Here is a 72,089-nt window from a genome sequence, read left to right as displayed (position 1 = left end):
CAGTAATAGGACCTTTTCTAGCTTATTAGAGGTTACCTTTATGGTGCAAAAGGGGCTTGCCATGTTGGGTATAGGGCTGCCTCTGTTCTTATGTGTATAGCCATGATGGATATGTGCCATAGGAAAGGGAGTTCCTACATCTACCTGCCGAGAAAACCTAGCGACCCTAACTTGTTAGTGAAACCTATGAAATGGCTTCATAGTGTACCCCGCCCGCTCACCTTGGCAGTGATATGGGAGTAATTAACCCGGGCATATGGAAATCACGACTCATGGTGAATGTGCACAACCTCTGCAGAGGGTTACAAACTATTATAACAGCCGTGCTCGCGGTCACGAGCGGCCCAGAAAACTCACAGAATAAATGGTTATTTAATGTTGTTCATTTATGATATTCTACGATGATAATATGATTCAATTGATTCTGATATCTGATCATGTGGGTTTGATTGGGGCTTAAGCATAACTTGATAATAGTTGATGATAAAATCTTGACTTACTAAAAGTGCTAACCGCAGTAAACCAGAGTCAACCTTTTTGAGCTTTCATAACCCCATGTTATCTTGTTAAGTATGGGAAGTACTTACGCTTGATTACTTTCAATATTTGGTTAAAAATCCCGGATGGGTAACAGATGTCAATGAGTATGAGGAGTTTCCAGAGGACTTTTAGGCTTGTGGTCAACCAGTTGACCGTCCCTGTGTTGGAGCTTCCATGAGAGAGCTATATTCTTATTTTCCGTTGTGTTGTGTAAGACTATGTTATGGTATTAATCGTGATGTAAGATACACCGTGATGATACTTTTGTAATTTATCAACTTATGTGTGTGACTGATCACTGGGCACACATGAGTTTAGTGCATTCAATTTTATCCTTAAAATTGGGTGTGACAGTGAACATAAAGTATGGTTAAATTAAGATTTACAAATTTTCTAAAATTTTGCAAACATTTAGTGAACAATTTGAATTTTTAGTAAAGGAAAATTATTATTTTTAAGTTAAATTAATTAGTCTAAATCTATAAAAGTATATTTGGTTCCATTCATGCTAGTTGCATCTTGTGTTTTATGAATGCCTAAATGATTTAAAATGTGTTTAGAATGTGTTTAGGAATCATTTGATATTCTTCAAGAATTTTCTAGAATTTCTATAGATTTTTGTTATTTTCTAGCGCGAAATTTAATTTTTGGAAGCTTCAAAATAGCTTTCCATGGGCATCAAATATTTTATTTGGGTTCATCATTTTCCAAAATTTTGTGGGATTTTTCCTAAATTTTGGAAGCTTTGGTGACACTAGTATAAATGTGGACAGCTATGACGAATTTTTAGTGACGAAGTGAAATTGTGTCACAGAACAGCACATAACTATGAAAATTTTATGTTTCGTCTTGGATCACTGGTGGCGGACCTCGGGCGCTGCCTATTAGTGACAAAGCCAGATATCGTTATTGAACGACCCTAGATATCGCCACAGATCACACACGCCTCTCGCCCTACTCATATGTGACGCTCTGTTTTAGAACTGCAACCAACATCACTTTGTCATTGAACCAAATACTCATATGTGACGCTTAGTTTTAGAACTGTAACCAACGTCGCTTCGTCATAAGTCTCTGCGCACCACCTTCTCCATGTCATCTATTAGGGTGGGGCCGACCCCATCATGGCAATATAATATGAAAGAAAATATTCTAGTTGGTGGTTTGAATAAAAAATTGAGTTGATGGCACAAGTGACATGTTGATCAGTAAAAGAAAAGAAAGAACAAAGGTACAATGTTCTTGAAGAACACTGTTCCGGCTGAAATGTTGTGAGAGAAAAATACTGTTCCGGCTGAAAAAAAAACCGAATAAGCTGAATATGGGGTAAGCCGAACGGGGCATAAGGATAAGCTTGAATGCATTAAAGTTTAAAACAGGACCATGCACATGCCCATGCGCCATGGAACAAATTTATGCCACATCCACGACCAGTTAAGTGATAAATAGATCATTTTATTAATATTTTTAATTAAAAGTTGAAACAATCGAGTGGCCCATATGCCATGGAAAGGGAGCATCAAACTTGGATAGTGCATTTGAAAATAACTCCACGTTCAGCAGACAGATTCAAACTCCCGTCGCTCTCCCTCTGTTCCTGCCCTCCGTCCACCGGCAGGTGGGTCCCACCGTCGTTCATCGTGCCTTGATTTGGAGGCCCCTACACGAACCGCATCATGCAAGTTACCAAGATTTGGAACTCGGGCCTGTAAGGGTGTCCCCAACGACTAGCTATTTGGCTAGCTATTCTGACGTGGATAGGAAAAAAGTATAAGAGAATAGTCACTCGCGACGAACAAATAGCTGATATATTTCACGTAGTCTAAAAATTTGAGAGAGAAACATGGGGTCCAATAGTACATAGAAAAATAAGAATGTATAAAATAATATTTTCTTTTGTCTCTCACCTCCACGTAAGCTAGCTACATAGCTAACATCATTGCGGACGTTCTAAGGAGTAAACAAACATGCCTGCGCTATCAGCTATTTTGTTACATATGTTGCGCTTTATTGTATATATAAAAATATAAAGCTTTGTGGGTTGCTAGTTTAGAGTTTATATTGTGGACTACTTTGCATTAGCTTCTAACTTTGTGGACCCACTGTCGCCGCCCGTCTCCTCCCCATGACGATTGCTGACTGTCGGACCCACCATCAGCCTGTTCGTTTGGTTGTGGCTTGTCGTAAACGATTGTAAATTTCCAGCTGAAACAGTATTTTTCTCTCACATAAACCAGCCAATAGTACTTCTTCACGAACTAGCAACGATATGAACCAGCTAACTGAACAGGCCGGCTCCATGCCCATGTGGCATGCAGTAACCCCACCATGTCGTCTCGCTCCGCAGGCGCGAATTGGATGCTGCGCCGCCTGTTTTTATCCCCGCATGCACCTAGGCTGCCATCTCAAAGCCACCGCTACCGGGTTTAGGAAAAAAGCCCGCTCAAAGCCAAACAAAAAGTCAGAATTTTTTTCAAAAATGGGACTCTGTCATGGATCGAACCTGAGCCTGACTCAGACTCAGACACCCCATCGGAGAGGGTGTATACAGAACTGTGGAGGCTTCGTAGGTGCAGCTAGAGTGAAAATTTTAAACACCCTAGAACCTTAAAGCGGGAGATTTGAGCGGTGAACTTGATTTCTTATGCATGCCCGCAATTTTCAAAGGCAAAATTGAAAATGAAAATGCAAATCACTGCAGGGCGCGGGAGTCACGCGCGGGCGTTCTGTGGGAGCGCCGAACGCGAGCATGCGGCCATGCAGGGAGTCGAACAGCGTGTGGAATACGAAGAATTTCGCGGCGTTTGGCGCTGGAGAGTTATGATAGTTAAGTTTTCCTCTCTCTCAGTGAAAAGTTTTAGTACACCTTTAAGGGCATCCGCAACAGGTGATTCATAGCTAGCTCTAAGCATTTTTATATTTCAATAGAAGAGAGTAAGAGCTAGGCTCATACAAATATTTCAAGATGATATGAGTGTCATGCGAAGTTATCCACGGTAGCTGTTGAGAAAAATAGCTTAGAGCTATTAACTAGCTTATCTATTGCGAGTGTCCTCGCTACGGGAAACAGTGAAAATGCCGAGTGCTTTACGTTGCTAAGTGCATTATATCGGGCATTCGACAAACGACAGCTTTGCCGAGTGTTTCCTCCGAGACACTCGGCATACTATTACGCTCGGCATATTTACGATTTGCCTGAGTGTGGCATATTTAATATTTACCGAGTGTCAACACTCGGCCTCTATGGGACACTCGGCAATAACCAACACGTGACTCGCGCGTGCGCCGTCCTAACGGACTGCGTGCTGGCCGTTAGTACTTCGCCGAGTGTCCGTTAGAGGTACTCGGCGAAGTACGTGTTTGCCGAGTGTTTTCTGCCGGCACGGCGAAGTATATGGGTTTGCCGAGTGTTTATGGAGACACTCGGCAAATCCAAAACTAATTTTCCCTCCTCGGCCCTCCACAATTTTTCTACTCCCCACATACGACATTTGGTACTGCATGTTAAAAGTTGGTCTATTTCTTGGTCTGTTTTGCTATATTTAGTGAATTAATTTCATTTTGAGTAATTTATTGATTTAAGTGAAATTTGAACTGCAAGTGATTGAAATAATAGAATAAAATGAGTGGAAAAATCATATTCATGTCATTGAGTCCGGATTGATGTCTCATGTAGGAAATGAAAAGAAATTTCGAACATTTTATTCAGGAAACACGACCACGAACGTGTGTCCAAATGATTTTTTAAATTCTACAAAAATCAAACGAAGTCTGAAAATCACGAGATTTATCAAGATATCATGATATCATATGTAGACGCTGTGGTAAAAAATTGAGAATATTTCGCACAATTTGTGACGTATGATGCTTACAAACGGAAGCATCTCCGGAGAAGATTCGTAGAACTTAGAATGATCCAGTAAGATTTAGAGTCCAAGTGACATGTGAATTGGGGTTTGAGTTCAAAATTTTTTGTATAGGCAATACACAACATAGATTGGTTCATGTCAAATTTTGACAATTTTTCGGATCCGTTTGATATTTTTTATTTATTAATTGCAATTATAGAATTTTAGTTGATATAAATTAATTTTGAGCTATAACTGCATGAAATAATGAAATAATACTAGTAGAAAAAACAAATATGCATTTTTGAGTGAATTTGACAAGTTTTTTTCAAAATATATAGGAAAAAAGTTACTAAAACCAGCTATTAAAGGTATACATGAAATATTAGCGTAATTTGCCGAGTGTTTCTATATAACACTCGGTAAAGTGGCTCTTTGCCGAGTGTCTTCTACAAAACACTCGACAAAGTCTGGGTGCTGGCCCACTGCCAGGCGAGTTGACCTTTTGAAAAAATAAAAAATAAAATAAAAAAGGGATATGCCGAGTGCCAGATCGTGGGCACTCGGCATACCCCCTAACAGTTAACCCGACGTGACCCCGCACGCCACACACACACGCACACACGCCACAGACACACGCCGTGACCACCCGACCCCGTCCCACCGGCGCCCCCGCCGGCATCCCCGCCCCCGCTCCATCCACTAGTAGAGAACAGACCTTTGATCCTCAGTCAAAATGGACTCTAGTCCTGGAATTTTTTGCGCCCGGGACTAGAAATACCTTTAGTCCCGGTTGGTGGCTCCAACCGGGACTAAAGGTCCCTGCCCAACGGCTACTGCGCCAGACAGAGGTGGCAGGGACCTTTAGTCCCGGTTGGAGCCACCAACCGGGACTAAAGGTATACTTTTACTTCCGGTTGGTGGCTCCAACCGGGAGTAAAGGTCTACTCCCGGGCCATGGCTGCGCCCGGGGTTGAAAAGTTACCTTTAGTCCCGGTTGGAGCCACCAACCGGGACTAAAGGTCCCCCTTTATATTCCGGCCATCTTCTTCCTCCCCGAGCCCGAGCTCAGCACATTTTGAAGCTCACTGCAGTAGTGTTCTTGCTTCCTCCCTCCCTCCATTGTTCCTCCATCCATTCTTCGATTCCTCCATCGATTTCTTCGATTTCTCTGTCGATTCTTCAGTTGTAAAGGTTACCAATCTCATACTCTCATTTTTCACCGTTGTCTTATCTCATTTTGTTCACTATATATATATGGTTCTTTATTGTGGTTTTTTTCATTTGTAAGCAATTTGAGCTTAAAATCACTTCAAGCTTGCATATTTACATGAAAGAAGGTTAAAGTAGCTAGTTGCACTTGCGGACCGTGTTCATCTCGGTGATCATGTTCTCTGCCGAGCGGTAACGGACGTCAAGGAGGAGCTTTGATTCTACGAGGGAGAGCGGCAACGGTCGTGGAAGACCGTGTTCCCTTCCTCGTAGAATCGGAGCTCTTCCGTGGCAAGTACGGTGCCGTCCAGTGGAGAAATGCTCGCCGAGATGATCACGTAAGCAAGTTCAACTAGTATGGATGGTTATTTATTCACATGTCCCGATATCATCGCAGTAGTCTATCAATCACCGTACTTTTTATTTTAACTTTTTATGAAATGAAAAACTTAGAAAATAGTTAGAAAATTATAGAAAATCCGTACTAGTTGAACTTGTGGACCGTGTTCAGCTCGGCGAGAATGTTCTCTGTCGAGCGGTAACGGACATCAAGGAGGAGCTTTGATTCTACGAGGGAGAGCGACAACGGTCGTGGGAGACCGTGTTCCCTTCCTCGTAGAATCAGAGCTCTTCCTTGACCAAGTACGGTACCGTCCGGTGGAGAAATGCTCGCCGAGATGATCACGTAAGCAAGTTCAACTAGTACGGATGGTTATTTATTCACATGTCCTGATATCGTCGCAGTAGTCTGTCAATCACCGTACTTTTTATTTTAACTTTTTATGAAATGAAAAACTTAGAAACTAGTTAGAAAATTATATAAAATCCGTACTAGTTGAACTAGCGGACCGTGTTCATCTCGGCGACCATGTTCTCTGCCGAGCGGTAATGAACGTCAAGGAGGAGCTTTGATTCTACGAGGGAGAGCGACAACGGTCGTGGAAGACCGTGTTCCCTTCCTCGTAGAATCGGAGCTCTTCCTTGACCAAGTACGGTGCCGTCCGGTGGAGAAATGCTCGCCGAGATGATCACGTAAGCAAGTTCAACTAGTACGGATGGTTATTTATTCACATGTCCCGATATCGTCGCAGTAGTCTATCAATCACCGTACTTTTTATTTTAACTTTTTATGAAATGAAAAACTTAGAAAATAGTTAGAAAATTATAGAAAATCCGTACTAGTTGAACTTGCGGACCGTGTTCAGCTCGGCGAGCATGTTCTCTGTCGAGCGGTAACAGACATCAAGGAGGAGCTTTGATTCTACGAGGGAGAGCGACAACGGTCATGGGAGACCGTGTTCCCTTCCTCGTAGAATCGGAGCTCTTCCTTGACCAAGTACGGTACCGTCCGGTGGAGAAATGCTCGCCGAGATGATCACGTAAGCAAGTTCAACTAGTATGGATGGTTATTTATTCACATGTCCTGATATCGTCGTAGTAGTCTGTCAATCACCGTACTTTTTATTTTAACTTTTTATGAAATGAAAAACTTAGAAAATAGTTAGAAAATTATAGAAAATCCGTAATAGTTGAACTAGCGGACCGTGTTCATCTCGGCGACCATGTTCTCTGCCGAGCGGTAACGAATGTCAAGGAGGAGCTTTGATTCTATGAGGAAGAGCAGCAACGGTCGTGGAAGACCGTGTTCCCTTCCTCGTAGAATCGGAGCTCTTCCTTGACAAAGTACGGTGCCGTCCGGTGGAGAAATGCTCACCGAGATGATCACGTAAGCAAGTTCAACTAGTACGGATAGTTATTTATTCACATGTCCCGATATCGTCGCAGTAGTCTGTCAATCACCGTACTTTTTATTTTAACTTTTTATGAAATGAAAAACTTAGAAAATAGTTAGAAAATTATAGAAAATCCGTACTAGTTGAACTTGCGGACCGTGTTCAGCTCGGCGAGCATGTTCTCTGTCGAGTGGTAACGGACATCAAGGAAGAGCTTTGATTCTACGAGGGAGAGCGACAACGGTCGTGGGAGACCGTGTTCCCTTCCTCGTAGAATCAGAGCTCTTCCTTGACCAAGTACGGTACCGTCCGGTGGAGAAATGCTCGCCGAGATGATCACGTAAGCAAGTTCAACTAGTACGGATGGTTATTTATTCACATGTCCTGATATCGTCGCAGTAGTCTGTCAATCACCGTACTTTTTATTTTAACTTTTTATGAAATGAAAAACTTAGAAACTAGTTAGAAAATTATATAAAATCCGTACTAGTTGAACTAGCGGACCGTGTTCATCTCGGCGACCATGTTCTCTATCGAGCGGTAACGAACGTCAAGGAGGAGCTTTGATTCTACGAGGGAGAGCGACAACGGTCGTGGAAGACCGTGTTCCCTTTCTCGTAGAATCGGAGCTCTTCCTTGACCAAGTACGGTGCCGTCCGGTGGAGAAATGCTCGCCGAGATGATCACGTAAGCAAGTTCAACTAGTACGGATGGTTATTTATTCACATGTCCCGATATCGTTGCAGTAGTCTGTCAATCACCGTACTTTTTATTTTAACTTTTTATGAAATGAAAAACTTAGAAAATAGTTAGAAAATTAAAGAAAATCCATACTAGTTGAACTTGCGGACCATGTTCAGCTCGGCGAGCATGTTCTCTGTCGAGCGGTAACGGACATCAAGGAGGAGCTTTAATTCTACGACGGAGAGCGACAACGGTCATGGGAGACCGTGTTCCCTTCCTCGTAGAATCGGAGCTCTTCCTTGACCAAGTACGGTACCGTCCGGTGGAGAAATGCTCGCCGAGATGATCACGTAAGCAAGTTCAACTAGTATGGATGGTTATTTATTCACATGTCCTGATATCGTCGCAGTAGTCTGTCAATCACCGTACTTTTTATTTTAACTTTTTATGAAATGAAAAACTTAGAAAATAGTTAGAAAATTATAGAATTTCCGTACTAGTTGAACTAGCGGACCGTGTTCATCTCGGCGACCATGTTCTCTGCCGAGCGGTAACGAATGTCAAGGAGGAGCTTTGATTCTACGTAGGAGAGCAACAACGGTCGTGGAAGACCGTGTTCCCTTCCTCGTAGAATCGGAGCTCTTCCTTGACAAAGTACGGTGCCGTCCGGTGGAGAAATGCTCGCCGAGATGATCACGTAAGTAAGTTCAACTAGTACGGATGGTTATTTATTCACATGTCCCGATATCGTCGCAGTAGTCTGTCAATCACCGTACTTTTTATTTTAACTTTTTATGAAATGAAAAACTTAGAAAATAGTTAGAAAATTATAGAAAATCCGTACTAGTTGAACTTGCGGACCGTGTTCAGCTCGACGAGCATGTTCTCTGTCGAGCGGTAACGGACATCAAGGAGGAGCTTTGATTCTATGAGGGAGAGCGACAACGGTCGTGGGAGACCGTGTTCCCTTCCTCGTAGAATCGGAGCTCTTCCTTGACCAAGTACGGTACCGTCCGGTGGAGAAATGCTCGCCGAGATGATCACGTAAGCAAGTTCAACTAGTACGGATGGTTATTTATTCACATGTCCTGATATCGTCGCAGTAGTGTGTCAATCACCGTACTTTTTATTTTAACTTTTTATGAAATGAAAAACTTAGAAAATAGTTAGAAAATTATAGAAAATCCATACTAGTTGAACTAGCGGACCGTGTTCATCTCGGCGACCATGTTCTCTGCCGAGCGGTAACGAACGTCAAGGAGGAGCTTTGATTCTACGAGGGAGAGCGACAACGGTCGTGGAAGACCGTGTTCCCTTCCTCGTAGAATCGGAGCTCTTCCTTGACCAAGTACGGTGCCGTCCGGTGGAGAAATGCTCACCGAGATGATCACGTAAGCAAGTTCAACTAGTACGGATGGTTATTTATTCACATGTCCCGATATCGTCGCAGTAGTCTATCAATCACCGTACTTTTTATTTTAACTTTTTATGAAATGAAAAACTTAGAAAATAATTAGAAAATTATAGAAAATCCATACTAGTTGAACTTGCGGACCGTGTTCAGCTCGGCGAGCATATTCTCTGTCGAGCGGTAACGGACATCAAGGAGGAGCTTTGATTCTACGAGGGAGAGCGACAACGGTCATGGGAGACCGTGTTCCCTTCCTCGTAGAATCGGAGCTCTTCCTTGACCAAGTACGGTGCCATCCGGTGGAGAAATGCTCGCCGAGATGATCACGTAAGCAAGTTCAACTGGTACGGATGGTTATTTATTCACATGTCCCGATATCGTCACAGTAGTCTGTCAATCACCGTACTTTTTATTTTAACTTTTTATGAAATGAAAAACTTAGAAAATAGTTAGAAAATTATAGAAAATCCGTACTAGTTGAACTAGCGGACCGTGTTCATTTCGGCGAGCATGTTCTCTGCCGAACGGTAACGAACGTCAAGGAGGACCCGAATGGGAATAAGCAGACATATTTTGCACGCATAGATGAAATATAGGAACTAGAATATGCACCTACTTTGAAGATCCCATTGTTCAAGTGCCAATGGGTCAAGGTGACCGAAGGCGGGGTAACAGTAGACAACGAGTATGGAATGACAACAGTAGACCTTAGTAATATTGGGTATAAAGACGAACCATTCGACCTTGCCAAGGATGTGAATCAGGTGTTCTATGTCAATGATATGTCCACCAAACCAAAAAGAGGGAAAAACGATAATGACTCAACTAAAGAGCCAAAGCGCCACATAGTTCTTTCAGGGAAAAGAGTCATCGTGGGAATTGAGGACAAGTCGGACATGTCAGAAGATTATGAAAAGGATAACCGAATTCCGCCCTTCAAAGTGAACAAAGACCCTAGCATCTTGGTAAATGACGAGGACACTCTATGGTTACGACGCGATCATAACCAAGAGACATACGTAAAGAAGAAGTTCACTGTTGTGCCCACTTGATGATATAGTGATTTAATGTAGTGTGTGTTTGAGATATTATGTAATAATTGTGAATTCAGATGTTTATTATGTCATGTTTCAAATTAAATCAATGTTTGATTTGGTGGGATTTCTCTCTCAAAAAGGTAAATTAGGATATTGAGTAATAATTGTGAATTCAGATATTAACGTTAAAATGATGTGAAAACAAATTTCCTATCCAAAACCAATAGTTTTAATAATTTTAATTAAACACTACATTTTTGCATTAACGAAATAATAAATATTAGTTACATTATGTTTTATAATTGTAACATAAAATAAAAAAGTTAGGTTATAGATTTTTCCTATGTGCAATAAAGAAAAAGAAAATCCATATTTTTAACAAAATAATTTTATGCCTTTTATTTAATTTACTATGTATTTAACAAAAACTATTATATTTCTATTATATTTAACAAGACTATTGCTTAAAACAGGCAGGAAATGAAATTGCAGGCCACCTTTACTCTCGGGTGAGAAGCCCACCCGGGAGTAAAGGTGGGCTGCAGTTTCGTGGCCCGCCAAAAAAAATCCTTTACTCCCGGTGCGTGTTACCAACCGGGAGTAAAGGTACCTTTACTCCCGGTTGGTAACACGCACCGGGAGTAAAGAGACATTTACTCCCGGTTGGTAATACGCACCGGGAGTAAAGGACTTTTACTCCCGGCTGGTGGCTAGCACCGGGAGTAAATCTCCCTGATATATAACCGCCAGCGCCTGGCGCAGATCGATCCGCTCCTCTTCTTCCTCGTCGAACACCGCCGCCCTCTTCTTCCTCGCGCCGCCGTCTGTTCGTCTTAATCCGTGACACCGCCGCCCTCTTCTTCCTCGTGCCGCCGTCCGTTCGTCTTCCGTGACACCGCTGCCCTCTTCTTCCTCGTGCAGCCTCCACCGCACGTGCCCGTGGCCCTCCTCCGCGCGCGCCCGTGACCCCTCCACCGCGCCCGCCGAGGTGACAGTTTGTCTCTCTATAGCTACGTACATTCTCAGATGGTGGATCGAGTATTATGTTTGGAAACATCACTAGCTAATGATCGTATGTTGATATGGGCAACAATCTTATTTGTTCTGGTTCAATTATTCGTAGTTGTTTCGATGAACACTATTGGGACTGGAATTTTCCTAGCGGTTCGAAACTGTCAAGGAATGAATGAAATAAGCAAAACTGTCAAAGTATTTTTTTGACAGCAAACCAGACAGTTTTGGCATGTGCGAAGTAGTTAAAACGTTACAGCAAATAAAATCTACACAAACAAAAAATGTTATATTTTGCTGTGATACCGAATATAGATGTTCTAAAGTAAATTACAAATGTCCTAGATTTTATATACGCAAATATCATATAAAAATGAAGGAAAACTTCAACGTTTCTTCATTTGTGAACTTTGAATACAGATATAATATATTAATGTTGCTAAAGTAATATGAGCATTACATTTTTTTTAGGAAGACTATCTTCAAACTTTATATCATAGCATCAGAGAAGTACTGTGCCTGTAGAAGAAGAAAATAAATTCTTATCATTTCAGAAATAGTAATGGTTATATTAGCAATAAGACACATATACTTACATTTCATAATGACTTATACTTACATTATCAGCATAGAATTTTCTCATATGATGAATGACTACATGGTTCACATGGTACATAGGATCACAACATCACTCACCGACACCGCCCCGGCCCTCACGTCGTCGTCGTCAGCACGCCGGCCCGCCTCACGTCATCGTCGTCAGCACGCCGGCCCGCCTCACGTCGTCGTCGTTAGCACACCGCCCACCGCGCCGACACGTATATATACGTCATTTGTATTCATATGCATGTATATATACGTCGCGGAGCACCGCCGCCCTCGTTCACCCATGCGTTTCTATGTATACGGCAGAGCACCGCCGCCCTCGTTCACCCATGTGTACAGACATATATACGGCGGAGTGGAGCACCGCCACTCTTATCACACCGCCCTCTCTCGTGGCCTAGTCGATCAACATTCGTATTATCGTTATCGTTAACGCCAAACAATCACACCAGGGCGAACCGCGCTGTTGATGTCACCGACGTGGTTCGCCCTAGTCACCGACGCAATTCGCCCTCGGCCGTTTATGTATAGCCCTAATTCACCCTAGTACCGACGCAGTTCGCCCAAGTGTGGCGAATTGCATCCGTGACCGAGGGGCAAGATTTAATAATGCATATTGTTCGTAGATTTTACGCATATAAGCAAAGATTTGACGCACTATATATTGGTTTTGTTTTTTGAAGCTAGATGGCTGACCCGAGAAACATGGATGAGGAGGAGTTGATGATGAATTTGATCAACACTGGCACTCAAGTTGCCGATGATGATGGTGCTAAAAATAACGTGCAAGAGGATGCAGATGACGGGAGTCAGTACTTAGCTCTTGAACAAAATGAGCAACAACATATTGGCCAAGTATATATTTTTTATTATTAGCTATATATATTATCATATGTCTTATGTGTGCTCATGACATTAAAAATAATGTTTATGTTTTGTAGCCCTCTGGATCGACATCAACAACTACAACGAAGAGTAAAAATGTTCGAGGTCCCAAAAAGCCATTGGAGGGCCGCTTCATCATCTCGGAGTTCAATGTGGATACAGGAGAACCGGGGGGGGGGCGAATAAAATGAAATTCGTGCACCACTGTGGTTACCTTGTATGGGGCCGGCTCCCGATCAGTACCCGCGAATGGAAGAAGAAGACCAATGCTCCTCATATCAGTTTTGTCTCCGATCGTGACAAGACGTTAATTTGGAAAGATGTCTTGGTACATTTCACGCTCCAAACAGATGGTTATGATGATATAATAGATGGTGATGAATTGAAGGAGCGAGTTAGGGATTGGGCAATGAAGAAGATGGCCACCCAGTTTCAGACTTGGAAGAAACACCTATACACGATGTATGTCAAGAAGAACATAGCACTAGATTTTACTGTCCCAGGCCCGATCTCAAAGCAGAGGCCCTATTGGGATGAGTTTGTACAGTACAAGACTTCGGAAGAGGGTGTGAGTCAGGTGATAAAGAACCAACGTAATGCCCAACAGAAGACATACCACCATAACTTGGGATCAGGTGGCTACCCGACTGCCATTAAGAAGTGGAACAAAATGGAAGCAGACCTTCTTGCCAAGGGTATCAGACCAGAATCACTCGAGTGGGGAGAACGTGCAAAGAATTGGTTTTTCGCTCATGGGGGAACACTGGACCAGGAGACAGGGAAGTGCGTTTATAGCGCAAGACTGCAAGAAGCAACAGAAAGATTGTTTTATGCTCAAAGAGCTACTGCTAGTGGTACGTTCAGGCCCAACAGAGAGAAGGATGAGCTGACATACGCCATCGGGACTATTGAACATGGTGGCCGAACTAGAGGCAAAGAAAGTATCTTGTGGGAGCATGGATTCCCTCAGGACAGACCTTCCTACAGAAGCCGCCAAAGAAAGAAGGAAGAAGATGCACAGCGGCTCCAGAGGTTGGAGGAAGCGGTGCGTGAAGCACAGGAGCGGGAAAAAAACCTTGAAGCGAGAATGCAGGAGGAAATCAGAAGGCAAGTGCAAATAGCAGTGAGTGCAAGCAAGCAGGCATCAGAGCCAGGAATCAACATTAGCCAATCTGTTCAGTTGAAAAGCAGCTACGCTTCCACGGAGATACCAAATCAAGGGGACACAGGACTACGCTTCCCTGTGGATGACATCACTGAACCTTGTACATCGTGTGAGCTACACATTCCGAAGGGGAATTCCACAATCAAGGTGGCTATCGGTCTTGTTAATCCTATCGACCAAACCAAGACACCAAGGATTCATGGGAATATAATCCAAGAAGGATATGCTACCATCTCGGTAGATAAAGCTGAAAAAGGTTTTAGTAATTTGCCTCTTGACATTCCTAGAGGTGACGACGAGAAGACTCTAGGAGAAGCGGAGAAGACATTCATTCTATGGCGCAAGCGCTACATCATCATTCCTGGGATGTCGGCTCCACCTCCTCCTGAACTACCTCACCATAGGTACGTGCGGATGAAAACACTACATCATTAATTTGTATTGGCTTAAATAATTAACAATCTGCTCATAATAATATGTCATTCCTTTTTTTGTAGCAGATCCTCCCCCAACCTAAATCCAATTGTTCAATCGCCAGATCATCATAGTGCTCTATACGATGACATTGTGTTGGAAGGCGAGGCTGCATCCACACCATCTCCAAGGAGGTCTCCAACGCCGCAGCCGCCACCTCTAAGGAGGTCTCCAACGCTGCTGCCAACACCTCCAAGGAGGTCTCCAACGCCTCCCCCGCCCTCGCCTACCAAGAAGCCTAGCAAGAGGCCAGCCCCGCAAACGAAGAACCAGTCCCCGCCGGCAAAGAAAGCCACCGTGAAACCAAGGGCTATTCCCAAAATAATATCTGAAGAGAAGGAAGAAGGAACTGATGCATATAAAAAAGATATGTCTAGATTCTATGACAAACTTAAAAAGAATCAAGAAGCAAGGAGAAACCCGGAGAAACCGTACTTCTTCGTAGCTCCAGATATTCTAAGAAAAAGGGTGGCTTCTTACCAGCAACAACAGCGGGAATCTCGTAAGCCGTCCAAATCAACGTTATCGGACTATGACCGCACTCTCACCAAGTCAATTGAGGCGGCACAGAAAAAGAAGCGGGCAGGGAAAGGAGTTGCCCAACTCGGACAACAAGCGCACCAATCAGTCCCCCCGCTAGTTGTTGGTAATGAATATGGTTCGAATTTAGGATTAATGCATCAGGCAAACATACCTCCGGATGTCGATTTGGATCACCTTGGTGAATTTATTGATGAGACTGGTCTCGACCTTTACCAGATGTTTGGTGATGGAAACATTGAGAGTGCGGCGGAGGTTGATATTTGAAAGAAAAAATTTGTACTAGGCCAGAGTCTATACAACCCTCAAGCCTTATCTGATCTGGGGACGCAAATGTACCTGCTAAACAAGTGGTACATGCAGGCGTCTATCGGTGGAGACTTCTGCGTTGGTGTCAGAATTAGAGACAAACATTGGTTCCGTGGCGATGATGTTATGTATGTTGACTTTGTAGAATTTCATCAACTATGCCACCTGACCTCTCTGGACAAAGTTATCATTAGCTGCTATTGCCTATAAGTAATAATTCTTTTGATCTATTATTAAACTCATCATATGTGTGTATATGCATATAAATTATTCTAACAAGTACTATATATATGCAGATTTATAATGACAGAGCTCAGAAAGGAAGGCTGCAATGAAATTGGTTTTGTTGATCCCCATATAGTATTCAAAGACCCAGTTACTCCAAAGACTAATTGGAAATCTGAGTCAGAGAGTAACCTCATGAACTTCTTAGTGAACCAACGCCACAAGAAGGATATACTCTTTCCCTACAACTTCAAGTGAGTGTTAATAATGTCGATCATCCTTAATGGCTCATATGTTGATTCTAGTTAATTAATGAGTGTTATGCGTTATATCCTATAAACACATGCAACAATCACTGGATATTGATGGACATCGATCTGGTGAAAATTCACTTGATAATCTATGACTCGATGAGAAAACCACAACAAACCTACCAAGATATGATAGATATTATCCAGAGGTAATTTCGGTATCTCTAGCAACTATATGTACACACAAACATGATGATTAACTATATCTGATGATGTGGCAAATTTTTTATTGGGCAGTATTTGGAAAACCTTTATTGAGAAGCAACACATGGGAAAATGCAAAGCGCCACTGAATGTAATCCCTTTGAAAGTAAGTCCCCTAAATTGCATCATCTTTATTAATTAAACATATAGCTTTCACCGGATCACCAGATTGGATGACAAATCTTTTTCTCGTAAAGTGGTGTCTGAGGCAGGAACAGGGGAACAACTACTGTGGTTACTATGTTTGCAAGTTTATCAAGGTGGTCTCCCAAAGAACTCCTACAGAGAGACTCAAAGTACGTTAAAAATATACTATATATTCATTTAATTATTATTATTGATTGTGTTACTATGTCTTTATATATATACATATATGTACATATATTAATTTATTTTCCTTTAATTCAAACCTATAGACTCGATGGTTGGAGGAAAAGGTCATACGGCAAGACCAAATCAAAGCAATTCAAGAGTCTATAGCCGGATTTTTTAATGAGCAGGTCATCGATTCCAAGGGCGAGTTCTACTTCGACCCAACACTGCCATGGAAGTCAAGCTAGAGGATGAGAGAAAACTTGTTATATCACAACTGTAATGCAATCTTTTTGTAATATATGCACATGAAATAATATAATATAAAATACACATATGCATGCATGCATGTAAATATATATATGATGCATGCATTCATATATATATATATATATATATATATATATATATATATATATATTTCTATGCTTGAATTGTGTGATTTAATACGTTCATTGTGCTTGAACCGAAACATACTATACGCGCGTATAAATGTATAATTAGCAGCGTACAATACGACTTCGAAAACCTATTTTGAAAAGAAAACAAAAAAATGAAAAGAAAAGAAAAAAGAAAAAAACCTTTAGTCCCGGTTCGTATTACCAACCGGGACTAAAGGTGCCGGCCACCGTGGCATGTCAGGAGGCATCTTTAGTCCCGGTTGGTGTTACCCACCGGGACTAAAGGTCCTCCTTTAGTCCCGGTTCCTGACCCAGGACTAAAGGACCCCCTTTAGTCCCGGATGCTTGCTCCCGGGTGGGGAACCGGGACTAGAGGGGGTTCCCCACCGGGAGTAAAGCTCTGTTCTCTACCAGTGATCCCCCGGCGGCGCCCCCCGGCGGCGCAACCCCGCCAGGCCCATGGCGGCTCCACCCTACGGTGCGCCCCCGCCCCTCGACGTCGCCCTCCCGGCCCCGGCGCGCCACGCCCGTGGCCCGACCGTCCCCCGGTACGCCACGCTCGCACCGTCCTAGGTAATTTTAAAATTTTTGTTGTTCTAATTAATTAGAAACAAAATTAGAAATTAGAAATTTGAAAAGCAATTAGAAATTAGAAATTAGAAATTAGAAATTTGAAATTTGAAATTAGAAATTTGAAATTTGAAATTTGAAATTAGAAATTAGAAATTAGAAATTAGCAATTAGAAATTAGAAATTAGAAATTAGAAATTAGAAATTAGCAATTAGAAATTAGTAATTAGAAATTAGAAATTAGAAATTTAAAAAGCAATTCTTAAATTTTTGTTGTTCTAGTTAATTAGAAATGAAATTAGAAATTAGAAAGATGATTTAGAAAATAACTTAGAAATTAGAAATTTGAAAAGCAATTAGAAATTAGAAATTATAAAAAGGTAGGATGAATTAGAAATTAGAAAAGAAATTAGAAAGTGATAGAAATGGACTTTTTTAGAGAAGATTGAGAGGTAGTAGGATGTCTATAGAGGTGATATGACTTTTTTTAGAAATTAGAAAAGGATAAACCATGAATTATTTGATTTCTTGTGAGCTATATGTGGTTGTCGGCCATCGTGCCGTTCTGTTGGTGTGGATGTGGTTGTCGGCCATCGTGCCGTTATATTTGATGTGGGTTTTGAAAACCTCCCCGTGCAGGGGAGGTGCTGCCAAAATTTCGACTTGACACTACTATGTTCATTTTCTTGCAGGACAGACTCACAAGGACCGTCCTTGACTCATCACTTTGCCGGATAGCAAGGTGAGGCATCATACACCTCTCTTTTTGTTTGATGTTCGTATATCACGTAACCTAGTTAGGCGTCTCCTGTTCGAAAGAGATACGGTTGGAAATATGCAAATTTTTTCATATCTATAACCGTATCTGTTTTGAATTGTCCATATTTTTTGGACAGCCCGAGGATGTTTAGCAGGTTTAGTTTCCATGGTCTACTCTGATCCGAGATAGAGTTTCGACAGCACCTCCTTGTTGTTCTCCAAATACACAATCTCCCTTCTGGGATGTGTATTTAGAGAACAGCGGGGAGGTGCTGCCGAAATTCTATCTCGGATCAGAGTAGAGCATGGAAACTAAACCCACTACACATCCTCGGGTAGGATTAGGACCTATCTTTACCTAATAGACATTATAGGAACATGTAGATGCAACATGATTTTATATATTACTCGTTGATATGCTAGAGGATGGGTGACCGTGAGTGGATGTACACGGGCCACTCTAGTCAGAATTCGTTGACCAATGAATGGATTGACAAGATGGGTGCTTTCTTGGAATGGGCATTTGCAATTGTCAAAGGAGCTAGATCGACTTGGTGTCCGTGTAGCAAATGTGGAAACATGCATCGGCAAACCAAGCTAGACATGGGAAAACATCTTGTGAAGAATGGATTTATGTCAGACTACACCAGGTGGATCTACCATGGTGAAGCCGATCGTGGGAGAGACGAGGTCTTAAGACAACGCATCGAGGAATATGATGATGATGCCGGGATGGGAGACATGTTAAATGACTACCATGAAGCACACTTTGATGAAGCAAGTAGGGAGGAGGAGCCAGAGGCTACCATAAAGGCGTATTACGACATGTTGTCTGCGGCACAGCAACCCCTTCACGGGCATACCAAGGTTTCTCAACTGGATGCCATTGCATGCCTAATGGCCGTGAAGTCTCAGTTTACCTTGAGTCAAGACGCCTTTGATATTATGCTGGCAGTTTTTGGCAGCCTGCTCCCAGATGGTCATATCTTGCCAAAGAGCATGTATGAGGCACAGAAAGTCCTTCGTACACTTAAGATGCCATACGAGCAGATACATGCTTGTCCGAAGGGATGCATCTTATTTAGGAAAGAGTATGCGAAAGAAAAGTACTGTGTGAAGTACGAATCGTCTAGGTTCCTAGAGGTAGACTCTGGTGATGCTCAGAAGAGGCAGCTCGCAATCCCCGTGAAGATCCTACGATACCTTCCTTTCATACCGAGGATCCAACAGCTTTACATGACTGAGGAATCCACAAAACAGTTGACATGGCACAAAAATGGACGTCGATACAATCCTGAGAAGATGGTACACCCATCCGATGGTGAAGCCTGGACAAGGTTTGATGAGATTCATCCTGAGAAAGCTCTAGAGGCTTGTAATGTACGTGTTGCCCTAGCAACAGATGGGTTCAATCCTTACGGAATGGTGACTGCCCTGTACACCTGTTGGCCTATGTTCGTTATCCCCCTCAATCTCCCCCTGGCATCCTCTTTCAATGACAGAATATATTCTTATCATTGATAATTCTAGAACACCCGGGGAATAATATGAGTGTGTACATGGAGCCTCTGATTGATGATTTGGTCCATGCTTGGGAGGAAGGGGTATGGACATATGACCAAGCTACAAAGATAAACTTCAAAATGCATGTTTGGTACCAGTACTCCCTGCATGACTTGCTAGCATATGAGATTTTCTACTGCTGGTGTGTTCACAAGAGGTTCCCATGCCCAGTATGCAAGGCTTCTCTGATGTTCATTTGGTTGACGAAGGGTGGCAAGTATTCTTTGTTCGACAAACATCGACAATTCCTCCCTCCTGACCATCCATTCAGACTAGACATCAAGAACTTTATGAAAGATGCCATAGTTATAGACCCTGCACCGCAGATGATGATAGGAGCCGTGGTTCGTACTCAGTTAGACGCTCTCGAGGTCAATAAACAAGAAGGTGGTTTTGTGGGATATGGCGAGCAACATGCTTGGACTCAGAAGTCGTGCTTGTGGAACCTCCCCTATTTTGATGATCTTCTTCTTCCACATAACATTGATGTAATGCACACTGAAAAGAATATCGCTGAGGCAATTTTTGGTACAATCATGGACATTCCTGATAAGACAAAGGATAACATTAAGGCTAGAGTGGATCAAGCAAGGTTATGCGACATACCAAAGCTGGACATGGCGCCTCCTAGAGCCAGCAAGTCATGGAGAAAGCCTAAGGCCAATTTCGTCCTAACGAGGGCCCAAAGGAGGGAGGTACTAGAATGGTTCCAAACATTAATGTTCCCTGATGGGTATGTAGCGAATCTAAAGAGGGGAATGAACTTAGCTACTATGCGAGTCAACGGGCTCAGAGTCATGATTACCATATATGGCTTGAGCACCTACTTCCGGTGATGGTTCGAGGCTATGTCCCTGAGCATGTCTAGCAGGTGCTAGCGGAGTTGAGCAATTTCTTCCACCAGCTTTGTGCCAAGGAGTTATCTCGTACCGTGGTTGCAGAAATGAAAAAAATGGCGCCTGTGTTGCTCTGTAAGTTGGAGAAGATCTTTCCACCCGGCTTCTTCAATTTGATGCAGCATATGATTCTACACCTCCCGTATGAAGCACGAATGGGGGGGGCTTGTGCAGGGCCATTGGTGCTATTCAATTGAGAGATGTCAAAAGGTTCTTCGAACTAAATGTAAAAATAAATGCAAAATTGAAGCATCCATTGCAGAGGCATACATTCTAGAGGAGGTGTCAAACTTCACAACAAAATACTATGCCGACAACCTTCCTAGTGTGCATAATCCACCATCTCGTTACAATGCCGACGGAGATGAATTGAGCCTTAGCATTTTCCGAGGGCAACTCGGAAGTGCAAGTGGTGCGACCCACAAGACCTTGAAACATGAAGAATGGCGCATTATCATGCTGTATGTGTTGACCAACCTATCCAAGGTGGAGCCATACATGCTATAAGTTCTCAACAAACTTGTTCTCAAGTAGTCGCTTTTCTATGTCCAACTCCCATGTTTCTTGTTGGTACAGGGAATTTCATCGTCAATTCTGGCATAAATCAAGGAAACCTACCCCGCACGAAAGTGATACCCTTCTCAAAGAGGGTACAGGAAATGGAAAGCCCGATTTCATTTCTTGGTTCAAGCAGAAGGTACAATCCAATTTAGCTCATACTTAGTTTGATATTACAAGTTGCTCGTACATGCAAATAATAAATCACACCACCCTGCTTGAACTTGCAGGGCCAAACCAAAGCGTCTATGAATGTCGAGTTGAGATAGGTTGCCGATGGTTGTGCCTATAAGGTCAGGTCATTTACTGGTTATGACGTCAATGGATATCACTTTCACACAACAAGGCATGAGCAGAGTCGGCCTAATCGAAGAACCACAAATACCGGAGTTTTTACGCCAGGCTTTGATGGGGTCGAGTACTATGGAATAATTGAATAAATATACGAACTAACTTTTCATGGTTGCAAACCTCTTAATCCAGTCATATTCAAATATCATTGGTTTGATCCAGATGTTGTGAGCCGCACCCCTAATCTTGGGCTAGTCGAATTTCGACAATCATCCGTCTTACCAGGAGACGACGTCTATATTATGGCTCAACAGGCCACGCAAGTTTATTATTTGTCATACCCATGCCAAACCGACAGATGTCTTAAGGGTTGGGATGTTGTGTACAAGGTATCGCCACACGGTAAACTACCTGTACCAAACAATGAAGATTACAATATAGACGAGGTTCAGAATGTGAAGGACTTAGAACTACTTCAGCGATTACAATTAGGCAATGACAGTGATGATGACATTCCTCCTTTGGAGCACAGGCATGATTATATCGACACGCGTGATAGTGATGATGAGACTTATGATCCAGCTAATCCCAATCATGACGATTATTTCTAATACATGTATGAGTTGTACTAATTTATTTATTATTTATCATACCACGTTATTTTTGAAGTATGTTAAGTTAATTTTGCATATCTTTCTAAGTGTGTTTTGTTTATCTGTGTTGATTGGTTTACTCTTTTTATTTGCAGGTAATTGAGCAATGGTGGGCGCTACGAGGAAGCTCGCGGCGATTTGCGAGAGAATCGCCACTGTAGGGAGGGGTTCAGGTTCAGGTTCTGGGTCAGGGTCAGGTTCAGCTTCAGCTTCAGGGAGGGGTCGAGGCAGGCCTCGAGGCAGGGGTGAGGGGGAGGAGGAGCAGGAGTAGGAGCAGGAGCAGAGGCAGAGGCAGAGGGGTCGAGGGAAGGGTAGGGCGAGGCCCCCGTCGCCTGAACCTGACCCCCCGATGTCTGAGGAGGAGGAGGTACCTTCCGCACACACCCCTGGTGAGGAGGAGGAGGAGGAGGAGGAGCAGGAGCAGGAGCAGGAGGGGGAGGGGGAGGAGGCAGGGGATGCCTAGTCCAAGATCTGGTTGCGAGGTCCCTTGTCCCTCCCGAGGCATCCGATACCTGAGCATAGATGCCCGCTGATTAAACCGACAGGGACCAGGTAAGTAACTTTAAATATTCGCAATAATTTTGATATGTTGAAAATTACTAAAGAAACTAATAATTTATATTAATCACTTGTGCAGGAGTTGGATTAAGCTCAGCGGGGGTGATCACAACCGCAAGGTCAACGGCATCCTTGGCCTTTTGTGTCGGGAACACTTCCCTGGTTTGGTGGCGTACGCCGAACAGCAGTAGCCGGCCTACATGTGGGACCACTACGTCGCTGCCCCCGACGTCCCTGATCGTGATCGCAGGAGATTCACCAACATAGCGGAGCGGGTGAAGGGCGAGCTGTGGGTAAGTATTCCTCGCACTACATTGCTCAATACATCACCTTCACTAGACATTCTTGAAATAATAACTTTATACATCGCCTCTATATGCAGGACTTCTACAGATGCTAGGAGGGATTCGAGGCCAAGGCGAAGTCCGTCTCTGAACAAGCCGCCAAGAAGCTCGTGAAGGACATGCACTACGAGGCGCGCCTCCAGGCCATCATCGAGTTCTACGCTCAATACAGAACCATGAAGGTTAAAAAAGAGGAGGCAAGGACAATGAACCTGACCAAGGACCAATTCATGAGTGTAAGCAAAGAACGTTGATACTTACTTTATTTGAGATTAATTACGCTTAATTTATTTTTTCATAAGTCACATGCTTGATGATGTAGGTGCCTCCGTGGTGGTGCCGAGCGCATATCGGGTGCTGGGAAAAGATGGTGGATGAGTGGTTGCAGCCCAGGTGGTTGGAGCACCACCTTGCTTGCCGGGAGCGGTGTTTGCAGATGCCAGGTGCATCACACCATCAAGGCAGCCTGAGCCTTGATGAATATAGGGAAAAATAGGTATGCAACTTCATTTCTTTCTTCTAACGCTCAATTCTGCATAATTTCTAATCATTTTGCATTTTTGCTGTAGTCATCATCACATGATGGCCTGCCTTGCTCCCAGCTCAAGGCATGGGTTCGTGTCACCCAGTATACAGCGATGGCAAGGGAGGTTCACGGGCCAGAGTTCGATCCGAGCTCCCAGGATATTGACGGTGAAATCGTGATGAGGGTGGGAGGAGGCAAGAAGCATGGTCGGTATTGGATTGGCGACAGCGTAATCAACACGGCCTCTACTCCCACTCTCTCCCAGATCCAAGCAAGGAGCATGGACTCGAGCCCAGCGATACGCCCACGGCCGACCACTGCACAGTTCCAGATAGAGGCTCTCCAGGTTCTTTCTCTACCATTCATCATTCGTTGGTTCTTACGTACTTTAGCTTTGCATTGCTTTGCATTGTAACATTGCAATGAAATATTTTAGGCCTAGGTGGAAGCAGAAAAGAAGCAACGGGAGGAGATGGAGGCGAGGGTGGAGCGGTTAGAGGCCGAGCGGCAGAGGATGGAGAAAGAAAATCGGATGAGGATGGACCAGATGTTCCAATACATGCAGAATTTTGCTTCGAGCATGGGTCAATCTTTGCCACCGCCACCGATGCGATTCCCTTCACGTCAGCCACCCACAGCTACTCCTGTGAGTCACTTGACACATTAGATTGAATACTTTAACTTAGACAAGTTCCTTAGTTAGCTCAAATGATATCAATATTGTCTCACACATGTCTTCTCCTATGTGCAGAATCAATCGGCGGCTTCGAATACTCAACCACAAGACCCGGATCAATCGCAGTGGTTCCAAGGGCCTCCTCCTCAGTGACTTGTGGATTATTTGTGCATTACTTGTTTAAACTAGAACTTGTGGATTACTTTCTCGAATAAACTAGAACTTATTTGTGTGCCTGTGATGCTTAATATATGCCTGTGATGTAATATACATGCCTCAGATTTTTGTTGGAGAGGGGTCCTTTATACGTAACAAAACAGTAAAAACAGGGGGGTTTTGGACAGTTTGCCGAGTGTAACACTCGGCAAAGAGGTCCTTTGCCGAGTGTTTTGGCTTTAACACTCGGCAAAGAGGCCAGATTCTGTTTTTTCTGGCAATTTTTTGCCGAGTGTGCAATGTTTGCCGAGTGTTAAATTCAAAACACTCGGCAAAAACGTAGATGTTTGCCGAGTGTACTGGTTTTAACACTCGGCAAAAACGAAGTAAAATGGTGCGGGGTGACCCCTCTTTGCTGAGTGTCGGAGGCTTGGCACTCGGAAAAGTTGAAGATGTTTGCCGAGTGTCTTCCGTCTGACACTCGGCAAACTCTCCGTTACCGTGGACACCGTTAACCCTCTTTTCGCCGAGGGTTTAACTTTGCCGAGTGTTTTTTTGACACTCGGCAAACATCTGTTTGCCGGTAAAAAATTCGCCGAATGCTAGTCGCTGAGTGTTACACTCGACAAAGTATTTGCCGAATGTATTTAGAGCTTTGCCGAGTGCTAGGACACTCGGCAAAGTAACTGTTTCCCGTAGTGCCTAAAGGTAGTCCTAACTCCCAACCCTGTGCCAGCGTGGTTTCTATAGAAATAAATGAGCCTGCCATGTCATAAAAAGCTGATGTGACAAAAGAGTCAATGTAGAAAAAGAATAAAAAACATCATTAACACCCTATGGTCTCAACAAAGAAACGAAGTGCTCACGCCATCCAACGCCGGCGCGATGGGGGAAACGATCAGTTTCCTCGCCATCTTTTGCCGGCCCCCACCGTAGGACTGCTAGGTCTGTACGCCCATCGCCACCGGCCTTAACATAGCTCACTGCGAACCGGCACGCCGGCGAACACGATGCCGCTCCCCGCCCTCCGGCGAAGGTCGTGCGTTGCCCTCTGATGAAGGCCGCACTCCGCCGCTTCGTATAGGTCGTGCTGGCTGCCCTGCATGGCCCCGCGCTGTCCTCCGCGCTTGCCGCGTATAGGCCGCGTCACCCTCCAGGGTGGCCGCTCTCTCGCCGCATCACCAGCAAGTAGTTCAGATCACAAGGACAAAAAAGAATTTAGCATCTAATTGGACTCTTCTATGGCAAAGCATGGAGAGATTGCATGCGTCCCTAAGACAAAAATCAAGAAGTGAAGAACACCGTGCCTAGGACCACGTTGCCCTCTGCGCAGGCCACGAGCTCGCCGTGATGGACATGCACGCTCGCCGCACGGGCAAGAGCAAGCCTCGTCACCGAGATGGCCACATGTGCCCGTCGTGCTCCGGGCCGGCCTGCGTCGCCCTCTGCGACCGTCCCAAGCTCGCTTTTTGCCCTGCGCCCACGACGCCCTCCACGTCGGACACACGCTCACCACCGCACCATCTTTGATCAAGCACGCAGTGCGTCGCTGCCATCCGGAGATAGAAGATGGGTGGGAAAAAGATGACAGAGAGAAAAGGATGGGACCCGCATAGAGAAACCGTGTGTTGAGGGGAATCGTTTAGACAATTTCTACGTGACGTGGTAAGTGGCATCTATGGAAACTACTTAGGTCCCGTTTGGCTTGCTGAACCTTGACTGAAACTGGCTGAAAAACACAGTTCTGACTGGATTGTTGTGAGAGAAAAACACTGTTTCAGTTGAAAAAAACAAGCCGAATATAATAGTTTTTGGGTTGGGACTGCCCTAGATCAAGGACGGAGGGAGTAACCGCTAGGGCAACATGAGTGTTCGATTTGAACCTGAGCCCTTGCATAAACTGATAGATATACCATTGGACTTAATCACTAGGCCATTAAATTGGAACATGAGAGTGAGCGTTCAAACCGATGACCATAAGACTGTCTTCAACAGCGTAGGCATAACGCGACCCAAACCTAAAATGCGTGGTTCACATTGTTTTAGGGGAAAAAACACGCTCCAACAAAGTAGGCAAACAAAGAACCCATTTTGCGTATTAAGAGGTGAATGGGAACCCAAATAAGCATCCTCTCTCCGTCTTTCTCTCTCTCTCCACGCCGCTCAAACTGCTGTTGCCGGCATCCTCCCAAGCCGCCCATGCATATGTGCCTATGCGTGCATACTTTTGCGTTCGCTATTGGAATAGGTAACTTTTATGTCTGTGACCTTTTGCCACAGCATGACCCAAACCATTGAATGGGTCTCCTGTTTAGGTTCGTGCTGTTGAAGATAGTCCGAGTATAGATATCTATGACTCTACCAGTGACCCACAATAATAAGTTTTATTATTAGTTGTGCACTTCATTATGTATGCAAGTTACCACCTAATGCACCTCTATATCAATCGCTGGTGAAGTTCATCATGACAATAGTATTTTTTCTCTTTTTAATGAGTTAATAAAATTTAAAATTAGTTCATATCAATCATATGAACTCTAAATAAGATAATTCTTTTTCGGTTGTTCGTATAAATCATTTTCTACTGTTTTGGGCACTTTAGGGACATGTCGTCAAGTAAATAGAGACGGCTTCTTGTAAGGAAACTTTAAAAATATCTTTTGTGCTCCAAAACTTTTTTACATGTAATAGCCTACATATACGTTGTTGTGTAGGAGTTTCAGACATTTTAGAACTTATTTACAATTTTCTATACTTTAAATAATTTTTTGTGCTTATCAAAAGTAATTCTAAATTGAACTGTGTGTACCTCTAATAAAATTCAAAAAAAAAACATACAAAATATATTTAGACTTGTACGTTTTACATTAAGCCACATTCAGAAGGTAGATGAAAAAAGTTTATTTGTTTGATAGAGATAATTCATCCTTCTAACTTCATATTACCATAGAATAATTGTAATAATATCTGAATTTGGTTATAAAATCCTACAAACTTGCATGACAACATGTTTCTGGTGTATAATCTTTTTATAAAAAATCAAGTCAATTTAACAAACTAGTATTATAAAGTGTTCACAAATGTAGAGAGATGTATCCATTTGTGAACAATGTAAGTTCCATTTTATTAAAATGATTTGAACTTTTTATGGGAAACTTATAAACACATGTTATGCCCCCATGTCAGTTTTTAGTATTCTCAGAACAATTTTTTATATTATTATTTTTATTGGAGTCACAAAAATACAAGTTCGAGTAATCCATAACAAAACACTTTATTTTCCATCGATTATCAAGATGTGAGTTCAAAAGAAACAGACATTTCTATATACGTTTTTTATAATTTTTGGATATTGTTTGACATAACTTATAGTTCAACTTGAAGTTACTTTCCAAAACTGCGCAGAAAACCACCTAAATCTTAGAAAATAATAAATCACTTTGAAAATTCTAGTCGTCGCCCCCTATATAGTCTAGTTTATGTAAAAATTGTGTTAGCATCTATACAACTCACGTAGACATTAGTTATGGTGACTTACATTTTATTTTACAAAATATCTCTTAATTTTATTCTAAAAATAAAAATAAATCAACAGAGGGCCTCTTTTATTGATGTCAGTAGTTTAAGTGTCGCGGCCCATTTTTGCCCAATCATCTACACCCACCTGATCTAATGAACATCGAGATCAATACTGTGGCCTATAAAATAACACCCAAACCCTAGCACCTCTCAGCACGGCATGTAGTCTCCCCCACCGACGCCTCTCCCTCTCCCTTGATCTCATCTCACCCAAACCATAACTCCTCTCGAGCCTCTCATAGCCACTCTCGGTTGATCTCTCTCATAACCCAACTCCAACGAGTAACCCAAATCCGCCCCATGCAAGATAGCGAGGGCCGAATCTGACCTAGAGCAACTACAGGAGGGGCACCCAAATTAGGGCCCCTACTTTCGATTTGGGCTCTCCCCTACTTTTGTTGGCCCTATTTTTCTGCTTCCACTCCAACAACTACACCCAAATTTAGGCCTCCAAATCTATTCCTATAGACAATGACAAATGGGACTTGCTCATCATTCTCTCTTTCTTTTTTCTCCTACTGGGCAACATCAGGAGGGAATCTAGTCGCACGAGCAGGGGCCTCTCTGGCCTCGCGTGTGCTCCTCCTCCACCATGGCATGGCAGAGGCAGACGACCGAGGACTCTCTGGCTTCGCGCACTCCTCCTCCTTCACCATGGTGCGCTCCTCCTGCCTCCATCTCCACCTCATATCCCTCCTGATGCGCCCAAGTCTGTGGTTGGCGCTGGCCCCGGAGGAGGTCCTAAATCTACGCAGGTACGAGTGAGCAGAGCAGGGCTGGGCCGCTGGCTGCCTCTGAGTAGAGCAACGCCTAGCTGTGCAAGCAGAGAGGCGTAGGTACAAGTGAGCAGAGTAGGGCTGGGCCGCTGGCTGCCTCTGAGTAGAGCAGCGCCAAGCTGTGCAAGCAGGGAGGCGGACGACCACGCCGTGAAATGTTGCACCTAGTTTTTCGAAGAATACCAAGTGTTAACTATATGTATGCCCAGAATGTCCACATGACACATATAGTGACAAATATGGAAATTATCAAAGACAAAGCTTTACTATATATAGAAACATATTTACACCAAGACTTACAACTATTACAAAGCACAACGAAACTATTCTTAAACTTGTCTTCGTGACTCCATACTCCACAGGTACTGTTGATTGTGGTAGCACTCGCCTAGTACTCTTGGAACTTCTTAGGAAAACTTATCACTTGAACCACCATCTGGTACCCACCAGGATTTTGTTGATTGTAAAGCAAGTGTGAGCGCACCGTACTCAAGAAGCATAACATGAGGGTATGCAAAGCTCAAAAGGCAAGACATGGCTAAACTATGGTAATCACTTTTAGTTGGTCATGTTTTATTCTTTTAAACCTAAGTAACTAGGTTGTGCTTAAGCTCCCAAGGTGAAAAGTATAATAATTATTAAGATTAATCATCACCTAAACCATCCATAGAATCATCTATCTCAAAAAGGATCCAGACCGCTTATGATCGAGAGCACGGCTGATATATCAATTTATATAACTCTGCAATGTGTGTACAACTTTACCCACAAGTCGTGTTGCCCATATGCCTGAGGTGATCAGCCTCTTTACACATTTCTAAGGTAAGTCGGCAGGGTTTCAATCGTTCATAAGTCCCACTAATAAGTAGCCACCTGCGAAGGTTTCCTCATCAAGAAGTAAGATCCCTTCCCAAGGGGTGACTAACAAGAAGACCAAGAAACCAAAATACACCCTCTTGGCAGGCTGAGATCACACCAATCAGAGCCCTCTTACACCTTCTGGTAATCTACCACAAACTAGAAGAATTTTGGTACTTAGCCAAACCAGAGCCATGTAGCTTGTGGTTGCACTGTATGTCCTCAGTTGCTGCTTTAAGATTCAGTCCTTACGGAGGGCAGACTAGAGCACCCAACAAGACCCAATGCTCAAGCCCCCTGATATCCATGTTGCTAAAAAAGCATCATTTAACATTGATTCCATAATCCACTAATCAACATTAATATTATAACAGTTTAGTGATTGTAGGTGATGAGATCCTAACATAGGGGTATGTTAAGCCTCGGGATCTAGGGTTCCTAACCGAGAGACCCCCCGACCGACCCCTCTAGGATCGCTCGGGGGCTCGAGGGATATACTCATCGGGTACACTCGCACGCACCCTCCGGCAAAGGAATCAGGTTGAGCCCGAGCACGCCCACTGCCTCTGCTCGGTACTCTAGGGCTCTCTTGAGCCTCAGGCTCCCGATCGACAGAAGCTTGAACCGGATCCTTGGCTCCCCCCGCCTTCGGCGCCAGCCAAAGCCCGGGCTTGAAAGGGGCATCTCGAGCCACCAAGGCTCGGGGGCTCCCCAACGCTGCCCCGCAGGCGTGGCTCTCTCAACCGCTCCTCCGACAAGATCACGCACAGGGCGTGATGCAAGAAAACAAACTCCTCCATAGGGTTTAGGGGCTTAGGGGCTTCTAGGCCCATGCGTCAGCCCCTCAAGCCGGCCGCCTTCACCACCAAGAAGCCTCCAGAAGGTGCACCTAGAGTAGGCCGATCCAAGCCGACACATCTTGACACTTAGTGTGTCAGAATAGAGCAGCCGAACAGCGCCTAGAACTTCTTTGGCTCCACGACATCGCCTTGGTCCACATGACGCCGCTACAAGACCCTCCTGGACTCTGACGCATGTAGACCATAGGCTCAACTCCGCCAAACCACCATGTACCTGACCTACCTTGATATATAAAGGGAGGTCATATCCTAAGAGGGGGAGGACAATTCTAGACAGATCATTTGAGTCCTCATTTGTTTAGCTCATGCTCTGCACTGAGAGCAGAGCAACCCAGAGAGAGGGGCACCGAGAGCTCTTCTACCGCACCCATCGTCTTCTTCCTCTCCGACGAGGGGGGAGGCTCCACTAGTAGTGTGGCTTCCCAAGGATCAGCACTGAGCGATCCCCTACCAAATCTCTCTCTCTCTCTCTCTCTCTCTCTCTCTCTCTCTCTCTCTCTCTTCCTTACACTCTGTTGTAACCCCCTAGATTTTGGGTGCTCTTGTGTAGAACAATCATCAGCTGCTGGACGTAGGGTCTCGATAGTCTAAACCAGGATAAACCATTGCATCCCATCTATGATTCTTGGGTTCTTGAGTCCACCAAAGCCACCGAAGACATGCACTCTGACACCACAATGAACAACAATGCTTACCGTGGTTTCGACCCTGCGACAATAGGCTAAGCAAAACTACCCATATGCATAACCCAAAGGTAACAAGGAATACATGATAACAAAGGTTCTATAAAGTCCTTAGGGGTTCATCATATTAGGCACATGCATATAAAAAGGTGTTTAAATGGTTATTGGGTAACAAGGGAACTCATGTTACACTTGCCTCAAATAGTGCTCAAACTTGTCCAACTTTCATTCTGGATCATCCTTAGATAGCTCCACTTCTAACAATAGCAATCAACTAGTACAAGCATCACAAAATCCTATAAATAGCACATCAAGCACTACTTTCAACTAATATTCAGTGAAATCAACATTTCCATGTCGGACTATGCAATTTCCCAAAACCAACCTCCTAATAAGAATTATTCCACTATTGCCCCATAGCAACGCACGGGGTTTCATCTAGTTATCTTATATTTTCAATCCCTACTAGCAATTTATCTTGCCATGCAGGTTATCTACATTGGCACCCACTAGCACATGTAATAATTTCTTCATTTAATTTATTCACATCAACAAATCGCATCATTCACCAACATATATTTAGTTGTCTACATCAGGTGCTAAATCATCCACTAACATGTATTATGATATCCATTTGTTCATACAAGTAAATATAAACAGTATAGTTTCATCTGCGATTCCCATAGCAATGCGTGGGGTATTCTTCTAGTTAAGCTATTTGTCTAGTCATGTCTACACCCCTCTACACAAGCACCTTAATAAAAGATCCTACACAAGGTATAACAAAGGTGTTGAGCTAGTGAGAGTTCACCTACACAAGTCTAGTTTGCAAGGTCACACAAACCTAAGCAACTATTCTCAAACAAGCACACAGGAGCTCCTACACATACTAGGTAGCAAAGGTAAACAACACAACTAGCTACGCCAGTAAGCACAAAACTATCACTACTAAAGTGACACGAGCTTAACTAGAGAGCAACCACACTAGCACAAGATTGGAACAAGTAAAAATCTAGTGTTAGGGATTCCAAACCGAGCGGGATACAAAGATTGACATGATGGTTTTTATCCCGACGTTTGGTGGCTTGCCAACCACTTAAGCCTCATTGACGCAAGCCCCAAGGTTGCCGTCAGTCCTCTTACTAGGTATCAAGTCCGCAAGCTTGCAATCACCCCTCAAGGTGAGCTCCCAATGTGAGCACTAGCACTTAACATCAAAGTAGCATTGTCAGTGAACTTTTGACACTTAGGATTTTTCTATGTCCCATTCACTTTGCACTTCATTTAAACTTTGAGTATCAAATTAATGTGTGTTTAGTCTTTCATGAAGGCTATATACCAGTTCATGACTTATATTATACCTTTTGTATTGGGAAATTTGATGTATTTAAAAATATTTAATTGGCTTACCAAAAGTCTATTAAGCTATTATCCTAAACTTAGTATTTTGACCTTTTTGTCTTCTTCTTGATATAAATTGAGTTCAACACAATAATGAAAGTTGTTTATTAATAATCAAATGGAGTTCATTGCTCATAGCGTTAAGTTTTGGTTACCTGCAATATATTTATTTTGTGTTTAAAGCTTTTAAAGCTTGTCCATTTATGTGGTTTCTTATTTTCTTCCCTTTTCTTTCTCTTCTATTTTTTCTAGTTATGAAACCTTGTGTTATCAACCAACTGGGTCACCAATTGAATTATTTTCACATTTGTTACTTCCAGTAATATTTAATAAATATTTAATTCACTTTTCCTTTGAAATCAAGTTTGACCTTATTGCATAGAGCATGATGAAAGTCATAGTTTGGTTTTGGTAATTGAGTGCCAACCTTGTGGACTAATGCTTTCATTGAGTATGATTAGCTAGGGTCCACTTGATGGTGATGGACAAGGCATAGGAGGTGATGGAGATGGAGATGAAGATCACATACATTTAAGTGTTCATCATATGGAGAGAAGTTGGAGCGAAAGCAAGCCACAAGGCAAAGGTATAATATAGGGCTTTGCTTTTACCAACCAAGGTGCAATAGAGTGCAGAGTTGTGTTTAGGATAGATAGTCGTACTATAAAGAGGGGAATCTTTAGTTGCAATGGTTATCTAGTGCCACTAAGTGTGAGTTTCATTTGCATATGCATTACACTTAGTGATGTGGTGAGGTGTGAGAAAACCCTTTGAAAAAATGTTTGTGAAAGGCTAACTCACATGAACAAGTTGTTGGAACACTTGAGGAGTTGGCACATTTGAGAAAGGGGTTGAAAAGGAGCTGATTGCAGTCTCTCTGCAAACACCAGATTGATCTAGTGATACCCTACAGAAGGCATCACATTATAAGCTACGTAGCGGGCATTAATAGAGGTTTGGCTTTGCCACCGGATTGATCTGATGGTTAACCCTAGGGAGGCATCAGACTATGTGTTAGCCTATACCAGAGAGGGTGTTCTATTGTTTAGTGTTCACCGGGTTGATCCGGTGGTTGGCATAGGATCAATCCGATGGCCAAAATTTGTTTCTAGAACCTCTTTGTGTTGCATCGAATTGATCCGATGCTTGGGGCTAAGCGACCATCAGACTTTGTGTTACTAATTTTGATCATTAGAGTTAATGGCTAGTTTCTAAAGTCAACCGTTGGAGAGGGCATCGTATTGATCCAATGCTACCATTGGCAGACCACCGTATCAATTTGGTGTATATGTTTCTTTGTTGTAGTTTGTTCTCAACGGCTAATTGCTTGGTGGGCTCTATAAATAGATATGTGGCTAGCTCTTTTAAGTCTCTTGGCACCCTTGGATGGTACTATTGCATACATATAGAGCTCAAGCAACCACTCCAACTCACTTGCTAACTTTTTAGATTGCATTTGTGTGAGATTGGGAGTGATCTATAGTGCATTGCAAGTTGAGAGATTGCATTTGGTGGCACTAGGTGGTATTTGTGACTTTGGATTTCTTGTTATTCTTGGTGATTGTCATCACCTAGATGGCTTGGTGCTTGTGGAGGATCGTTGAGGAGCTCTCGGTGATTGTTGTCGCCTCCAATCATTGGCCATTGTCAAGGGCTTTGTGCTCATCCCCGCGGGAGACTCACGAAGAGAGTAACTATAGTGAAATGAATCGAGGTTTGGAGAGGTCCTTGGTGATCTACCATCTTCTTAGTGAAGTGTTGATCTAAGGATCCACCTCAATAGGGACATAGGCGGTCGGCAAGCAATGAAACCTTATGGAAAAATCTTTGTGTCACTTGCCCTTGTTAGTTTGCACAATCAACACTAACATTTAATTTCCATATATAATCTTTTTGCTTATTGGTAGCTCTAGCTCTCTAGGTTGCTTTGTTGCTAGTTTAGCTTAGCTCTAGTGAGTAGTGTAGCTTAGTTGCTTTCTTTGTTATCTTACTAGTTTCTAGGAAGTGGTTCTAGTTGCTTGTGAGGGGGCTTGCTTTCTTTTGACTAGGCTAGGCAAGTAGTGCTATTAGGGTTGTCTTTCTTACTAACCAACTTTTCCTAGTGTTTTGAGTTTGTAGAATTTTTATTCGGCTATTTACCCCCTCTAGCCATCCATAGATCCATTCACATGACCTTTACACTATCATAATCACATGTGGTGTTCTTAGATTTAGCTGGAAATAGACTTAACCTTACTTTTTAGCAGGTAATCTAGGTTTTATCCTAGGTTTGGAATCATTAACTAAGGTTGTTGTTAACTTATGTTGACTTACAATATTCTTGTAAAAGACTAGCATATGAACACTAGTAGGAACTATATTAGCTAAAGTATTATCCATAACCCTAGTAGGTTTGGATGCTTCATTAACTTATACTAGTACTCCTACCTTTATATTCATGTACTTATAATACATGTTTGGTTCCCTAGATCTATGTTATATAGTTTTGGTTTGTTAATAGATTTCTTGGTTCAAAGAAGTCCACTTATTCCGTGTGGATCACTCTAGTTATATTGAAAGCTAGGGTTTTAAATGCACTTAAGACTAAGTTGAATTAAGGCCTTATCAAGATCCCATTGCTCTATTTAACAATTTTGTTTTTGTTCCTTCATATTTTTGTCCTTTCCTACATTGATTTTACCATAACTCTTATTAACTAAGTTAATGATTAACTGATTAGCACTAATGGTCTTACCTAACACCTTGTTGTTACATCGATGAGGTTAATGATGCATAGATCTAGCCCTCGATACCTCAATAGCTTCACATCGTTTGACGACCTAAAAACAAGACAACATTAGAGGATGAACTAAAGAAAGAAGAACAAAATAGAGAGGCCAATCCTAGCTATTTACGGTGAATCCGAAGCCCTAGAGCGACCGACAAGGTCGGCGAACCATGGTTCTAGAGGCGAGATGGAAGAGGATGATTAGACGAGGCTAGATCAATGATCGAGGCCAGGGGTCAGGAAGAGAGATGGGTATAGATGGCCAAGCGTCATGCCAGCCTCCGCCATAGGGGAGCCCCTACCGGAGTCGAAGAAGAGAGGTAGATGATGGGAAACGAAGAGAGACAGAGAGAGGAGAGGGAGTGGAGAGTTATGAGTGCTCTAGGGTTTTGAGGCTGTGCGGCGGGCAGCTGGGGTTGAGTTTACATACACCTCTCCCCCAACGGCTAGATCAATGGTCGGGGAGCCCACCCCAGAGTCAAAGAAGAAGAGAGGCAGATGATGCAAATGGAGAGAGATAGAGAGAGGAGCGAGGGAGGAGAGGGAGTGGAGAGTTGCGATGTGCTAGGGTTTTAGGGCTGGGCAGCGGACGGCCAGGGTGGCGTTTATATACACCCTTACCCCAATGGCTAGATCAACGATCAGGGAGTGGGGGTGTGGAGGCAATCAGATAGGTAGCGTCGTGTCGGTCCTCTTAAGTCGTGTTGTACTATGACGACACTACGAGCCGATGTCGTGGACTACGCACGGAGGCACTATATGGTCATGCCGTGTCGGCACATGTACGATGGTAGTCGTGTCGTGCTCGGCCTTTGTCGTGCTTTTTTTGGGCTGGGCCCGTTTGGCCAACTATACAAAAATGGAGGGAGAGTGAGGAGGGTGACAATGGACAAAAAAAGAGCGATCAATTTAGGGACAAATGATTTTTTTTTATTTTGATTTAGATATAGGGTCTGATTGATTTCCTACACAACTTCTTCTCCAGCCCCTTGTAGTGCAGTTCATCCTGTTTTGTTACATGAACATGTTTATATAGGCCCCGTTCGGCTTACCCAGAAATCGGCTTGTTCGGCTTGTTTTTTCAGTCGGAATAGTATTTTTCTCTCACAACAATTCAGCTAGAACAGTATTTTTCAGCCAGCTTCAGCCAAGTTTCAGCAAGCCGAACGGGGCCTAGAGGCTAGCAATGTCCTCAAAGCAAGCATAACTTGTATCCCACAATTCGGCTAAATTATGCGTATCAACATAGGCCTTGTTTAGATTGCAACTTTTTTCAACCTAATGAATAGTACCACTTTCGTCTTATTTGGCAAATATTGTTCAATCGTGGACCAACTAGGCTCAAAAGATTCATCTCGTGATTTCCAACTAAACTGTGTAATTAGTTATTTTTTTATCTACATTTAATACTCCATACAAGCAGCTAAAAATTGATGTGATGGAGAGATAGTGAAAAAACTTGGAACTTTGATGGAATCTAAACAAGGCCATAGTCATACCACTTATGCATAAAACCAATCACACACATACGCCACACAACTTTCTATTTAGGCAAATCAAACAACTTCAAATTACATTGCCAAATTTGCTTCCTTATACAAATTAAGCCTACTGTTCTGGCTGGATTTTTTTTTTCTGGGGACTCGCTAAACGAACGGGACCTAAGGGCCTGTTTGGAACGTGGGATTTTTTCCCCGTTCCTACGTTTTTCTGTGAAATTGAACTAATTCCTGTGAAATTCCTGTGTGATTCCTGTGAAATTCCTGCGTTCCAAACAGACCCTAAGGGTGTTTTGTATAACCTCTAATTTAATGTAATACTAAATGGAGTAACCGATCGGACCCGCAGTACACTGTTAAACTATTTTTATTAAGAAACAAGTTGCTCATCTTGTAACGCACGATAATTTTGCTAGTTCATTCATGCTAGGGCCTTGTTTAGATGCCATCCAAATTCCAAGTTTTTTCACTCTCTCCGTCACATCAATTTTTAGCTGCTTGTATGGAGTATTAAATGTAGGTAAAAAAATAACTAATTGCACAGTTTAGTTCGAAATCACGAGATGGATCTTTTGAGCCTAGTTGGTCCACGATTGGACAATATTTGTCAAATAAGACGAAAATGCTACTATTTATCGGGTTGAAATTTTTTCACAATCTAAAAGAGGCCTAGGTGGTTGCCTGCCTGTGCAAGCTGACGTGACGACCGGCTCTGCCTCGTGCCTCCCCTCCCTGCTTCCTCGCGGGAAAAACCAGCCATACAAAACTGTCCCATTCCTCCTCCCTCCCCTCCGCTCCAACCGCCTCACCGCGCGCTCCCCTCCCCGCCTGCCACGGCGTCTTCCGTCACCTCCACCACTGCGCGGCCGCGGCCGCGGTCGCGGTCGTGGTCCGACGTCGCGCTGTCGATGTCGTCGTCGTTCTCGTCTGCAGCGTCGTCGCCGACGCCCGCGGAGCGGCCGGAGCCGCCCCGCTCCCCTCCCCCACCGGCTGCGCCACTGGTGGGGGCGCTTATCGAATCGCTCTCGTTCCGCGGGTGCGGCTTCGGCCGCGCCGCCGCGTCCGCGTTCGAGAAGGAGGATCTCAGGGAGCGGGCCGCGTTTCCGCAGCGCCTCCGCGCCGCTGTGCACGCCGCGATGCGCGCCAGGGACCCCGCCGCGGGGGCATTCGCGCTCGTCGACCGCGACAGTGACGGCGAGGGGCCTGGCGCGGGCAACCGGTGGTTCGAGGCCGCGGTGTACGACGACGCGCCCGAGTCGCCGCTCGTTGCTTTCGTCAACCCGCGCAGTGGCGGCCGCCTCGGACCTGTCGTTAAGACCCGCCTCCAGGAGCTCATCGGCGAAGACCAGGTCAAATAACGCCCCTCTCTCAGTCTCCCTCTCTGTCTCTCCGTATCTGTCATCTGTGTATATGGGCTTTCATTCGTGTTGTGGTGCGGGCTACGTGGACCTGTGCGGTTGCCCGTGACGTCATTAGATGGTCGGCGTCGCGGGCTACGTGGACCTGCTGTCGCGATGCGGCGAAGCGCGAGCGATTGCGCGGATCCAGGCGGTGCTGGTCACCTCCGGGCAGCTCCGGCGGAGTGTGGAGCTCCACGACGCGCTCATCCGGGCCCTCTCCCGCTCCGCGCGCCCGGACCTCGCGCTCCCGCTCTACGCCCACCTCCTCCGCGCCGGGCTCCTTCCCACCCCGCACACCCTCCCTTCCCTCCTCAAGTCGATGGCGCTGTCCCCAGCAGCCCCGGGCGCGGCGGTGCTGGCACTCACCGTGCACGCCCACGCCGTCAAGCTCGGCCTGGAGCGGTTCGTCCTCGTCAGCAACGCACTGATCCGCGTCCACGCGGGCTTCCTCGGCCGCCTCGCCGACGGGCTTCTGCTCCTGCGGACGGCCGCTGCAGTGGACGCCTCCACGTTCAACACCCTTATCACCGCCTACGCGAGAGCGGGCCGGGTCCCTGACGCCCGGGCACTGTTCGACGAAATGCCTGCGAGGAATGCTGTGTCTTGGAGCGCCATGGTTAATGGGTATGTCCAGGCCGGTGATGGGAGGGAAGCACTGCGGATATTCGCGCAGATGCAGGCTGAGGATGTCCGCCCGGATGACACAGTGCTCGTGGGGGTGCTCGCAGCTTGTGCGCAGCACGGGGCACTGGAGCAGGGGAAGTGGGTGCATGGTTACCTGAAGGCTCATGGCATTAGGATCACCGTATTTTTTGGAACTGCTCTGGTTGATATGTATTCCAAGTGTGGTGAGGTGCAGCTTGCAATGGAGGTGTTTGAAAGAATGGAGGACAAGAATGTGCTGGCTTGGACTACTATGATAAAAGGCCTGGCAATGCATGGACGAGGATCAGAGGCATTAATGCTCTTCACTCAGATGGAGAGCTCAGGTATCAGGCCGGATGACATTGCCTTCATTGGTGTGTTGTGTGCGTGCACACATGCAGGGTTGGTTGACAAGGGCCAAGAGCTTTTCGATTCCATGGTGAGGAAGTACGGCATTAAACCAAAGATTGAGCACTACGGATGCATGGTAGACCTCCTGGCACGAAATGGCTTTCTTGATGAGGCCAAAGAGATGATTCAGAAAATGCCCATGAAACCTGATGCCTTGATCTGGGGAGCTCTGATGGCTGGTTGTAGATTTCACAAGAATGTGGAGTTGGCTGAGTATGTTGTCAGGCATTGGATCTTGTTGGAACCTGACAAAAGTGGTGCTTATGTACTTCTAGCTAACATTTATGCTGCATCAGGTAGGCATGCTTCCGCTAGGGAAATTAGGCACCTAATGCGTGAAAAGGGAGTTGACAAGACACCTGGTTGTAGCACTGTGGAGATTAAAGGAGTTATTCATCAATTCATTGTTGGAGATCTCTCTCATCCTCGCATAAAAGATATTTTGTCAAAATGGCATGAGATTGATACTAGGATTAGATTGGAGGAGGGTTACATCCCAGACAAGAAGGAAGTTTTGCTTGACATTGAAGAAGAAGAGAAGGAGGGTGCTCTTAGCCGGCATAGTGAGAAGCTGGCAATTGCATTTGCTTTGATTAGTATGAGTGACAATATGCCTATTCGGATATTCAAGAACCTCAGAGTTTGCCATGATTGCCATCATGTCACCAAACTAATATCCAAAGTATATGGGAGAGAAATTATTGTTAGAGATAGAACACGCTTCCATTTGTTCAAAGATGGCAGCTGTTCTTGCAAGGACTATTGGTAGCAGTGAACACTTTCTGTGCTCAAATCGGTACCTGATTCTTGAGTATCATATTGATGAATACATCAGGGATTCCCAAGCAGAGGGAATAAAGTTGTTTAAAGGACAAGTTCCTCGGTTCTACACATCTGCACCTATAGATATGCTGCTGCCAATTCAAAATCCATGGATACAGTTGTGCTTTTGTGATAATCTGTAAGATACAGTATTTAATCTGAATTGGCGTCATGCTATATTCAGTTGAGAGAACTAAAGATATTGTCTTTTTTATAACCTATAATTGCAACAAGTATCTACCAGGGTATGTGAACCATGTCAGTGGTTAAGTGGGTAATGCTACTGATCCGATGTCACCTTCTTACCTGACTATGACACTTCAATCAAGAGATGAACTGTCCAACATGGATAGGGATCAAATCTTTGTTTAGGGAGATTAGGGAAAATGGAGATAGTGAATTTTCTGTAATATACCGTCAACCAAAATGGAATTGGGTAAATTTTCTTATGTTGGCATAAGAAACTTATTATTTCTATTATATAATCAGCACATTCTGTTTATATATATGGGGGGCACCTGTGCATTGCTTCTAATAAGTCCTTGGGTTTTTTGTGCTGAGAAAATTTAAATTGTTTGTTCTCACAGCTGATGGACATGCCACATACATGAGATTTCCTGATGTTTCATGCAAAATTTTATCATAGCTGTGTCAAGTTTGTTGGAGTTAGTTCATTTCATATGAATATGAGGGACTTCATTTCATACAGCCCTTTATGAAGCTGTTATCCTTTGTAGAGAACATTACTGAAATTAGGAATCACTTAAATTTGCAAACCATAGCTTTTTAGTTCCTATCTTTGTTACAGGAGGTTGCAGAAACACAGATTTTTGTACTTGTGCTTAGATGAAGGGTGGGAACATTTATCATCATGCCATCTCTTTAATATCTGGGGTTGCTCTGTTCTGTCTGTTAATGAAACTTTGAGATGACTTTGCACTAAATGCATTCTTATTGACAACAGATTTTCTAAATCCAGGTTTTTGATCTTACTGTTGTGAAGCCTTCTGATTTTGTGGAATATGCTCTGGCTTGTTTGGAACAACTTGCTGACTCTGGTGATCACAGTGCGGGGTTTGTTCGCCATAATCTGCGAGTCATGGTATGTACAAAACTTTGGTGGCTGCAATCATTTCAAAGACTACAATATTAGTTGCTTTCCTCCCAATTTTTTATGCATTTCAAGGTACTTGTAGATTCATGAGTTGCATTTTCTGATACTAGTTTGACACTTTGACCACAAGTAGTGTGAAGCATCTAAAAAAATCCTCGACAAGAAGTACATTGTTTTATGTTTCATATAACACAAAAGACCTAGACTGGTTTATGATATCTCCTCACATTCTAAAATACTATGGTTTCCTCCATGTCCAACTGAGGGGTTCATGAAAACTAACCTTGATTTTTGTTTAGATAGTTGTTTTCTTTGTGTTATTGTGTAAATGCTGTTGAGATCCCCAGCAATGATTCAAAGTTAAAAGCCCTTTTTGGCTGCGCTCCAGTTTATTTCATTTTGTAGGTTAGGCTGAGATGGCCTCAAGGATGGTGTGGTGGAGGTGAGAAGGCAAGGGGATAGGATCATCTTAGTTAAACTTGTCATTAGTGATATGGTCTTAAACGTAATTAGTGCGTATGCCCCCCAAGTAGGCCATGATGAGAGTGCTAAGCAGCTTTTTTGGGAAGACTTAGATCTTTTGGTTAGAGTTGTCCCTAGTAGCAAGAAGCTCTTTATAGGAGGTGATCTTAATGGCCATGTAGGTACATCAAGTGCAGATTTCGAGGCAGTTCATGGGGATTTCGGATATGGTAGTAGGAACCAGGAGGGAGAGGAAGTCTTAGACTTCGCCATAGCTTTTGATCTGATGATAGCTAACACTTTCTTCCGTAAGAGACAATCTCATTTAGTGACCTTTAGTAGCGGCCAATACTCTAGTCAAATCGACCTTGTCCTTACAAGAAGGAGGGATAAATGAACATGCGTGGACTGTAAGGTGATACCTGGAGAATGTGTGGTCACTCAACACAAGCTGGTGGTGGCTAACTTTCGCTTTCTGGTGCAAGTTCGTGGGAACAAACAAGCTAGGGTTGCTAGAATAAAGTGGTGGAAATTAGAAGGGAAGGCATCAAAGGTCATTAAGGAAAAGGTCATTCAAGAGGGCCCTTGGAATGATGAAGGCGATGTAAATAGCATGTGGGAGAAGATGGCAACATGCGTTCGGAAAGTTGCTTCAGAGGTGCTTGGAGTGACCAAAGGGAGCGGATGCGACTCGAAAGACACTTGGTGGTGGAATGAAGATGTGCAAAAGGCTATTAAGTAAAAGGAGTGCTATAAGCGTTTGTATCATGACAAGTGTGCAAACAACATAGAGAAGTACAAGGTGGCAAAGAAGACTGTAAAACGAGTGGTGAGTGAGGCAAAGGGGCGGGCCTATGAGGACCTTTACCGACGTTTGAGTACGAAGGAAGAAGAGAAGGACATTTATAGGATGACTAGGGCTCGCGATAGGAAGACAAGGGACTTCAATCAAGTCAAGTGCATAAAGGATGAGAGGGAGTAGCTCTTGGTGAAGGAGGATGAGATCAGACATAGATGGCAAGAGTATTCTGATAAATTATTCATTGGTGAGAACGAGAACACCACCGTTCAGCTGGACGACTCGTTTGATGACACTAACAGGCACTTTGTGCGGAGGATTCAAGAATCGAAGGTCAAAGAAGCCTTAAAAGGATGAAAGGGGGCAAAGCGATGGCCCTGATGGTATCCCAATCAAGGTGTGGAGATGTCTCGGGGATATAGCTATAGTATGGCTAACCAAGACGTTCAACAATATCTTTCAATCGAACAAGATGCCTGAGGAGTGAAGAAGAAGCATATTGGTACCAATCTACAAGAACAAAGGAGATATCCAAAGTTGCACTAATTATCGGGGAATTAAGTTGATGAGCCACACTATGAAGTTATGGGAGAGTCATCGAGCAGTGCCTATGAGGAATGACGCATATATCAACAAACCAATTTGGTTTCATGTTCGGAAGGTCAACCACAGAAGCAATCTTCTTAATAAGATAGGTTATGGAGCGGTTTAGAGAGCAGAAGAAGGACCTCCACTTGGTTTTCATTGACTTGGAGAAGGCTTATGACAAGATACCAAGAAATGTTATGTGGTGGTCTTTGGACAAACATAAAGTCCCATCAAAGTACGTGACCCTCATCAAGGACATGTACAACAATGTTGTGACTAGTGTTCGAACAAACGATGGTAACACAAATTACTTCCCAATTAAAATTGGACTTCATCAAGGGTCAGCTTTAAGCCCGTATCTCTTTGCCTTAGTAATGGATGAGGTTACCAAGAACATACAAGAGGATATCCCTTGGTGTATGTTGTTCGCTGATGATGTACTGTTAGTGGATGAAAGCCAGGCGGGAGTAAATAGGAAACTAGAGTTATGGCGGTAGACCCTTGAGTCTAAATGTTTTAGATTGAGCAGAACTAAAACCGAATACATGAGATGCGACTTTAGTGGAGTTGTACATGAGGAGGGAGATGTGAGTTTGGAAGGTCAAGTAGTGCCTAAGAAGGATACCTTTCGGTATCTGGGATCGATACTACAGAGGGATGGAGATTTGATGCGGACGTTAGCCATAGAATCCAAGCAAGGTGGATCAAGTGGCGACAAAGTTCTAGCATTCTCTGTGACAAGAGGGTACCACTAAAGCTAAAAGGCAAGTTCTATAAAACAGCGATTAGATCGGCTATGTTGTATGGAGCAGAATGTTGGCCTACAAAGATTCGACATGTTCAACAACTGAGTGTTGCAGAAATGCGTATGTTGCGATGGATTTGCGGTCACACAAGAATGGACCGAGTTCGGAACGATGATATACGTGATCGCCTAGAGGTAGCATCAATTGAAGAAAAGCTTGTCCAACATCGGTTGAGGTGGTTTGGCCATGTCCAAAGGAGACCTCCAGAAGCACCGGTGCATTGTGGAGTCCTAAGCCAAGCTAATAATATAAGGAGAGATAGAGGAAGACCGAAATTGACACGGGGGAAGGCAATAAAAAGATATTTGAAAGCTTGGGATATACCTAGAGATCTATGTTTGAATAGGAGTACTTGGAAAGCAGCTATTGAAGTGCCTGAACCATGTCTTGGGGCTCTTAGTGGGTTTCAACTCTAGCCTATCTCAACTTGCTTGGGACTGAAAGGCTATGTTGTTGTTGTTGTTGTAGGTTAGGCTGAGATGAGATCCCCAATCTTATTGTTAGTCAATGTTCCTTGTTATCAATGAGAACTCTACTTTTGAGATATTTTGAACACGGAGTCTGAATTGCTACCTTAGGAAAGTTGTTGCTTCCAAATGCTTATTATAGTTCATCTTTCCTAGGTTGCAGGAGGCGATGGTACAGTAGGTTGGGTGTTGGGATGTTTAGGAGAGCTATACGTTCAGAACAGGGAGCCTAGTCCCTCCAGTTGCTGTAATACCACTTGGAACAGGAAATGATCTCTCCAGAAGTTTTGGTTGGGTAAAAGGATATCCTTGTTTTCACTTTACAGTCTTATGAAGTTACTATAGGTTTTTCATCACATGATAGTTATTTTCAGGGTGCTTCATTTTCTTTCTCATGGAAAGCAGCTGCTAAGCGATCTCTTTACAAGGCTATTTTTGGCTCAGTTTCTTGTTTAGACAGGTGACTCTTGTTTATAGGATAGGAATTCGTTAATCTTCAATGCATTCTGTTGCAATTTAATGTTCATAATATGTCCCTGTACCTTTTTTAGTATTAACATGTTCTCTTCGCATCAATTGTGTTTGATAAATGGAGTATCATTGTCCTTACAATTTACTCCCTTTGTTTCCAAATAGATGTTTCAGACGTCAGCATGATCTTACCCAATACACTTTTTTGTGCATTATCATTTCTAATTATATGATGATAGAAAAAATTCTCATTTAATTTCATTCTGAAAACTCTGTCTAAAACTATATTTATTTGGAAACATAGATAATACCTACAGATATAATTTGATATGGCTTACAGCTCTAATTATACAGCTATATCAACTTTATTATATATCAATGGAGGAATTGAAGGGTGCTAACTTCACTAGGTGCTACCCATATATGTTTAGTTAAACTAGAATGCATGCAGATCCTGTTGACCTATTAGGTTTCTATGCCCATATCCAGACCTAGGGGCTAGTGATATCCTATTTAATGAAGAATCTGCTTAATATAGGTGTATTACTTTGGTGTCGTCGTTTTGTGATTAAATCAGCAGACATGATTGCTATCCTAGAAGTTTTCACGCCCATGTTTAAGCCTTTAGATGATCTTTTGTATATAAAGATGGCCCACTATCCCTCTTGCAATTTGTGTAGCTTTTCATTTAGCTTGTTAGTTAATGTTTTTCCTGACTGTTATTATAAAAATATTTTTTATTTTTGCACCAACTGTAGCGATATAATTTCTTTATGATCGAGTTCCTTCTATAGGTAAGATTTGTGCACCTATTTCACCACTTCCAGTGCCTCATATTATGTTTCATTGTGCAGTTGGCATGTTGTTGTTTCTATGCCTGAACATGGAGAAGAAGAAAAGGAAGATTTGGACCTCCCTCACTCACTTAGGCGTCTTGGAGAGTGTACATTTTATGATGTAATGTGTCAATGCCTCTAGACTATCATCTTGGTTTGTCACTGTTATGCCTGATGGTAGAACTAATAGTAATGGAAGTCTTTCTTTCCTGCAGGATGGCACTGCTAAAGGAGAGTTGCCTGAAACAGTTTCCTGCTTTGATGGTGTCTTCTATAATTACTTCAGCATAGGTAATTTCCTGTTTCAACCTATACATTATTCACCATGTTTGTTAGCACCTCCTTAGGCCCACTTTGTTTCAGCTGTGGCTTTTCCAGAAATGGCTTCTGCACGAATTTCAAACCAGTAGAAATCAATACAAAATGATTTTTTTGGAGGATAAAGTTTCAAAAGGTAGCAATTTACTTTAAAAGCAAGTAGTTTTTAAAATTGGTTCCTCAGAAAGGAACTATTTTTTATAGCTTTTATGATGTGAGAAGCAATTTTTTTTCCAGTTGCTGGCAGAAGCCCAAACAAACTGGGCCTTAATCTTTGAATTATTCATTTCTTTTAACAAAATCATTGGTGCAGTTATTATTATATTATAGGTAAAAATAATCTCTGTTCTGTTTGATCCCTTTTTGAACCTTCCTATGTTGTCTATGTGTCATATCAAGTGGAAGGGTTTCAAAATCCTTACCTTCATAGTTGAGCAAACAACTTGGTTACAAACTGTTCCAAACATGTATAATCTTCTTGGGTGTGTTCTCAATACATAAAGGGCGTACCCAGTGCAGAGAGCTCCCGCTCTGTGCAGGGTCTAGGGAAGGGCGTTAGTGGCAAGCCTTACCCTTGCCTATGCAATGCGAGGAGACCGCGACTCGAACCCGGGACCTTCCTGTCACAGGTGGTAAGACTCTACCGCTTGCACCAGGCCCGCCCTTCGTGTGTTCTCAATACATACATAAATAAATAAACCTTGGGTAACTTCCTACTTTTCTTTTCTAGTGTATAATTGTATATCTGCAGGTGAGCCTTTGTTATACTTTCTTAATTTTAGGTTTCTATAGTAGAGGAAGGTAATAACTCATTCTCAATACTACCCTAGAGACAATCAACAACAACAACAACAACAACAAAGCCTTTAAGTCCCAAACAAGTTGGGATAGGCTAGAGTTGAAACCCAGCAGAAGCAATCAAGGTTCAGGCACGTGAATAGCTGTCTTCCAAGCACTCCTATCTAAGTCTAAGTCTTTGGGTATATTCCATCATTTCAAGTCTCCTTTTATTGCCTCTACCCAAGTCAACTTCGGTCTTCCTCTGTCTCTCTTCACGTTACTATCCTGGCTTATGATTCCACTACGCACCGGTGCCTCTGGAGGTCTCCGTTGGACATGTCCAAACCATTTCAACCGGTGTTAGACAAGCTTTTCTTCAATTGGTACTACCCCTAATCTATCACGTATATCATCATTCCGAACTCGATCCCTTCTTGTATGACCGCAAATCCAACGCAACATACGTATTTCCGCGACACTTATCTGTTGAACATGTCGTCTTTTCGTAGGCCAACATTCTGCACCATACAACATAGCAGGTCTAATCGTCGTCCTATAAAACTTGCCTTTTAAATTTTGTGGTACCCTTTTGTCACATAGGACACCAGATGCTTGCCGCCACTTCATCCACCCTGCTTTGACTACCCTGGAGACAATGAGATGAATATTCTTTCAGGAGTTCACTTTCCTATTACCCCGTTAATTCATATCCACCATCATACAAAATGATATATAGGACACTAGGACTTAACATATACATGCTGCAATTGTGTTTGTCATTACTTGTTACCACCTGTTGTTATTTCTAATCTTTACATTACATAATAAATGTCGTAAGGACTGGTCTTGAAATTCCCTTCTCTTGTATTGCAGGAATGGATGCACAAGTGGCTTATGGTTTTCACCAATTACGTGATGAGAAGCCGTTTCTTGCAAATGGACCTTTATCCAATAAGGTAAGTAACTTATGGATGCTCTTCCCTACATGGCTACATTTATGAAAACCCAGCAGTTCATCACCTTAAACGCTAATATTGGTCATTCAAGTTTTATAGTTTATTACGAATCATTTATGACAAATGAAAACTGTTCAATATATGCTTATAATGTTAACTTAAGAATGGGTTAGTATGTACATGATATATGCAGCGTATGGCTGGAGCCCTGGGGGCTGTGTCTTTGTTGATGACCTTAGATCCCATTTAGGCTCAGGTAGTCATGTAGTGTTTTATCACAGGCGCGATTGTAATCTGAGAATGATGGGTGTAGTGTGTCGTGTCTACTCGGGGTTCTAACCCATTTTTCTCTTCTTAATATAATGATATGCAGCTCTTTTGTGTGTTCGAGGAAAAAAATGTAAAGGATATCTGCGGTCAATGTAGTGGAGGTTTCATTGGTCAACTAACATTGATGCTACCATTTTTAAGAAAGGGAAAATCAATTTTAATAACATATGCACTACTCATCTTAAGTTATAGTTTTCCTTTGGGTAATCCAAAATGATAGAATCACCATTTTCTTCAGCTGTGTTTTGCAAGCTGTTAGCACGCAGTTAATTATCTGCAAAACAAAGGTAGTGATATGAATTTTTAAGTGTAGTATACTCATTAATATGTATAGGTCCAATTAGTTGATGATTTCGCTCATCAAGGCCACGTCTCTTACCTCTCTTATATAAATAACTTCTAGAAATAATGATTAAGAAATGGAGTTGAGAATATCACCTTTTTCCTGTACCTTAAAATAAACCTGAACTTACACCTTAAGCACTACAAATTTTCTAACTAAAGCATTGATGATTTTACAATTTCTGGTTTCACTGTGTGAATTGAAGCATACCTTCAAGGATTACATTCTTGAAACTGTTGGGGCGTGAGTGTGTGTGTGTGTGTGTGTGGTGTTTGTGGTGTGTTTGGGCTCTTGCCCTTTATTCTCTTCTTAATATAATGAGGCACAGCTCTCTTGTGTTTTCGAGAAAAAAACAGGAATTAAAACAGACAAAGAACAGCATGGTGCAGTTGCATTGAAATGAAATAATACATATTTGCATTGTGAACAAACAAAACTAGGCTCTATTGTGTGACTAATGTGATGCTTCCTATGTGATCTATATTTTGAAAAACTTTTAGAGTGAGCATTTCTAACTAAATTACTGATTGGCTGATTTTGTGACAGTTAATTTACGCAGGATATACCTGCAAGCAAGGATGGTTCTTTACGCAATGTATTAGTGACCCTGAATTAAGGTATGGTAGCTGCTTTTATTTTGGGGTAATGAATCATACATTTTACAGATACCTACATGAGTGATACCTCCCCTGGTCAAGTGATAACTTTAATATTGTCAGCTTTTTTTAACAAAAAATCCACTATTAATAATAATGTGCCGACTTTTATCCTTCAACCATGGCGTAATTCCAAAGATCAATAAGGTCATTTTTAAGAAGTTTGATAGTTAGTGATTAATGTTTTAGATTGTTTCAGAGTTGCAGGTTTGTATTTGAACTCTGGCTTTAGTTGAAGGTTGGAATTTTCCATTTGAAATATACAAATGGATTTTCTTGCAAATAGTAGCATGTGATGTAATTTGGACAAAATTCTCTAAAAACATGATTGTATTAGTTTATTACACCAAAATCTAGTAATAAGATAATATTTCAGTTCTTAGCAATAACGGATTTAGTTGAGTCTTTAGTTTAGATGTCTAATAACATAGGCTACCAGTTTCCTTCTGAATTCTAGTTATACATTTGTTAGTTCTTAAGACTTTCTGCATCTGTTTTTATTTTGTTCTATTCAATATAATATGAATCCAACTCATCCAGGAATCCAAAATGTTCACTATGGTAGACTGCTTGCTTTTACACTTTGTAGTAAAAAAAATATTTCTTTTATCAGAAGTGAATCACCAGAGTTGTACTGATTTGTCAAACCCAGTGTAGCAGAGCCTGGATGGTATATCTCAGTTTGTTCTTTCTATAATATATCAGGGGATTGAGGAACGTTCTCTGTTTATCAATCAAGAGGATGGACAGCTCTGAGTGGGAGAACATTCCTGTACCATCGAGGCAAGCTGACAATTTCTCTATTTTTTGGATAGCTAGGGATCCCTTCCGCATATAGAATGTGAAATTAATTTCATCGGACAATCTATGATGCAGTGTGAGGGCTATTGTTGCATTAAACCTTCACAATTATGCAAGCGGAAGAAACCCATGGGGAAATTTGAAAGCCTGAATATTTGGAGAAAGTGTGTTGAGTAAATTTCTGTGACCATTCATCACTTCAATTGCATTAATATTGTCTTCTGATAAACTCATTTATGCCAATAGAGAGGATTTGTTGAAGCCCAATCAGATGATGGTCTTCTTGAAATATTTGGATTGAAGCAAGGGTGGCATGCATCTCTCGTGATGGTTGAACTTATATCTGCCAAGCACATAGCTCAGGTAACTTGCTCCCTCCACAGTTGATCAAGTGGTTACTCGAGACTATTGTCTATTTGGAAAAAGTATGCAATGCCATCAAGCGAATCTCACTATTAGTAGTAGTTTCCCTTCATATGCAGTACAATACTATTTGGTAGGACAAGAGATAACCTGCTGTTTGGTCATTTTCTTTTTGATAGAGGTTCAGTTTCACTAAAACCATTAAAGCAAAACTGTGAATAAACATGTATTCGAATGTGAACTAGATTATAATTTTAAGTTCAATAAGAATGAAAGTAGATCACACTGGAGTTAAACTTTTATTTTCTTTGTGGCCTAGACGCCTAGTGGCCGTCTGGCCGATTGCAAAAATGAAACCAAAAAAAGAGTGTTCTATAAACTATAGAAAAAGTACTTATTACTTCTTTCAGAAGCACCGCATAATTTGGTGCTACTATTCCATGTTCAGGCAGCAGCAATACGGATAGAGATCAAAGGTGGGTATTGGCGGGATGCTTTCATGCAAATGGATGGGGAGCCATGGAAGCAACCACTTAGCTCCGAGTATTCAACATTTGTGGATATAAAGAAGGTGCCTTACCCCTCACTAATTATCAATGGTGGAGACCGTTAGCTGGAAACCATTTTTGTGGCATGGCCTAGGCGGAGCTGCCAAGAAAATATTTTCAGCTTCCAGCTTGGGGCCCAATGGACTCCAGGCACAGCACAACCTTTTTATCGCGGTTGCATGAAGTCGTAAGTGTATATTGAGTTGAGCTTGTACGTGGAACAACTGAATGCAATGCTGTCCCGCCGTCCTTTGATGGCAATTCTGTTTGAAGCTCCGTGCATTGCATCAAACCACCGTCTGATGTATACTCGCTAATTTGAGGATCGTAGTGATTGCTATCAGATGCAAGAGATGTGATAGTCATGCTGCCACCCTTCCTTTATGGACGGGCAAGGCAATCTTACAGACTACCCTGATTCTGTTTTTCCAACTATTGTTTGGATAATTGGTATGATTTCATCCCAACAATTACATGCATATTGACGTGTATACGGCCTACGGGTAAAAAGTTGCGGGGTACATTTTTTAACAAGCTTTTTGACTGGTCACATTGATGTAGCTGATCATACATAGGATTGATCGAAAAGTGCAGGTGCACAGAACACATAAAAAACGCAAAGTTGTCATTGGAAAGACCTGCAACCAAACTGGAATCTCGCCATTTTGGAGCTCAGCTCCCCATCCTCCGCACAGGCCACTAGCCACTGGCCAACCAGCGCACGGCCCGACTGACACCATGACTGCTAAGATTATAGCTTTTATTTTATACGGAGACATAATATATATTAGGTACATAGCAAAAGTTATGAATTTAAAAAAGTTAAAATATCTTATAGTTTGAAATGGAGTGGTACTATGTTGTACTAATCTCTTTGTTTAAGGGATGCCCTTGCACTAGCCCACTAGCGGTCTGTGGATTTGACATCGTTGATCGGTAGTGCTGTACTGCTGTTGCCTATTGCGGCCAGTCACTGCTACAGAAAAATTGCCTCGGTTCACATGATCGACTAAGTCACCAAGGGCAAGTATAATAAGATGATGCGAATAGGTTATAGAGGGTGCCACATCAGATTTAGGTTGAGATGGAGAGAGAAAAGAAGGAAGAAGAGAAACGGGTTATAAACCTGCAATCACCTTATGCACCACCTTCAAAAGAACCCTGTGAGAGAAGAAGGTGGGCTAGATATTAATGATGTAGTACAACAAGGCTAATAATACAACCTACTGCTGGTTATATGAATCTTTGCAGTTCATTTCTCAGAGCAAGTATAATAATTGGCTTATAGCCAAGCAAATGCTGAGGTGGAAGAGAGAAGTGAGGAGAGAGAGAGAAGAACTTGGCTCTCATGCAAGCAACAAGCTGAGCGCGGAAGCATATACAATGGTGGGCCCGTACTTAAGTGGATGTGAGGAGGATTATAAAAAAGATGGTGGGACATGATTAAAACTAGCAATAAAAAGTTTTTATAGACAAATAAGAGACAACTTACTTTATAACTTGGCTCTTACAACTTGGATAATAGTTAAACACTTGGCTTTATTATTGGTCTTGCTCTTAGTCCACTTATATAGTAGTTAGCTCTTCACTATTAATATATGACCCACTTTCTTCTCTCATAAATTTTAGCTCTTCACTATTAATATATAACCCACTTTCTTCTCTCATAAATTTTCTTGGTTCTTATGCATAATCTAGATGTAAACTTAGCCTACTTTCATTCTCTCTCTTATCTTTCCTGCACCTCAGCATTCAGCCCACCTATAACATTATTATACTTGCTCGTATATATCAATAGCCACCTATTATATAGGTGGGCCATTAGAAGGTTGTAAGTGATATAGCAACACTATATAGCCAGCAGCTGACTGCATTATTAGCCATACTCTAAGCCAATCTCTAAAGTGGTGTAAAAATATTCCAGGAGCAGCACCAAACAATAGAACAAAGCAAAACTGACCAATGCATGGAACTAATAAGGAGTTTATGGTATCTAGCTTTTATCATTTTATTATATGTATTCTTTTTCTACTTTGACAAAAAAAATCAACAAGCTTTGATTATTTGTTTCATTCTAGTTTGCTCTTCCCTGGGCCACAAATGAATGCATGGTCCATGTTTTGTCATCATCTTATTCTTTGGTATATTTGTATGTAAAAGTCAAACTTCCATTGTCGAAAGATGACGAAATATGTAAGAAACATGGACCCTAGCAAGGGTTTTGTAATTAACATAATCAATGGGACTAACAATGTTTGCTAGTATACAAGAAATTAATTTCATGGATGTGAAGTGATGGACTTGGGATAGGCTATGATGAAGATCAAAGAATCACCCACCCGTTGAAAGACCTTCAAGGACCTTAAAGGAACAAGTGTACATGTTGAAAGACCTTAAAGAAAATTGAATGTAGAACAAGTGTACATGTTGAAAGACCTTAAAGGACATGCAAAGCGCCCAAGACATCAAAAGAAAATTGAAGCTATTGAAGCCGAGACAAAGAGATGAATGAATTGGTCTTGTCTATAGGTTTGGATCTTCTCACATTGATATAATATCAGCTCAAAGATGTAGATCTCTTCATTAGCTTTCAAACAAGTCTAAGGTCATCAAAATTGAAGTTTGAAGCAAAGACTTACACCCAAAATATGAAATTGTATCATGTTGAAAAAGAGGCAGTATCTCCGGCGTGTCTTCTCAAATTGGCATGACATCAGTTCAAGGTTGTAGAGCTCTTCATTATTCCAAGAAGTCCCAGATCATTAAATTGGAGTTCAGAGCAAAAGGTTATGCACAAAATATTATTTTTGAAACAAGGTTATGCACAAAATATGAAAGTGTGCCGTGTTGAAAACTGAGCATCAGAAAGCTCCAGTACTAAATACTAGTGCCCACTAGAAAGCTTCGATGCTAGAACTCCGGTGATCGCACTAGAAGTAGAGGTGATATTTATCTGTCCAACAGCTAGTTTCTGCGATGGAAAGCTCCTATGCTACTCTTCCAAAGCTCTGGTGCTCACTGCAAAGTGTGTAATGGCTAATTTCTTGGCATGGGTCTATTAGCCATTTGAAGTGTTAGAGCTTGGAGGAGATAGTAGAAGTGTTGATGCACTCTTGTATGTGATCTAGCCACCAAGCGCATAAGAGAAGATTAAGGAAATTAGAAAAAGTATTAGGCCAAAGGGCCTCTAGTCCAACTGGTTAGAGCGTCCCGGCGGCACTCCTCATTTCCTGGGTTCGACTCCCCGTGGGAGCGAATTTCAGTCTGGAGTTAAAAAAATCCCCTCGTCTGTCCCACGTCAAAGCACAGGTCTAAGGACCGCCCTGGTCTCACAGGGCGACGGTACCGTTGTGTAAGGGTGGGGCAGGGGTTCCGGGGTTTTCTGGGCCTGCGTGAGAAGGTCTTCTTCTTAATGCAATGCCTGGTGGTGGTCATACCCTCACAGGTCCAGTTTTTTAGAAAAAAGTATTAGTTGGTGCTTAGACTAGTTTAGACTGCACAAGTGCTTTGCTTTAGGTGCTAGCCAAAAGTTTGGTGAGGTTTGCACACCTCTTTGCTTTCGATGCTTGCATGCACAAAGATTGTACATACCGGGAATGTAATATTGCGATATCACACCAACCGCGTTTGCGGTGTGGACAGCCGATGATATACAAGGGACGAGAGGCTCTTGGCGTTTTCGCCGAAGCTCTCCATAGTGAAGACGACAGGGAACAATCTAAGAGAGCAAGACCCACTAGCATGTAGAAAAGGCTCATGGGCTATCCATAGAAGTTACCCGATCGAGAGCTTGGCCCTTGCAAAGGCCTCGAACGAGAACTAGTGGAAAACACAAGCTTTTCGATATCAGAAAGAATCGTCATGTGAAAATTTATATTCCTAACTTATTTACGTTTCCACATTTACCCCCGCTTCTTCATGCAGAGGGACTAGTCTCATGACTTCCCACTGGACGAGGGGTGCACCCACTCACTCATCAATTACGGCCAAATTGATGTTTCCGTGAAAACGGAAACAAATTCAATTAGTCACAGCAAACGAGCAGAGGCCTTAAGTCGCCGTTAGATGACTGAAGTCGCATTGCCCAATAGAGCAAGAAGGGTAGAGAAGATCTCATAGTGGAGATCGAGTAGAGATATCCCGTAGGCTTTGCTATGGAATAAAGACAAGGAAGAAGTTGCATAGAGGAACAAGTTGCGTAGAGTGACTCCTTTACTAGCTATTACTTTGTATTTCTTGGTGCCTTTCTGTATTCCTTGTGTCTTTTCTAGTTTAGTTGTTAACTGCAGGAAACATAGACGTTCCTCGCTCTAGAAACATCCACATTCTTGATTTGAAAACATTTCCATTCCAACATTATAAAATATCGCTGTAAGTCCCGTTCCTGTCTAGCTGGCCACGTTCCTCGCTGTAGAAACATCCACGTTCTTGATTTGAAAACATTTCCGTTCCGACATTATAAAATATAGCTCTAAGTCGCGTTCCTGTCTAGCTTGCTAAGTTAATAGGACTACCCCCTCGAGAGGCAATTGTTGGCAACCCGTAGCCACCCCATTAGTAGCACCGGTATCTTCCTAGTGCAGTCAGTTATATATCTAATGACTACTTGTCAAGTGAGATCACCAAGGGGTCTCTTTGAAAGGACACTGTTTCATAACACGTCTACGAAGGGATGTCAGGATGTCCTTCATTATTCAACACGAGATGGCAGCAATTGTGTTTATATATACATATATATATATATATATATACATACATATATATATATATATATATATATATATATATATATATATATATATATATATATATATATATATATATAAAGAATAAGGTGGGTGAAAGAAGACGCACCAAAATTCGCTCACAGTTTCCTACGGAGTACTACACATCAGGATGTGATCTATATCCAACTCATAAATGAAAGCACAAACTTCCCTTCTTCCTCCACCAATTGCCTGTACTCAGACAAGTCCGTTTCCCTTCTTCCTCCATCAATTGCCTGTGCACTAGTCCTTTTCTGCGGACTGTGAAATCAATTTCGTTTCAGCTGAAATAATAACCAATTTCATTTCAGCTGAAATAATAACAAAACAACTGCAGTACTTTGAGTTTATAAAGATTTTCCAAATTTTCTCAAAAGCCACTTTCACTAATGTAAGAAACTAGTATACCAACATATAGACACAAATATATTGATCTAAACAGAAAACTTGATTCCACATTAAGAGTTGACGAATGAAACACAATCAGCTGATGCAAAAGAACTTTGGACTGAAGACAGCAGACGCAGAAGAACTTTCAGTCATTAAACTTCCCAGCTTCCCAGCTCAATGCACAACTTCCCAGTTCAATGCACTGGTCAAGCTAGCATCACTAAACATCTCTAACCAAAAGGACCTTCTCTAACCAAAAAGACCTCAGCAGATCCATAAGTTCTTAGGACCACAGCCAAGCCTTGGCGTTCCACCATCTGCTGCAGGTAAAGAACGAAACGGCTTGCCAAAAGGACCGCAGCAACGATTTGGTGTTCCATGCTGCAGTAAAAGAACGAAATGGCTTGCACCATTTTTGCAATTTTACAATCACTGTTAGCCTCTCAGCCTGGACGAAAAACATTAAAGAACAAATTAACGTTGTTAATCGATGATTACATGCGTCGTGCGGATGAAGGCAATGCTCCAGCATGCATGGAATGAAGTATGCCATATTGTCATGCCATGTCTACAAACTTTCCTCGGAAAAATGCCATGACATGATGGAATGAATCATCCAAGATTACCAAATTGTTAGTAAACCAGAGAAACCACCTTAACTATTACACACAAAATGTTGCAACTACACATAGGGAAATACATAATAATAGTACTACAAAGAGTAATGTCCATGACAAATGCCAAATGCACATCTACAAGACATCTAGGATGGCCTTCACAAGCTACAAAGATAAGATTAAAAAAAGGTAACACCAACATGTTTTGGTGACAATGCATGTCTACCAGATGATGATCATGACCCAGAACCTCCACCTAAAATAGATGATGATCATGTCCCAGATGCTCCACCAAATGAAGATGATGATGTCACATGAGAGAGAGCGCATTTAGCAGAAGTATGCAGATCATAAATAAGATGTGGTAGTATGAAATCCATGATGGCATGCTAAAGTTCAAGATACATCCCCCTCAGGCTGCAATCAGTTTGCAGGAGCCCCATTCAGAATGCTCGCAAGGCCACCAGCTGAATCCTTCCTTCGCCCAAAGGGATTCTTTGAAAACGTACAAGATGTTAAGGAGTGCCAAAATGTGATACAAACCAAATTAGAATGAAGGAAATGGATGTGTGTATATCTAAGTTCTAAAAACATGAAGTAGGCACGTATAGATATAAGGGTGGATTGTTATTATGAAGAGATTATTAAATTGAAAATCAAGATATAGGTCTGAATCAATTTAAGAATCCAACATTTTTTTCAATTAATAAAAGGATATTGAATTCGCATTCCACCACGACCAGAACTAGGAATAACAGCACCCTGCAGAGTTTGGTGTACGGACGTAGCAGCATTCACATCCTGAAAAAAGGAGAAGGCCTTGAGACATGTGATTGGGAAACAAAGGTATTGTCTCACTTTATTAATCAGTAATGAAAACCCGAACTACTTACCTCAAATTCAATAAAGCAAACAGTGTTCCTATCTTGACGTAACACTTTCATTTGTTTGTATCCAGGTTGCCTGCAAGAAATTGTGAAAAAGTTGAAAGAAAAAACAGATGATTGCACCGAACAGAACCAAAATACGCAGCAGCCATACACCCAGTAGGCAAAATAGAATCCACAGGTAGAATGTTGCTATTGGAAGTGCAGGTCCTTACACACTGAAGAGGCTTCGCAATTCCTCTTCGACTACAGTATCACCGAGATTACCAATGAAAAGGGTATTGCAGGGAGGATTATCCTTTGTGTTCTACAAAAGAAAATTATATTTTTCATAAGAAATTATAACCTTTAGAATCTTGGATATGAACAACTTTGAATCAGCTGTCACCGTAGACCCAAGACAAAAGTACATTACATTAAATAATGCTGCAAATATTTGCCTTTTTATATAGTATTTCATGTAACGAATGAAATTATTCAAAGGATAATAAAATATTCTACCAATTAAACTAGTCATCTAATTTCATCCAAATGTAAAGCTTTTGTGACAATCAAGCCTTAATATGCTTGCATATACACACATAAAGAAAACTTATGACCTATGAGAGATACATCAATAGAGTCAGTTCAATAAAGGTATAAAACAGTGTTGACAGCGAATCGAATAAGTTGGAAAGGAATTTGCTAGAGTGTAAATAACTGGACAATGAATATTCTTGATTGACATATCTGAAGGAACAAATTCTTAAGGCAAGTTATACCAAGAGTCCAACAGTAATTGCCAATCCAATTCTTTGTTCTCAAGTTTTCTTGAGTCCCAAGTCCCAACCAATGATATACATATCATGAAAATTACAGTGCCATAGGCTTCAGCAAAAGTAAAACTCAGTATTTATCAGAAGTTCACATAACCAAATTACCAATGATATCCAAGCGGACATAGCAAAACAGGGTGAAGGGGTCACAATTTGATATTGTTATTACACGAGCCCTGGCCTCAAATATTCTATAGATGAAACATGAATCATGCAAGTTCTTGTCATGCAGAGAAGAAACTTAATACAGAAAAAGTGCTTGTCTCACACTTTACCCCTGCTAGGCTTGTCAAGACTGGTTCCATACAAAATCATGACCATGAAAAACTAAATAAAGCAATCTTTTATTTATGATTCAGGCAACATCAACTCTAAAATTACCTGCACAGGAGCATAGGCAGTTGGACCTGTAACAGGAGAAGGTGAGGTCATAGCTACAGGGGGCACTGGATAGGCAGCATAGGGATTGTAAGGAGGTGGCGCTGTGATATAACTGAATCATATCAAGAAAGAGAAATGATAAGCCCTTGATGAATGATTAGTTACTGCATGAGAAAAAAGAATAAACACTTACCCTGGGGTTCCCCACATGGAAACAGCCTGGTGGAGGTGGATGAAATGGAGGAGCATAAGGAGAATGAGTATAATCTCCACCTGTTCGCAACCGTTTACTTTGATCCACAGCATTTGCATCAATTCCCACACCTAAAATGGTTTTAATCATTCAGACATAATAAATATGCAAAACATCGGTAGTAACCAAACCATTATTCATTATACTGGGCGCAAACAGTTATTAAAGGGGCAAACTAAGATCAAGCTAGACTGTTTTGTGCTAAGCAGTAAACCCGGCAAAAGAATTCTGGCAACTCCAACTATACTTGTTTCATGCTGCATATATGGTGAAGCCAGGGGTTCAAGGGTTTCTTCTGCATATATGGCTGTACCCCAGGGTCAAGTTTTTTTAATTAATATTAATACTATGAAGCTTTATTCAATTACTAACGAAAATAAACATATGACTATTCCACCGTTTTGTACTTGAAGCTCACATTTTTGCCATTGATCAAAACAACCTCCAGGTTACAAACGATGTGGATACCTTCTTCCAACAGCGAAGCCAGTACATGGCCCTGCCTTCCAGTTACTGCTATCAATTTGTTGTAATTAACGGAAATCTATTAAATCTCAAGGGAAAAAAAAGACTAGTAACTAGATATCATAGTCACAGGTTGCTACTTTTGAATTTGAACCAAACAAAAGAACCATGACAGCACAGGGAAGCACCACCAACCAATGAAGATCATTCCAACAACATTGTACTAATGCAACAACAAACTCTATCTATGGGGTTGGAGATTCCAATTAATGTTGTATGCTATTGGAGCGACAGCAGGGAGAACATGTGAATGACAAGTGGACAGAATCTCACCTCTCTTGACGAAGAGGTTCTTCTTGGCCATCTCGGTGTGCAGCGCCACCTTGGTCTCAGCATCGAACACCATATCCTGCAGATGACGAGGAGTGCCCGGGGTCAGATCTCATCCCTCCAAAGTCCAAACCCTCGCCCACCATCGAGAACCGAAACAAACAAACCTGGAGCGCGGCCTTGGCGGCGACGGCCTGGTGCGCGGTGGAGAAGAGCGCGAAGCCCATGGGCTGGTCGCCCTTGAAGTTGATCTGAGAGGCCTCGAATCCCGGGAGCCAGCGCAGCAGGTTGTGCAGCTCCCTTTCCTTGACGTCGGCGGGGAGCCCCGTGATGAAGATGGTGCGGACCTCGTCGGTGGCAACGGTGCCGGGCGCGCCGGGCACGGGGGGAGGCGGCGGGACGGCGACCGAGGCCGCGGCCCCCGGCGGGGGCGGCGCGGCCGCCGCGGGTGGCCACTGCTGGTGGAACGGGTGGATGCCGGCGCCAGCCATGGAATTACGCTAACCCTAGCGGAAGAGAGTGATTGGGGTTTGGGCCCTGGAGGGTTCGGAAGGAGGAGAGAGAAAGAGGAGAACAATAATGAATTGCGGATTTGGGGATGGAGATGATGAGATTGTGGCGGGGGACACGGTGGGTGGTAGGCCAGCCAGCCTGGCGCCCGCACCTGCTGCACAGGTTCTCCCGATTATTCATTTTAATTTTTTTTGGAGTAACTTTTATTCGTATAATCTGTCACGTCGGACGGATGTTTGACTAAATAAGCACTCCATTTTCTTTCGACAGAGGCTTCGGTGAAAAATTATCATTCAACAACTTTTTCTAAATGGTATCCAAATATAGCCCATCTTCTATTCTAGGTTTTTCGCTAACAAAAAAAAACGAAAATGACCCTCTAGGGTACGCATGAGATATAGAAAAATTGTTGGAGAGTGAAAAGATATAAAAAACGATTTTTATGCAAATGACTTTCCAAATGATGATTTAGAGGGTGAGATTTAGAAAGGCTATAGGAGATGCTCTAATTAGGAGTATTAAACATAGACTAATTAGAAAACTAAATCTATTAAACCTAATTAGCCTATGATTTGACGACGTGATGCTACAGTAACCATATGCTAATGATAGATTGATTAAGCTTAATAAATTTGTCTTGCAAATTAGTCTCCATTTGTGTAATTAGTTTTATAATTAGCTTATGTTTAATCTTTCTAATTAGCATCCGAACTTCCGATATGACAGGACTAAACTCCAGTACTCGATCCAAACACCCCCTTATTACATACTAAAATTGAACTATGTATCAGAGCTGGCCGTGAAGTTCTAATTTTTATAAGCACAGATAATGAATCTCACATACGCTAGTCACGAGGATAGTTTGGTAAGTAAAAAAAGAAAGAAAAAAAACAGATTGAAAAAACGCATAGCTCTCAAATTAATATTACTAACAAACGTGTCAAGCGTTGCAACGGAACCTATGATACATATAAGAATCGGACTCTACGTCATTTCTAGATGCGAGTCAATGCACTATATCTCTTCCGATCTCACTCTAGATTAATCTCTATGCAACCGAGTGAGAAGTGTTCTTGAGCTTTCTCCAGGGTGTATGTGTCAGTTGGAAGGACCAATAGAGCTTAAAACCAGGAGCACACCCACCCTCTATTTATAGCCTCGCCAACAAATGAGCCATTGGGAGCCCAAACTATAACTTTTTTTCTCACACCAAACTAACCAACAGTAATAATTCACGATCGTTTACGACCAAGCGAACAGGCTGCATGATTAAACTGAAACTAGCCATTGGATCAGAACATTCTCTGGTGCTCTAGGCTCTAGCTGAGGCACCACCGGAGAAATCCAGTGGCCTAGCCAAGCCTCTGTCAACGCACAGTCAAGCTTTGAGATCCAACGCCAAACAATTTCGATGAAGAAAAAATCTTACTCTATGCACCACCCGAGAGCTCTAGAGCGTCACCGAAAAAGTCTGGTGGCCCCATCGGAAAAAGCGTTCGCTTGTTTGAATTTTTTCTCGTGTGCACATGTGAGTGCCAAGCAACCTCTTTCTCCGGTGCCTGAAGGGAGCCATCGGATAAATCTTGTAGCAAACCTTAGCTATAGAGACCAACAACCCCTTTCTCCGGTGATGCCGAGCTCCCATCACCGCAGAGTCCGGTGCCTCCCCAGCAGCAGTAACAGTGTTAGCTCATAGCTTTTTTTTTAATGTCTCAACTCTTCACGTACACGCTAGTATACAAACACATGCACTCACTCACACCACCACATACACACACTCACACACAACCCTAGTACGCAAGCTAGACCTACACCTGAGGAAGAGGCTTGCACATGGCTGAGAGGTATCCAAAGTCTTCTAGGCTTCGCATATGACGAGCAAGTCATCCTGACCATTGTGGCGCATCAAGTGTGAGGCAACGTAATTTATATAGGAACTACTGTTCTCGGTGGAAAAATCACGCGCTCAAGCAGGCTCAAACCATGACCGGTGGCCTCCACTCTGGGAGAGCACACCAACCGAGCTACGGCTCGGTCCCTAGCTCATAGCGTTAAGTGTGTAGCCTAACCTCCGATGTTTCCCTCAGAGGAGCACCCGAATAAATCAGGTGAGTGCAGAAAACCTGCTCTAAGCCCTTCTCTCAAATTCTTTTTAAATATACTAACACCAAATATGTTCCAACTTGAACACAACACCTTTAAGCATTGAGCTAGCTTTTCAAAAACATTTTTAAAAGTATTTTCATTTGCTTCTCACTATGTCACTAAGTCTAATGCACGTGTAAAGTTAGACATCACCTAGTGACACTAGATAACCCTAGAGCTATCCTCTTAGGGCCTGTTTGATGGCGTCCACAGCTGGCCACACCGCAAGTTCGGCACACCATATTTACTTAGGCAGTCATTTGGTTTCCGGCCAGACTTACGGCGTGACAAACATGTTCAGTTGTTTCTTAGTTCATTCTGATGCCATATCTTGCCAATACTCTAGTGCCGAAAAAGAACGTCGTAGTTCAGGCGCCGCCAAAGTCTTGGTGTGGCTACCTACGGAAATGAAGCAAACAGGCCCTTAATAATACGTCTATACGTAGGTTTGATGGCGGACTAGAGGAAATGAATAGTTTTTCTAAAATTAATCGTACCAGTTAACCGAAACAAATACGAAATTAAAACTATCAGTCTAGTCAAGATTACACCCTTCTATTTATAATCCACAATCACCTTACAAAGATCTTAATAAAGCAACCAAGGTACCGAGCTAGGTAGAACTCACATAAACAATTCTAGTATGCAAGATCACACAAACATATGACACTAGTACTCAAGAACCGGGGAGCTTCTACACATAATAGTATGAAAAGCGCACAAAGCCCAAGCTCACTAGTAATGCTCAATAGAAAACTACACAATCCAAACTAAAGAGCTCAACAATTACTTAGCTATACAAACTAAGCAAAGTAACTAGCAAGGCTACTCAAGCCAACTAATTACACAAAAAAGCAACTATTTTGCTACTAAGGCAGACTAGCTACACAAGAGCAACAACACAAGCACAGTATATGAACAAGTAAATATAAGCTTGTGTACAGAGATTGCAAACTAACATGAAGATGATGGCACGGTGATTTTTATCCCGAGATTTGGTGGTTTGTCAACCACTTAATCTCCGTTGAGACAAGATCAAGGTTGTCGTTGATCCTCTAGCGGTGACCCGCAAGTCACACTTCCGAAGGTTCTTCTTTAGCTGAAAAATGTGAAGTCCTCCTGTGCAACCAGGATATTTTGCGACCAAGGCAGCAGAGACTGCGTTGTGCGAGGTTGAATCCCAACAATTATCGTTTGTTGTTTTTTTCTAAAAAAAAGAAATGCTTTTGCATCATTCATGCTAGCGAACATGGCCTACTAATAGCGAGTCCTAGCCAAGTCAAAATAGTCACTAAGCAAAAACCAATGTGCTGTGGCATAATATTTATTGTAATATCATCTTTCATCGCTTAATAAAATTTTAAGATATCTCCTAAAATAATTATAAAGTTTAGTTTGACAATAATAATAATTTGATTTTTGATGGAGGAGTGACCAAAATAAAAGTTTATAGATTTTGATGATAACCATAACTTTGTAGTTGATGATCTTTTCATTTGAAATTATTTACGGTCCCAAAATTCTGTTTGAAGTTCTCATATTTTGAAATTAAATTTTTTTAAATTGTTCAAACAAACTCGGAGGGAGAAATAACCCAAGCCAAAACTGTATATCTTGATAATACCTACAACATTTTAGTTAACGACCTTTTCATTTGAAATCATTTATGGTCCTAAAATTCTAATTGAATTCTCATATTTTGAAATTTAAGTTATCCAAATTATTCAAAAGAACTTAAATGGATAAATGACCCAAACCGAAGTTGTAGATCTCGACAAGGTCTACATCTTTATAGTTGATGACTTTTTCATTTGATATCATATATAGTTATAAAATTATGTTTGAAGTGCCCATATTTTGAAATTTAAATTTTTGGATTGTGCAAACAAAGCCAAATAGAGAAATGACCTTGTAGTTGATGACTTTTCCATTTAAAATCATTTACTATGCCAAAATTTTATTTGAAATTCTCATATTTTGAAATTTAAATTTTTGAATTGTTCAAACAATCTTAGATGGAGAAATGACAAAAACAAAGTTGTAGATCCCGATGAGGGTATACAACTTCGTGGTCGACTACAATTTAATTTAAAACTATTTACTATACCAAATTTTTGTTTGAAGTTTTCATATTTTAAAATTTAAAATTTTGAATTGTTCAAACTATCTCGGTTAGAGAAATGACCAAAGCCAAAGTTGTTAATCTCGATGAGGCCTACAACTTTGTAATTTATGACCTTTTCATTTGAAATCATTTATGGTTCTAACATTATGTTTGAAGTTCTTATATTTTGAAATCAAAATTTTTAATTGTTCAAACAAATTCGGATGGAAAAAATGACCCAAACTAACATACAATTTTATAGTTGATGATTTTTTTATTTGGAATCATTTAAGGTTCTAAAATTTTGTTTGAAGTTCTCATATTTTGAAAATCAAAATTTTGAATTGGGCTAGATTGTTATCCCTATTCCCATCCTTGTTGGGCCGACTTCCATTGTATTTCCATCCTTGGCCCATTGCAGTTTTTTATTATCTAGTAAATAGAGAAGGCACATTATGAAGCAACTTTAAAAAATATTTTTTGCACTCCATATTTTTTACATGCAATATCCTACATATATATTGATGTATAGTAGTTTTCAAAAGTTTGGAACCAATTTGGTATTTTTCACAATTTAAATGAATTTTTACATGCTTATCGAAAGTAATTCCAAATTGAATTGCGCACGCCTCTAATAAGATTTGAAAAATTCACAAAAAATATAGTTAGGCTAATACATTTGACTCTAGCCCAAATCCAAGAGATAGATGAAAAATCATTTGTTTTCTAAGAATAACCCATCCTCCTATCTCTAAATTATCGTACAATAATTTTAATAATATCTAAATTTTGTTAGAAAACTCTACAAATTGGCATGACATAATGTATTTGGTGTGTAATCATTCCATAAAAAAATAAATAATTTTAACAAAGTAAGACTACACAATGTTCACAAATGCATACATGTCATACATAGTTATAACTTATATGCAACTACTCCCTCCATTTTCTTTTATAAGGCATAGCTTGACATGAGATGGTCTCTCGAATAACATTTTTACCATAAAGTTATTTTATTCTATATTATTTATATTTATAAAGTTTTTTTTGTTTTATGATATTTATATTTATAAACTTATGATAATTGGATAGTAGATTCAAATCTAACAGTATCAAATTTATGTTGTAATATTTAACATATATTAATTAAATTATTGGTCAAAGATTTTGAAGTTTGAATCTTGATATGTGTGTGCACCTTATAAAAGAGAATGGAGGTAGTATATGAGACATGTATATATTTGTGAACAATGTATAATGTTATTTTATTATAATAAAATATTTTTAATGGAAAGCTTATGGACCCAAAATATGTTGCCTTTTGAGTTTTTGAATTTCCTGATCAAATTATGATTATAATTTTTTATGGAATTATCATAGAATAAATGTAATAATATTTAAATTTAGTTAGAAAATTCTACAAACATACATTACAACATGATTTTGGTGTATAATCATTTTAACAAAATTTCAAAAAAAATTAACAAAATGATATTGTACATTGTTTATAAATGAATATATGTCAATCATATTATCAATCAACCACCAAGATCCAATATGGCCCATATAAGGTACGATTTTCCTTATAGAAGAATCCTTGTCATTTATATTGGATAATGGGGTGTTTGGTTCTTTAGTCGCTCCTAAAATTCATGTCACATCAAATATTTAGGTACTAATAAGGAGCATTAAATATAGATTAATTACAAAACCAATTACATAGATGGAGGCTAATTTTCGAGACGAATTTTTTAAGCCTAATTAATTTGTCATTAGCACATGTTTACTGTAGCACCGTGTTGTTAAATCATGGACTAATTAGGCTTAAAAGATTCGTCTCGCAAATTAGTCACAAGTTATGTAATTAGTTTCATAATTAGTCTATATTTAATACTCCATGTATGTGTCCAAACATTCGATGTGACAGGAATTTTAGGAGTTCATGTAGAAACCAAACAACCCCTAAGACCTGTGGAGTACGTTCTTGTACTCAAGATGCTACTTCAAGTTGTTTGGAGGTGAGGACGCACGGTTACTTCTATGCCCCGATCCCTCGGCGGATTGGGAGTATTAGATGGTACGTACGTGACATGATCTTGGATGAAGGCTGAATAGTTGGTTAGCATAGATGGTGCTACCTAGGACGAATGGATTAACTAGACTAAGTTTAATGTGAGCTAGGATGATAGCGCAACTTAGTTCGGTTAATCGAAGGGTTCTGGCACTATAACACTGGAGGGTCCTACCAGATAGATAGAGTTTAAATCAGTTATAAGATTTTTGTCGATGTATTGTATAGTAAACCAGGAAAGACATCCCGCTCTATAAAAACGATCGTGGATGATTGAGACATCTAATCTATATAAAAAAAACTAATCTATTACCTTTTTTACTATTTTTGCTCTACTTTGTTATTAACTGTAAAGTGTTCTTCTTTCTTTCGTCTCAACAACGTTGGAAGATCAGACGTTCTAGCTAATTTGTGACGCCAGGGAAATCTAAAATGCACTTGCCCTAGTTCGTTCCGCGCGAGCAGTCCTAGGTCTGCACTCTGTACCGATGAAACCAGGTTGTCTGGTTTTCTCAGAAGCACTGCAAGGGGCACTTTTGCGATTTTTTTAAATATTATTTTTTAATGATTAATTACAAATTTAGCATTTGGGTTCTAAGAATTGTAAATATAGTATGATGTCGGCCTCTGGCTAGCCAATAGGGGCCCTATCGGCAACTGGTGGGCCGACAGGACTCTGTCGGCGGCCCAGTAACCGACTAGGTACCCGATCCTTGCCAGACATGACAGCCCAATGGACCCATATCGGCCCGATAGGCATGTCAGCCTTCGGATAGCCGACAGGTCCTAAAATATCTACTGGTCATCTTCTCCATCGCGTTCTCTCTCTCTCTCGCTCGCTCTTTCTCTCTCGCTCACCGGCGCGCCGTCGGCCGCCGCTTCTCCTCCGCCGTGCGGGTGGAGGGCTTGCCGCCGCTGCCGGCCCCGTGGCCCGCGCGGGCCGCCGCCCCCCTGGAGGCAAGAACTCAGGTACAATTTTTCTTCTTCTTTTTTAATCAGTTTAGTTTATTAGTTTAGTTAGGTTTTGTTAGTTTAGTTTAGTTCGATTTTGTTAGTTTAGTTTGTTAGCTAGATTTAGTTTTAGGAGTACTTTTAGTTTTAGGGTTAGGTTAACTTTTAGGGTTAGTTATTAGTTTTTTCTGTTTAGGGTTAGTTAGTTTAGCTATTAGTTTTTCTGTTTTTTCTAGTTTTAGGGTTAGTTTTAGATTAGTTATTAGTTTTGGTTGTAGTTGTAGATTAGGGTTAGTTCTACGGTATAAATTTTAAGGGTACCTCAAATAACTTACATGATATTTTGCACGATGCGAACAGGAATGTCGACCGATTTAGTCCCTTTCAGAATTTACTATGGCAACGGTGAAATCAGATATGGAGACAGCGGGGTAGACCTTACCGATTTCCAGTTGTTTGACATAGAACTTAATTCGCCACTAGATTACAGCCGAAAACATGTTTTAGCCTGGCTACATGAGCACTTAGGTGTTCCGCCCACCTAGCACCATTTCAGGATTAGTATGTTGGTGCCTAAAAAGCGGGAGAATGGATGGAGGTGGAAGCTGTACGAGGCCAGTAACATGAAGAAGTGGCATTTTCTTGTGTCAAGGCTTTGGAGCGTCATTATGCCAACATCATGCTTGTTGAGTTCCTGGACGATGCCATGCAGGGTGAGAGTAGCAACACAGGTGCAGCAGAGGAGAACTTAGAGTCGGCAATTGCTGAGCAGACCTATGTTTGCGATCCTCAAGCGGTTGGGAACACGACAGAGGGTGGACAAGCGAAAGAGTATGGTCCATCCATGGAAACTGACCTGGGTGAGGAGGACGAAAGAATCATCGAACAGATGGAGGTTGACGATGCGGAGCACGACGCCTTCATGGATGAATTTGCTGGCAGGAGGTTTGACGACAAGACCGACATCCCTGAGGACTGGGTTCACATCGCACCTGATGCCATGATGGTCGATGATGGTCATCATTCTTCGTGGGAGTACTCAAGGATTGAGGTCAGACAAGGGCAGATGTTTTATGACAAGGTTCATCTGCAACATGATGTTTGGCAATGGGCTTTTTCTAAAAAGTGGCAGTTTATGGTTGTCATTTCTAACCCCACGACATGGGACATTAAGTGTGTCACCCTGGGTTGTACTTGGCGTGTTCATGGTCATATGCCATGTACTGAGAGCAACTTCTTAGCCACTATTGTCGAACCACACACTTGCTTGCTGCAATCTTCGCTGAACAAGCATAGGAACATGATGGCGACTTTCGTTGCAAACGAAATGTATGGTGAGGTTGTTGAAAAAGTTGGCATGTCTCCTTTTCGGATAATGCTTGCTATTTAGAATAGATTTGTGTATGAGATTTCCTATGACATGGCTTCGAGAGCTAAACAGTTGGCCTTGGAAAAGAGGTTCAGTACATACAAGGACTCATATCATCACTTACCAGCTCTTCTAGAAACCATTCAATCGAGAAACCCTGGCACTATAATTGATATTGAAGACTACATAAACGAGAAGGGAGACCGTGTGCTTAAACAAGCTTTTTAGTCTTTCGGTTACATGATACATGCCTTCAAGCATTGTCGACCTCTACTATGTGTCGATGGTACTTTCTTGACTGGATAGTACAGAGGTACGTTGCTAACAGCCATAGGGGTTAATGGCAACAACCAGGTTGTGCCCATTGCTTTTGCACTAGTTGAATCGAAGAACAGCGAAAGCTGGTTGTGGTTCCTAAAGTTGTTGAAATGAGCTCTCGTCGAAGGAAGGGAGAATGTTTGTGTCCTGCATGATTGTAATGCAGGTTTATTGAATGCAGTGCAAAAGTTGAAAACGGTACTGATCTAGATGTCCAATGGCCCGATATACAAAGTCGGTGGTGCATGAGGCATCTTGTTGCTAATTTCTGCAAGTAGTTCAAGAGCAAGCGCTTGATGGACCTGTTCAAGATGCTATGCAAGCAGAATCAGAAACAAAAAATTGATTTCTTTTGGCAAAGGTTGATGAGCTGACCACAAGCCACATGAAAGATGTGCGTCGTCAACCTATTGTGGCATGAGAGGAGGAGCCTCAAGGCCTTGGCCCAGATCCTAATGAGCCTAAAAGCAAAACTCACCAACGTAAGGGGGGCAAGTCTTTGAAGTGTTTCCCAGATTGGATTAAAGAGGAACCCCTGGACAAGTGGTCTTTGTTGTATGACACCTTTGGAGCTTGCTACGACATAATGACAACAAATCTCGTGGAGGTTTACAACTGGGTGCTCAAAGGTACACATTCCCTTTCATTGGTTGCCATTGTGGAGGGTATCCTGAGGGGCACAATGTTGTATCTACGAGAGCGTTGTCAAGCGGCAATTACAGTCATTCAGAATCCATAAGTGACATATTCAGCGAAGATTTCTGCATACATCGAAGAGAAGAGTGCCAAAGGATCACTGCATATGGTCTTTTACGTTGGCAATCCGGACCTTGTGTATGAAGTGTATCTGCATGACAAGGGTGGACTCGGCATTGGTCCAAGCGAAATAACTATGGAGTGTCAGTTATGGCCAGCGGAGAACAAGTGCACGTGCACATGCAACAAGCCAAAGTACTACCATGTTCCATTCTCCCATGTGCTTGCTGCTGTTCGGAAAGCCAAAGTTCCCATGACATTTGTGTCGCCTTATTTGAAGAAGGAGGTTGTACTGAACACCTGGTGTGGTGAGCTTCGAGGTTGGAGGGCCATTTTTGATTTCACTAAGGCAGTTCATGACTTCGACCGTCATTGGTCTGCGGATCTAGACAAAAGGGTGGAGGCAAGAGGTCGTCGCAAGAGTCGTCGTATTTGGAATGATATGGATGCTTCGAAGGCTTCTGAGAAGCGTCCTTTCTGCCTTGCGTGCGGTGGAAATCATCTGAGGAAAAATTGTGATGTGTACCCAACACATACGCTTCCGGATGGAATGGAAGAGCGACATATTCCAAAACTGCAACTCTAGGGTTTGAACTACGGACTTGCAATATTTTAGTTTGGGACTTTCATTCAGTTTTAGATTTTAGTTTTGGAAGATTATGTAATATTTTATTGTGGGACCATTTTGCATTTATGATACGTAGTTTCAGACTATTGTGCAATATTTAAGTTTCAACTATTCTGCTTTTTGAATTATTTATTAATATGGCATTGTATTTTCAAAAAAAAACTTATTTTTGTATGATGGCCGGTATGGAGCTCATCGACCCTGTTGTTGACCAGAGGCACCGCTCAAACTTACAGGACGGATAGCTTCTAGCAGGCCCTATGTCTTCGTACCCTACGACGAGTTGTGGTTACTTGACAAGCGCTGGGTTCCACGGTTTGTTTAATTCGTACCTTTTACATTACTAGCCTTACTTGTTCAAATTTTTATTATTTAATCACTACATATGTTCCCATCACAGTCTACGGGCTGCTGGTCTGCTTCCGTTTGCACACGCCTGGTTGAGCGACACGGGCATAGGAGTGCACGTTTTTCGGTGGACCGTGCACTCCTCTCTGCTTGGGTGGACCGCTGGAGACCGGAGACGCACATGTTCCACCTCCATGTAGGTGGGGTGCTTGTCACTCTACAGGACGTCACCATGCTCTTCGGTCTACCACTCGATGGAGCCCCTGTCAGCCCTATTGTCGTGTCGGTGGACTGGGAGGACCAGCTCTTGCACCGTTTTGAGGGTGTCTTGTAGCCAACGAACGGAGAGGTTGAGCAGTTCAGCTTCCACGACCGCCGTGGGCCTCCAAAGACTTGGTTGTCTCAGTTTCATGAGGAGAGGCTCATGGAGGACGAGGGCGACTAGAGGGTGATGCGATAGTTGGAGGCGTACCTGCTTTGGCTGTTTGGCTAGGTCCTCTTCACTAGTTCTCACCACGACACCATCGACTAGCACTTCGTCTACTACGTGGCGCAGATAGTGTATGCACCACTTGAGGCGATTCCCCAGTACAGTTGGGGGTCTGCAGTGCTAGCAACTATGTACCGGGCTCTGTGTGATGCTTGCACTCGGAGGACTTTGACATGTACGTTGGATGGTCCGCCTTTGTTGCTGATGTTGTGGTCGTTCGAGCGATTTGATATTGGAAGGCCGACCTTATCGTCGTATGATCCGTACGGCGATGAGATGTACATTTTTGACCAGCTTGGTGAGGCCCACGACCTCGACGCCCCCACAATGGGCACACTCTGGTTGTCCCATGATGTAAGTATCTCGTCTCTGCTATTTTTTCTTACATGTTAGTGTTATGCTTTGAATCTTCATCAATTTTGTTGTTCTTTGCAGTCGAGATGGGCAACAAGCATGGGTAGAGGCACGTACAATGCGTACGTCGCTGCGCTGGACCAGCTCACAGCTGACAGGGTTTGGTGGACCCCGTACACAATAGTTGACATACAGTCCCGTGCTCCGCGTGGCTTGTCAGAGTTGTGCTACCGTGACCAGGAGCTGTGGTGCATGAGGAAAAGACTAGTGTTCGACATCTTGGTTGAGACATACTGTCCAGAGCGGGTGGCACGTCAGTTTGGGCATTTGCAGGTCTTCCC

The 72,089-nt window shown here is 42.2% G+C and overlaps 2 pseudogenes; one reads left to right on the top strand and one right to left on the bottom strand.

Annotated features, from left to right (window-relative positions):
• The first annotated feature begins 37,658 nt into the window (after positions 1-37,658).
• LOC136476255 (diacylglycerol kinase 4-like) lies at positions 37,659-51,299 on the top strand (annotated as a pseudogene).
• A 4,669-nt stretch (positions 51,300-55,968) lies between these two features.
• LOC136476254 (uncharacterized) lies at positions 55,969-60,290 on the bottom strand (annotated as a pseudogene).
• Positions 60,291-72,089: the final 11,799 nt, after the last annotated feature.

This window comes from Miscanthus floridulus, chromosome 8 (genome assembly GCF_019320115.1).
Source record: "Miscanthus floridulus cultivar M001 chromosome 8, ASM1932011v1, whole genome shotgun sequence".
NCBI classification, from domain to species: Eukaryota; Viridiplantae; Streptophyta; class Magnoliopsida; order Poales; family Poaceae; genus Miscanthus; species Miscanthus floridulus.
The sequence above is the reverse complement of the archived record's forward strand: the minus strand, read 5'-3'. Positions and strand labels throughout refer to the sequence as shown.